This window comes from Cucurbita pepo, chromosome 8 (assembly GCF_057944985.1).
Source record: "Cucurbita pepo subsp. pepo isolate OVF chromosome 8, ASM5794498v1, whole genome shotgun sequence".
In the NCBI taxonomy this organism is placed as follows: Eukaryota; Viridiplantae; Streptophyta; class Magnoliopsida; order Cucurbitales; family Cucurbitaceae; genus Cucurbita; species Cucurbita pepo.
Genome location: NC_141805.1, coordinates 4,729,495 through 4,781,985, shown reverse-complemented (window position 1 = coordinate 4,781,985; position 52,491 = coordinate 4,729,495). Strand labels below are relative to the sequence as shown.

General features: G+C 38.5%; 2 protein-coding genes across 2 annotated transcripts; both read right to left on the bottom strand.

Moving 5' to 3' along the window:
• Positions 1 to 8,493: 8,493 nt before the first annotated feature.
• LOC111800231 (uncharacterized) lies at positions 8,494 to 11,016 on the bottom strand. The gene is made up of 5 exons (XM_023683831.2): positions 10,511 to 11,016; positions 10,278 to 10,427; positions 10,046 to 10,183; positions 9,884 to 9,937; positions 8,494 to 9,804 (listed from the first exon to the last, which is right to left on the bottom strand). The coding sequence occupies exons 1-5, from the start codon at positions 10,995 to 10,997 to the stop codon at positions 8,579 to 8,581; spliced, it is 2,055 nt and encodes a 684-aa protein (XP_023539599.2). The 5' UTR covers positions 10,998 to 11,016; the 3' UTR covers positions 8,494 to 8,578.
• An 11,657-nt stretch (positions 11,017 to 22,673) lies between these two features.
• On the bottom strand, positions 22,674 to 23,132 carry LOC147791396 (secreted RxLR effector protein 161-like). The gene has a single exon (XM_087126105.1). It carries the CDS (start codon positions 23,130 to 23,132, stop codon positions 22,674 to 22,676), a length of 459 nt encoding a protein of 152 aa, XP_086982231.1.
• Positions 23,133 to 52,491: the final 29,359 nt, after the last annotated feature.

The following is a 52,491-nucleotide window of genomic DNA, read 5'->3' as shown; positions in this document are numbered from 1 at the left end:
TTAAGCAAGGATGATTGTAACGTTTAAAAAAAAAAAAAAACGGCCGAGGGGCAAAATGCACATTTTACCCCTCAGCCCATTATAGGGGTCTTGAGCGTCCTCCTCAGAGTACCTGCAAAAGAAAGAAGAGTGAGAGAGAGAATTGAGAGAAAGTTTGAGAGAGAAAACTGATTTGCCGGAGTTTTCATCGGGGAGTCGCCGACGGAATCCATTCCCTACTAAGACCTACACTCTGGAGCCCTTCTTGGAGTGAAGTAAGAACTCGTGTTGAGATTTCCTCCTCTTTCGTCAAGATCAGAGAGAAAACCCGCAAGGTAAGATTTCGAACTATACCTCCCAGATTTGAGATCTTTGTTTAGGAGTAGAGTGTTTAAGTCTTCTACCTCCATCCAGGGAAAATCTGCCGCTGATTTTGGTGAGGAAATCGGACGAAACGTCGGGATCTGAGAACCTTTCCAAGAACGGTAAGGATGTTACCGGACTCTTTCCGACGCTCATAACTCACCGTATGACTAAGCAAAAATCAAGAAAGAAATACTAGCACGTAGGTTGATAGATGATCTAAAACGTTGTTGAAGAAACCATTTCTGTTTGGATTAAGAATCGAAAGATAGAAAATGGAGAGTACCTCGGAAAACTAATCGGAAAACGTTGATTCTCTGCTAGGAGGAGGGAGAAGCCGCCGGCGTACCACGTGGCAACCAGCTAGAGGGCCGCGTGCGCCAATCGCCTCCAGACACGCGTCGAGCGCCGCCTGGGAAAACGCGGCTCCAACTCTCCTGCGACACGCGTCCCCGGCTTCGCGACTCGACCCGTGCTCCTCGGCTTACCCGATACCCGCGCGGCGAACCAAACCAAACCAACGACCCGCGGCCCACCCGAGCCACTGCGTCCGAACCGAGCCCGCGACCCGCGACTGCAGGAAACTCTGGGCTCGTGACACTCGCGCGTGGAACCCGCGAGTGGTTGCTCCACGGCGGGTGGCTGGCGCGTGTAAGCTTATTTTTGGCCCGTTCAACTTCTGTTTTCCTATTTTTTTCTTCCTGATTCCAATCCTAAACGCATTTTATATGAAATAGGACCTAATTGAGGAAAAATCACCATCTTTCGATACGCCAAGTGTGTAGAAACGCTGCGTAAGGGCACGCACCATCCAAGTAAGTCACCACACGGAATTTTAGGAAGTAATACTTGTAGGAACCGCTTGGAATGCATGCATGCTAGTTTGAATATCTTAGGTTGTAGCTTTCCATTAATGATCGTAGGTTATAGAATATTGAAAGTTAGATGTATGTTGTGATTTGTTATGAGAGTTACTTGGATACTGCTGATATGTTTTCTTAGTTCCCGTTTATTATGCATATGTATATTTTCATGCTGAATGGAGGATGGGAAGTTGCGAACTCTGCGCTCCAGGAGTTAATGGATGTTATCACCCCGTTGAGCTTGTATGATTACTTTGCATGAAATGTGTTTTAGGATTTTGGATAATAGTTATGTACGTACTCGGTTAATTTTCATGACTCGCGATTATGATTAAGTCTAGGGATTCTTGGTTAGTGTAACTAGGTACTAAGGTACTAGATCTAATCCTTTCCCTAGTAGAGCAATAGACCACCACGACGTATGAAGCCCACTAGGGTACCCTTTGGCTACTGGTGTGTGATTGGTGTCATAGCTTTGTGGGGAAAAATGGGGTTCCTGATCAGAATCCGTCTATTCTTAGCCGTTTTAGAATGGGAAACGTGTGCCCACGTCGTATAGACCATTTAGCTGGATGGGTTAAGGGGGTAGCTCTCCCCAACCAGGGGGACTGTCATGGGCCTAGGGGGTTGCAGCTCACTTCCTAGGTAAGATACCAGATAGTCTTAGAGCCATGCCGAGGTAGCTACTCGTAGGACACCAGTCATTACACAGGTTAGCATAAGGGAGTTCTTAAAAATCTTTAAATGAAAGGACAAAGAACCAAGTTGTCGCGAGGGGCAAGTCCCAAGGTCCTAAGACGAAAACCAGATGTCCTAGAGCTATTGTAGAGTCCGTGGGGGGGAGGGGGGTTGTTAAGATTAGGATGCGGTAAGAGCCTATAAGTAGGTGGCTTACTGAGTATAATTCTTTTATACTCATTCTAGTTATACCTTTTTTTTTTAGGTACGTGAGGCGTCGAGTCAAGAGAGGGCGCGTTGATCGATGTGGGTTGTCACAGAGGAGGTGTGACCCGGGGCGTCAGTCCAGTCTTACTAAATAGAACACTTTGCCTTTCATGTTTTTCTTCTTTTCTTGTTTTTACCTAGGCACATATGTCCTTTTAGCAAAGAAACATTTTTCTTACTAAATAAATGAAATTCTTTTGAAATAAATGATTTTTCTGAAATTTCTCGGTTATACATTACGTGTCATATTCCTTGTTAGTCACAGCTTGAAGATTATGTATTTTGGGTTGTGACAATGATGATCTCAAGCAAGTCATTCTTATACCCTAACAAGTAATGTTAAGGAGTTTAAGACCTATGGAAAAAGGATTGGAAAGTAAAAGTAAGTGAAAAGGATAAAAAGGTCATTTTTCTAATTATTAAGGATCTTCCCGGATTTTTAGTTCCTTACCTAGGAGGGAAAAATTCTCAACATGAGATGAAGTATGTTTAGAAAAATTATGGATTTTTCAGGAAAAATAAAATTAAAATATTCGGAAAGTGCCAAATTACCATAATACCCCTGGAACAATGGATAATTACGAAAATGCCCCTCTGATCAGAATCAAAGCATCTACAGTGACCATCTGAGAAATATCTCTCGAAACTCAAATCTCAGCCGTTGGATCTTCCCCAAATTCGGATAAGATCTAGACAACGGACAGATCATCACATCCAACGGCTGGTATTCAAAGCTAAAGTCGGTAAAGCCCTGATCGGAGCAGATTTTCCGACGAATTATCCAGAACGTTCAATCTCCGAATCACGACGAATCTGGAGCTTTCAATGTCGGTTTAAGCTTCGCCTATAAAGTTTGGAGTACGGGCAACAATATGGAACAAGACTCGAGCAAGGTCGAGCACCCATTCGAGAGTTATGAGCGTTTAGTTTGTGGGTCTCCTACTCTCAGGTTTCTTCCAAATTCGAGAGCAATTCTCCACCATTCCTTCTCAAACTTATTCCTATAGTTTCTAAATAATATTACCCACAAAATCTATGAAGGAATCGAGAGCTGAAACGTCGTATAACAAAATACCCAAGTGATAACAAATCCAACGTTTCGGGTGAGTTGTGTACCGAGAATGATTTCTCGAAATTAAGGACCCACACTCAAAGAAGTTCCTCCAAACCAATTCCTATAGCATGAGTAAAGGATATGGAAGAGGTTCCATTAAGAAATCGGGCCTTGAAAACCCCTAGAATTAGCTACCCGATAAGAAATCCTCTGTTTTAGCTCCGGCGAGGAAAATGATTTTGGACGAACTTTGGAGGCTAATATCTTAGGCTATGATCCACGAAAAGGTATGAAATCAATCCCAAGCTCTTCCTTGTAACACCATCGTTAATTTTAATGAAGGAATCGAGGGGAGAGACGAAGATATCAAGGCTGTGGAAGGCCACTTTCAGACGGCAGTGCAAAGGACGTGCGCGTCTTTTTCCTGTCCAGAGGAAGAAGACGATGACGTGGCCGGTTCAATTGAACCGGCCAAGTCAGCCCAAAATCTGACCTTCCCTCGGTGTTTCTCAATTGTAACCCCCTTCTATACCAGTTCTCATGACAAAACTTATGGTTTCAGAAACTAGACACAATAAGGAGTCTATGGAAGGAAATGTGAAGTAATTCGGGTACCAGAAGCTCAAGAACGAAGGTCCTGAACGTCGACGATGAGGTAAGTAGCCACCTTGGACTTTTCTTAAGAAATACTTGTAGGAATCGCTTGGATTTTCATACGAACCCTAAACCAAGTATTACACAAGGATCTATGAAAGAAAAACTCAAAGAACCATAAGTTAAGGCGCTGAACTGACCAAATTTCTCGGAATTTAAGGAACATTAAAATAACCCACTAAATGAGCCCTGATGCCTATGAAACTTTAATGATGAGCATATTATAGCATGTTTAGATTATGTGTGAAATTTAGTTGTCAATGGATAAGGATAAGTAGGTAAACCAAGAAACGGGGCAAAATGACCATAATGCCCTTAAGGATATCTACCTACAGTTCATGACCTAGATGACCTCCAAATGCTATGAAACTCTACAGTAGATCTTATCGTATGATGATTGATGAGGTGGTGAAGTTTGAAAGCCACTGGTACTTGTTAAGTAGCAAAACCAAGAATTAGGGGTAAAATGACCATAATGCCCCTAAGGAAGACTACCTATGGGTTAAGCCCTAAATGACCTCCCAACATTATGAAATGTTGTATGAATCCTTATCTCATGATGTTGTATAAGGTAATGAAGTTTGGGAGTCATTGGGAAACGTTAGATAGCGAAACCAAGATATGGAGAAAAATGTACATCACGATCCACATGACTTTACCTCCTAGGATGACTAACGAGGTACCCATGAAATAAGAGATTTCCCATAGGTACCCTTGGTTGCTAATAAGATTCTAAGTACACAAGGTTACGTTGGGCTATTCCTAAGAAGAACCTTTAAGTTCCAAGCTTGACCCAAGACGTTATGCATAAACCTAGGATCCCCAAGAATACAAGGAAACACCTAGGTTAATGTAGATGGTATGCTTAACAAGTTGCTAGGATCTATGCCCGAAGTAACCATTATCTCCCACCACGAAGTGTACCATGAGATCCCTATTCCTCTTTAGGTGAGATGCCCTGCTATATGTACCACGAGCAGGTTGTCATGATGGACTTATTATTTTCCTCACCTGAATGAGATGCCTTGCAACACGATATGCCAGCAGGATGCCACGTTTATGATAATGTCACCGATGCACTCATGGGGAGAAAACTAAGGGTTACTTTGAAAGTGTTTTCAGGACTAAAACACGATATATGACATGACAACCTCTAAGGGTTAGTTCCTGAAAACGAAACAAGAAGTCATATCCTAGCTCAAGGTCTAAATATGCTCCAAATCACCAACCATGTCCTATAAGGTCTATTTTATAAGACACGAGGATAAACTCAAGATTTCAAGTTTGTTGGAGCAAGTTTGGAACATAAGCCAAGATGGAACTTAATGAAACGCCTAAAGAAAAATGTCAAGATTCAAGACCCTTCTAGAACCCTCTAAGGAGCCCATTATAAACTTATGACCTTCTAGAATAACTCAGACTAGTTATTAGGATGGGTTCATATGATCACCAATGTATATAACAACTTACGCCTCAAGAAAATAAGAATATTAGAAACTTATAAGATTAAGAATCAAGAACAAGCTATACAACCACCAAGACAAGAAGAATGCTAGGTACCACTCAAACATAAGGGACCAAAGTGCACAAGACTCAAAATTCAAGAATGCTAGGTATTACTCTAAGCATGTCTAATTGTGGCCCATATCTCCCATCATGCGGGGCTTTCTAAGGAGGTCTTTTTCTTCTTCTAGGTGGGATGCCCTGCACCGTGTTTGCTTTGCAGGATGTCATGTTTGGCCTCATTCCCCTTACCTAGATGAGATGCCCTGCGCCATGTTATGATTTGCAGGATGCCATGTTCATGTATGCACCGATCACGCGACCTATATGGTCTATGTTAGATTATGTGACCTTTATGGTCTATGCCATGTTCATGCATGCATCGATCACGTGACCTTTATGGTCTATGCCATGTTCATGCATGTATCGATCACATGACCTTTATGGTCTATCATGGGGAGAACCTATGGCCACGATGGAGCAAGAAGAGAGTAAGTTACTCTAGCCATGAATTAAGAATCTCCTAAGACCTCCCACGGTACGTCATGTGTATGACTTAGACTACGCTGCTTGGAACGTAAGAAGCCTTGAGCGTAGGTATTAAGACTGTGTCACTTGGAACGTATAAAGCCTCGGACACAGGTTGACAAGTTTATGTCTAGTACCGTAAATCTTAAGGGGAGTGTCTTGGAGAATGAATTAAGAAACATAACAAGAACTTACAACAAGAACAAGAAAACAAAAAGTGTGGTACCCTAGCATATCAAGGACACGATTAAGAGCCTACAAGTAGGCTGCTTACTGGGTCTTGTACTCATTCCTTATTCTCCATTTTTTTTAGGAAATAAGGAGCTGGTCGAGGTCGGGAGCGGACTCTGGAGCAGGTGCCATAGACAAACCTCACCCGTCGTCCTCCTACCCTTTTGTGTCGTCCCTTAACTTGTGTTTTAACTCTTGTGTTGTGTTTTAAAATATTTTGTATAAACTTTATTTTGTTTTAAGTTTTGGTTGTTTTATTTTGAACAAAAAAAAAAAAAAAAAAAAATTACTTGTCTTTTTAGAGTCATCGAGTCAGCCCAGTTCTTACAATTCTTGTCCAATACTATTGCCCCAACTTCAGAATTTATAGGGGAAGTTGCCACCGATGTTGAAACCTCCAGAATTATCGTGTTGGAGATTAAATTTTCTGGATAATCCGTCGAAAATATCCTCTCCGATTAGCGAGCTACTGACTACCAATTTGAATACTGAACATTGGATGTGATGATCTGTGAACGTTCTAGATTATGTCCAATTTTGGAGGAGATCCAACGACTCGTTTTTTAGATTTAATGGATTTTGTGCAGAAGGTCACTATGAAAGTTCTGATTCTGGGTAGAAGGACATTTTCGCAAGTATCTCGAAGTTTAGTAGTATTTTGATAATTTGCCACTTTTTCGAATATTTTATTATTACTTTTCTTGAAAAATCCAAAAATTTATCTAAATTTTTTTCGTTCTTTCTTGGTAATTTTTACTTTCTTCGGCCTCTTGAAATTCTTTCTAGACAAGCAATTAAAAATTGGAAAATTGCTTAGAAATGGAAAAATGTTTTTTTTTTTTTTTATTATTATTATTTTTCACTTGCCTTCTCCTTTCAATCCTTTTTCAACGGCCTTTAATCCTTAAAATTAATTTTCAGGGTATAGAAATATATTACTGCGACCTTTTCTCCAATCTCTCCAATTTCTGTGTTTGGGATGTAAACCCCATTCTTAACCATTGGAAGAATTTCCTCCTGTTGAGTTCCAAAAGTATTCTGTCGTCCTTGACCATGGCGTCCAACCACATGGTAGGTGAGATGGGAAAAGTTTCATGTATGAATTGAACTGTGTTATGATTTCATCAAAGTGTATTGTGAATTAAATTGTGGATTTAAATGGAGGCATGTACGAATCATGATGATTGAAATTAGGACGTGAAATCTCAAGAAGATTGTTGGATAGATTTCAGGCAAACCACTTGGCGCCCAACCACATAAACTTTCCTTTTTCAACCTCAAGCTCTGGTAGAAATTTTGTATTATCTTCCTTTTCTACTCGTTCGATTTTTACCAAATATGAGTATGTTTTAGACGAGACACAACTCATGGAATCCAACAGCTACAATTTAAAATAGAGGTCGGTTGCCAATTGTCGGAGAAGATAAGGCAAAGTCATTAGAGGGTCATTTTGCCCACCTCAGCCCATTATTGAGGTCTTAAGTAAGCTTATGACACACTCATGCAACGAAGGATCCAAGTCTAAGTTTTTCAAGACATGAAGTATACTAGATACCACTCACGAAACAAGAACCAAGAATGAGATCTAAGGACAATGACAAGACCAAAACTACACTCAACTTCGGGACTGATCGAGTATGGTTGGTTCCATCCCGAGATCTCCAACAAGATTCAAAATTCAATTGTTTTTTAAACACTACCTTTACACTGAACCTCAACTTCAGGACTAGACCTCGATGAGTAGGATCAAACGAACATCAATTCATAAAATTTAGTGACTTCAACTTAGGGCAACAAAGTGGTCTTATTGTTGGCAAACCTTCGAACTTAGTTGGGTGATTTAAGTGATGTATGAATGAGACGTACTCTATACCCTATTTACATGTTATTTCATAATGCAATGTTATGTTACACTATGGTTATGTGATGTTTGCTATGATTATGTAATGGTATGAGTATTATGTGATACATGTACTTTCTACGTTCATATTATGCCAATGAGACATTTTTGAGCCAGGTATGATAATCGTGAGACTAATGTCATGTATATGCATGCATGTTTCATAGGAGAGTTATGTTAGGAATAAAATGGAAGTATTATGTCTATCATAATCATATAATATGTTTTTGAAATATTGTATAGCACGAGCATGGAATACTTCCCTAGTGTGAGCATGTGCTAGCCTGTAGTCAAACCTAAAGGGTACGCGAGCCTGCTTAGTGAGTTCATGTGCGCATGCATGAATGTGGGTAGAAAAGTACCAAACATCCCAGAAAAGAAAGTAGAGCCGAAGATACTATAATTACATGTGATTGCATTTCACGATAAGAGGCTATAACACTAAACATTTAAACCCGGGAAATTAAGTTAGGAAATTCAAATCAACTTGTTTTCCATGAATGGGCAGGTACATATAAAATTAAAGGCAGGCAGCAATAATTAGAGAGCCATGAAAAATCAAACAAATTTCCTGGTCAAAATTTTGGAAGGGGCGTTCCAAAACAAAGCAACAAAACCCATGGGAAAGAACTTGGAAAGATTGTGGCGATAACCCCAAATATTCTTCACCAATTGCACATACAAAGGCATTTGAATGATGATAAACATCGTGACTGGAAAAAACGTCGCCAAATACAACAAACTCACCGTCCACTTCATCTCCTCCGTCTTCACTGTCAACACGATCGTCAATGCAAATGCCATCATCGTGGTTGCCACTGATAGGAACAGCAATTGAAATCCCATCGACAATTTCAGCGGCAAAGTGTAAAGAAAAGCATCCATCTTAAATGACGATGTTAGAACAGAGAGAAACAGAACCAATGAGGTGAGCGCCGTGGCGAGGCCGATGATGTCCATTATAGTGAAGACGATGTAGATGGGTTCAGTGAGGAGGACTGGAGAGCCTGTCTTGCTGTTGAGGCCGCCAGGGACAGTGTAGGCGGCGGCGAAGACGACGGTGGAAATGAGGACGGCGACAGCAGAACACGACTCAGAGGTTTTCTTTAGCCATTCTTTCCCATCCTCGAGCAGTTTGTTATGCGTCTTCTCAAAGAACTCACGAGCTGTCCATTTCATCTTGCTGTGATGCATGGTGTAGAGCGCAGGGATCTGAGTTTGCACGCGTTCATACCATTTTAGCTCTTCTTGAAGTTGCAGAGCAGGGCCATGAGTCCCACCGCTGTAGAATTTCGTGATACCCACATGGTGCAGTGCGGTGAATCCCATGTCGTCAATTCTATTGACAAGCCTCGTCATTATTAATCTTCGTTTCAAAATCCAATCGAAGATATTTTTCCGGCGATGTGCAATAGCGACGTGAAGGATGTTTCTGTCGTGTACCGTTAGGTAATCGACGGCCTGAGGATTCGCTTGGAAGATCTCGTCGACGATCTCGATAATTCCATTGGCGGCAGCGAGAAGGAGAGGGGTTTCATGGTGATCATTGTATTCGAAGTCTGGGATTTCTCCTTGGTTGTTAACGGGTTTAGATTGGATTTCTAAGATATCCAGTTTTTCGTTTTCGTCGGAGAGAGAGATTCCGGTGGAGTCGATTTCGGTGGTGTCCGGTGTCACTTTGGTTTTACGCCATGAATTATCGATTTGAGCAAGCTTTTTGGTGATGGTTACGCCTAATTTGTGGTGTCGCTTTTTCTTATACATCTCTTTCCATTGTGGCCATCCTGTAAACATCTTGTTGGGTTATAAAATTATTGAATCAAACATGAAATTTGAATTCAGAAAACAGAGAATAAGAGAGACCCAGAAAAATGAATCTCCAAAACAGCCCTGTCAAACATCCTACAAAATATATCCCTGCAAAATTCATAAACTTACACAAATCAACCCACCCGCAAGCAAGTGAAAAAAGAATTGAAAATCTAGTATGATATTATCCATTTTGAATATAATTAGTCCACTTACAAAAATTGGGTGGACGATTAGAGTCGGTTCCGGCTTCTAAATCACCATTCTTCTTGTTTTTCAAGCAGCAACTCGCATGGTTTTTGGAAGACTCAGAATTTGAGGGCTTGTAATTGTAAATGTCCTCATTAGGAAGCACTGTGATAAAAAATTAAAAAAAAAAAAAAATGAATTTTATATGATTATTTAATTAATACATGTGTAAAAAATAATAGAAAAGAAGAGGGGTTACGAGTATAGATAAATGATTCAAAGAAGGTGAGGGAGGATCCGCTGTGGAAAGCGAGGGGCATGTTAGCCAAGATTTGAAGAGCCGTTTTGCCTTCTGAATTCTTCATTTCCAACAGCGACTCGTCGAACTCAGCCAGTTTCAACACAACATCTGAAATCAAACCACAACTAAATATTTGAACAATGTATTTGAAAACACACATAAAAAAGGGAAAGGGAAAGGCAGAGGCAAACCAAATTTCTGGCTCTGAATCACTGCATGAATAATGGGTTTATTGTTTCTTGTAGTCCAATTCCTAGGGGATCGAGACAGGTAATCATCACAGTCCTCCAAGATGAACTCAACAATGTCAAGATGCCCACATCGAGCCGCTCTAAACAGAGGAGTTTCCCCATAAATATTCGCTGTTAACAGATCGTCTTTATTGTAATCAACTAGAAGCTTCACGGCCGCCAAATTCCCAATTGTGGCAGCTTCATGCAACGGCGTGTTTCCGGCACTGTTCCTCCAGAAATCATCGCGCACTGTGGTAATCGCCGCCAGTAAACTCTTCAACGGCTGCTCTTCTCCGCTGTACACCGCCAGATGCAACGCCGTGTCTCTGCTGGTGGTCATTGGAAAAACGATCTTCATTTCCTCTTTTAATTCTTCTTGCACACTCCTCCATTCCTCTTTGATCACTGCCTTGTAAAGCCCTCGCATTACGTCGAACAGACTCATTTTTTATATATATTTCTCTCTCTCTTTCACTTCAACAATATCACAGAGTTCATATATATATATATGTTCTAAAAAATTCAAAACATTTTGGTTTGCTTCTTCAAGTCGTAAAGCCTTGATTCTGTCGCTTAAATAAAAGTGAAAGTGAAAGAACATGTTTCTCTCCTTTTCAGGTGCAAAAATATTTTAAACTTTTTTACTATGCCTTCGAAATTGAGGCTCACAATATTTTCGTTCCGATATCATGTTAGATGAACACGACTATTCACAATAGTATGATATTGTCCACTTTGAACCTAAGTTCTCGTTCCACGGAGATAATATTTCTGGATTATAAATCTAAGATCATTCTTTAAATTAATAGAGGTAAGACTTTCATCCAACACTTCAAACAATCTATTCTTTGGTTTCCTTCACACTCAACTCAACTCTTTATACTTGGAATATGCAAATGATCACATTGTACGTCTATTTAAATTATTGTACAATTAAGTTGAAATCAAACAGAAGTGAATCATAAGAAGGAAAAAAGTTGTTCCTTCCCAATATATATGTAACTTTTTTTAAAAAATAAAAAATACTTTAGGATATTGTACTCATACTTTTTTATATTCCATATTCTTCTTGGATATTGTTCTTGGATTTGCTGGTGGGAGTTTGAAAAAAGAATACGAAATTGAGTAATAATTAAATTAATAAAAATGTCCCTAAAATTTGTATTTTCTTCTTATGAGTGATCCAACATTCAAAAATTTTAACAATAATTTTAAACTAAAAAAAAAAATCTAAAAAATAACTTAAAAAAAGTTTCATTAATACCCTCAAAATATTTAAAACAAAATAAGGTTAGAGACGACAAATGAGACTTGTCTATGATACCTGCTCAAAAGTCTGCTCCCAACCTCGACCAGATTCTTATTTTCTTGAAAAACATGTAAAATATGGAGCGAGTACAAAGACTCAGCAAGTAGCCTATTTGTAGGCTTTTACTCGTGTCCGTAAGGTGTGTTAGAGTACCATGCTTATTTTGTGGTCTTGTCATTGTCCTTAGATCTCATTCTTGGTTCTAGTTTCATGAGTGGTACCTCGTATACTTCATGTCTTGAAAAACTTAGGTTTGGATACTTTGTTGCACGGGTGTGTGATAAGCTTATTTAATTCAGGTTCATGAGGTAGCCTCCAGATTGCTTAAGAATCAAGGACTTACTTAGAGCGCGTCTTAATCTAGAAAAACATCATCAAAATAGGACTTATGACAAAAAGTTGAACTTAATGGTAGAAGGTAGCTAGAAGTAGACTTTCTCTCATGTTGTCATTCTAAAGTCTATTATTACACCTTATGAATGAAATCTTTCAATTTAACATAAATAGATGACTACCTAACCAATTCCAAATGAATGATTTGGGATAATTCTATATATCCTAAAAATATAGATTTAAGGATAAACGTTAATATTGTCTCATATATCTTGTATTAACAAAATTGTTGTCAAATATTTGATGCAAAACTTCAAAGAATGATAATGATCATTCAAATATGAAGTTAGAGGAATAGTATCCTAGGTAACCTCAAATGTTGAGAGTATATGATTAATTATATTTCTTTAGTGGGAGACAATTAATGCGTGGATGAGAATTAGTTTTTAATATATAGTTAGTTAAATTATATTAGTTAAACTAATGGTATGACCAATAAATGAAAAATTAAAGTTTGCGGTATCGATATATAATGAATTTTTTTTTTTTATTTTGTGTATGGAGTTAAAGATTTGATCTTTAAGTGGTACACTACTTGTTACATAAATTTAAAAAAATTTATGTTAAGATCAATTTTATCTTAGATTGTGATGTATGGTATATTAGCGGAATATATTTTTATTTTTTATTTTTAAAGCAACCAAATGGCTTGTATGATTATAATAATATCTTAAACATTTGATAATTGTTTTAATAATATTTATAGAGAATGATATTGAGAGAGAAAGCATCTGGTAGGGATCAATATGATTTTTAACGATAATTGTTTTGAGTTATATAAAATGACTCTTTAGAATGTCTAGGATTACGAGACATGTCTCATCTTCTCTAGGGCAAGTGGAAGAACTTGGGTATAGAGTATTGTTGAAATATCATTACTAGCCCAATAGAGTAAGCCCAATAATTGTAGAGCCCATTGTATATTTATTTTAGTAGAGATTTTAGGAAAAGATACCTATATATTTTAGATATAGAAGGGAGATCTATTGATATTTTAGGAGAAAGATTTAGATTTGTTAGGTCTATATTGTGAGTCTCATAGTATAAAATACCTTTCCACCCTACCTAGGTTTTCATCCCAAAAATCCAAAAACAATAAAAAGTAGTAATATTCTATAAAGTGTCTTGTATTCTCTTCTCGATTGATCTTAATAAAGAGTGCGAGTGTTTCCCACAGAGAGTTGTGTTAATAGAGAGTACGGGCCCATTAGTCGTGTTCATTCTAACATGGTATCAGAGCCATGCCCTAAACTTAACCATGTCGATAAAATCCTCAAATGTCGAACAAAGAATTTAGGGCCTCGAAGGTGTAGTCAAAAGTGACTAAAGTGTCAAACAAAGGGTGTACTTTGTTCGAGGGCTCCACAGAAAGGAGTTGAGACTCGATTAAGGGGAAACTATTTGATAGCTCCATAAGCCTCAGGGGAGGCTTATAGTGTACTTTGTTCGAGGGGAGGATTGTTGAGGATTATTGGGAGTGAGTGTCACATTTGTTCGAGGGGAGGATTGTTGAGGATTATTGGGAGTGAGTGTCACATTGGTTAATTTAGTGGAAGATCATGAGTTTATAAATGAGGAATACTATCTCCATTGGTACGAGGCGAGGCTTTTTGGGGAAGCCCAAAGCAAAGCTATGAGATCTTACGCTCAAAGTGGACAATATCATACCATTGTGGAGATCTATGATTCCTAACAAGTATGCCCTAGGACACCTCTCTCACCAGTTTTAGTGCAGGTGGGAGATTATTGGGATTTATGCCCTAAAGCCTCGTACAATAATTTTTATTATTTTATTTTGTAATTTACTTGTTATACATTGTGTGAAAACTATTGATAAGACCCGCTTTACAATTGTTACAAATGATTTGATCCAGATTGTTCATGTGAAGACATAAAAGTGGGGGTATCCTATACAATGAGTTTGTATAAGATTGGACCAAGAAATACTTAATGATTATTAATCTAATCTTGAACCGTATGTGGTTGACATCCAAGAGAATCATGTTCAAATAATGACCTAAAGGGTCTATAGTATATGGATAAGGTTGGATGCCTTATCCTCGTAAAACTATTGATACAACCCACTTTACAATTGTTACAAATGATTTGATCCAAACCGTTCATGTGAAGACATACAAGTGGGGGTATCCTATACAATGAGTTTGTATAAGATTGGACCAAGAAATACTTAATTTCTCTTTATAAATCCGTTAATTGAGAAGATTAATATTTCACATGATGATCATATGCGACTCGATCTTAATCTTGAGTCAGTATGAACTCTTGCCTGTGAGGCTTGTCCTTTAATTTACATGGGTGAGATTGACTCCTTTAGGTGATTTAATATGTCTACCATTTTGGGTACTTGACCAAATAAGGACTTGAGAACATAATATCATGAGATGAAATTCACTTCTTTACATATATGAAAAGTAGATGAGTTGTTCTCTTAAGTACTGATTTCGGGATTTGATCGATGGGCCCCACCCTCTCATTGGCCCAAGAGAAAATCCCTTTAGAATTTTCTTTCAAGAGGCTCCCACAAGCATTGACCTTGTGTTTAAGTCATAACAAGGAGGACTTGTGGCATATGAACTTTTGGATGGTTGAAATATTTCAAGAAGTTTTGGATGGTTGAAATATTTCAAAAAGTCCTGCAAGCTAGGGTTTCTACAAAAGTAGAGTTATCCAAAAGTAGAGTTATTGCTCTCCTATTTATTGCTTCGTTTTAATTCTTAATAAAAATCAAAACAGTTTCCAATGCTTCGGCTACGTGGATGAAGAGATTATTCCCTTCATGCATTACATGACTCCAACAACAGAATTACTTACTGAGTATTTTCTAAATACTCAAACCACAAGCTACTCATAGCATATATTTCAGGTAAAGATAAAATGCCCCTGCATAGATGACGGTGATAAGTTAGGATAATATTATGCATTGTTTTTCCTTAGTAGGTTAATGATTTGGTTATGATATTGATGGTAATTTTATTTCTTATTTTTAAATTAAACTTATAATTCAATGACTTCATTAGAAAGATTTTATTAAGTTTTTATGTGCATGTTTGAAAAGTGATGCACGTGCGACGTCTCTGTTTTAGATTAGCAAATTAGGGGCATTACATTAGTTAGTGCTTCCGGTTTGAAATAGAAATTTGTCAAGGGATTTGATTCCGAAGCTAACTCCGAACTAACTTACTTTCTTTCTTTCTTTCTTTCTTTCTTTCTTCTCAAAATTAATCGAAGAATGTAAGGAAAATGAGAAATAAGAAGAGAAATAAATTGGGATGTAGGAACAAACATGATGTTTTCGATTCATTTGGCTCTCACGCTCAATTATTGCAATTATTTCTAGAAGGAGAAGAGAAAGTGACTTAATTTGTGGAGGAAAGCGGAAGAAATGAGGTGAAAAGGAGTAAATAGAGAATGTGGGAAGAGTGTGGTATGTATATATATATGTATCATTTGACTTTAACAATATTGTGTCCCAAACATTACCTTAAACTTGGAATAACTTGGGTGCTTCCCCATCATGTTGTCCTCCTATTTTCATGCCACCTCCTCTAAACTTATGGTTTTGCCTAAATACTTACTAGTGTTTGTCTCTAATGAGGTCATTCCTTTTATGGCTAAAATTTGTATGGATTTTTCATAACTTAGCTCTCATCTTTAGGAAAAAAAAAAAAAAAAAAAAACTCAATCTATCACATGGGTCTGGTCCAACATGTCCATACGAAGCATAGACACGTAAAACATATTGTGCATGGTAGAAAAAATGGTGTCAATCTCAATCAATATTTCGTCGGTCTAATTTAAGTTAGAATTTTGAAGATCATGATGAAGTGTGGATTCAACCTGTCTTCTTTATATCTGAACTTCAAAATACCTTTCATTAGTTTCACCTTAAAAATACCGTGTCATGAAGTACCTTTCATTAGTGTCACCTTACAAAATATCGTGTCACCTACTCCAAACTTAATATTCTCATATCTTACATTGGCACTTTTCTATACACTCTAGGGCGTTCGCATTTTCATCATCTTCTACATGACCTCATTGGTAGTTTGAACCACTTTTAGTTCTAATAGCTCGAGTTCACCTTCTTCGTCTCAATATACTAGAGACCTATATCATTACTCATATTGGTTTTGACCAAGATACTCTATAAAATAATGCTACATTTTATTTTCTTGTATTCTTGGGATGAAAAACTTAATGAGGTGGAAGGGTATTTATAGCCGAGACTCAACAATATCAACCACCATCTTATCTTTTTTAACTTAAAAAAAACTATCTAAATATTATTTTCTAATTTGAAATTTGCCCATTAAATCTCCTCCATTTGCTTCAAAAGTTAAATCTTAATGTTAATAATATTATAGACAAATATCATCTTTGGTGAAAAAAACAATGTCTTTTTATTTTTAGATCACGAATATCTCAATTTTTATAGTATTGAATATCTCAATATTTATAATATAATAAATATTAACATTTTCATAGATACTAATTATACTTATTGTTAGGATTAGATTTGATAAACTGATTACTATATGTGTTCGAGGAAAACTGATTACTATATGTGTTCGATGGATTGTTAGGATTAGATTTGATTTGGATTAAATTTGATTTGGATTAAATTTGATTATTTGGATTAGATTTGATTTAGTTATTTGAATTAGATTTAGTCCAGATTTAGTCATAGATTTGAGTATGTAACGCTATATAATATATAGCCAATTTTATTCTTCAATAGGGAGTGACTCCATTCCTAACACTTATTTTTGAGTTAGAACGGTTTATGTATTCCTATTATATAAAATTCTTAGTAATAAAGTTACGAGAAATTTAATTTCTCTAATAGTTAGTAAAAATACCATTTTTAATATTAGAAAACAACTTTTACTTCAACATGACGTTTAAGTTTTATGAATAAATTGAGGCTAAATAACTAAAATACAAGTACGTGGAAGCTCAATTTTATACTGTGAGAGAGAGTTGTGTTAGGTTAGGGAGCTTATTTATAGCTTTGTCAACGTTATTTCCGGTAAAGCTATATTTGGTAAAGCTATATCCGGTAAAGCTATATATGGTAAATAGCTATATTTAATAGATGGTTAAATCGGGTAATGCTATATATAGTAAATAACTATATATAGTAGATAGTTAAATCTGGTAAAGCTATATATAGTAAACTGAACTATCCCGTTTTTTGTATTCATCTAGATCGAGCGTATGCGTTGTTGTGTGATCCTAACAAGTTGCGAATCTTCTTCTTCTTGAATCAATCACGTTAACTCAAAACCGAATTCACATTCATATTTTAGTCTTATTAGATCCCTTCCATATTAATTGTCATGAATTTTTTTTGGTTTATTATGAATTAGCTCTACACCGATCAATTGTATATCGTCATAAGTGGTGAAAAAAATACTTTTGTTAGTGTTTACTATGAAAAATATAATATCAATGATGTGAATTAAAAATACGAAACGAAAATAAACTATACTCTTTATTTTCCAACGAGTTAAAAATTCAATACGCTGTTGGAAAATAGTATTAACGGCACGACCGGCGAATACAAATTTTTACATAATAGTTTTATAATTTATACTAAAAATATAAAGAGAAGACAATTTGAGTGGAGCACGTGGCCCTATGTGGATCCATCCTTGTTTTAATACCCCACCAATTTAATGAGAGCCTATTGCAAACACTACCATATGCTTGTCTCTCCACTTCCCATCTCATTTTCAGTACCTTTATTCCATAACATCCAAAAATGTCCATATCACAATTTCTACTTTAGGCCAAATTCTTGTGCTTCGTGAATGGAAAGACATAATAATTAATCTCCCAAATCTGTACAATAGCAATTAAGCAAAGTGAGACCCCCAACACTTTTTTCCTCTTTTATTTGAAGTTTGAATACGAAAGAAAATAAAAACTCTAGTTCAATGGGATCGTTCAAGAATTATATCCTTGTAAATTATTGATAACTTTATATTTTCATCTTTTGAAATGAGGGGAAGATGGAATTTTAAAAAAAACTAGAAAGCCTCTTTCTTTTTCTTTCTTTCTCCGCCATGTTATTAAAAGCTTGTTGGTTTTCGAACTAAGGCAATTTCATTTTCCTGATGAGGGGTAATACAAATTGTGGGTAATACGAATTGTGGGTAATGCGAATTGTGGGTAATAAACAATGTGTATTACACAGAAAAAGGTCGATCCGCCACACCAAAAAGACCGAAGGTGCCCCACTCCAAAAAGTGGATACGCCACTCCAAAAGCATGATTCGGTGCTGTACAACACTCCATAAGCCAGATTCGCAGCTATCTCACTCAGTTCCGGTTCTATAACCCTTGTTCTATGGTTCAATCAATTACAATTGAACCTATGGTGTAAAGAAAGAAAAGAGGTTCTCAATCTTTTCCTTTTCTTTCTATACGAAGTCTCCGAAGGTCGATAACTCATCCGTGTGATTCTCATCATTCTCATCCAATGGAAGGTAAAGAAGAAGACAAAGCCGATAACTCAGCCTTGTCATTCTCATCCAATGGAAGATAAAGACGATAAGTCACCCGGACTGAATTTAAGCCCTGGTGTAAAACCATGTGTGATCCTGTCTCATACCTCCAGCATTTGATCAGAGTAGTAAGGCGGAGCAGGCTCTCTGTTGCAAACTACCTTATCTGGAGAACGGTGTAATAGAGTCAACGTGGTTCTATCTTTCAACGTTGTCTCTATCTTTGGGTTGATTTCATTAGTTAATTTCAATAAGAATTTAACTAATGCGCCACTACCCGAAACAGGACCGAGCTCTAGATTGAATGAGATTCTCGAAAGAGACATAGATATCGAGTACTTTTTTTATACTTTTACTTTGTTTTGATTGTTAAGTAGTACTCAAAAGTGTTTGTGAGTTGTATGAGTACTTTTTGTAGTAGTAGTAGTTTTTATGAAAGTTGAGTAGTACTCTAAAGGGTAACACTTTTAGTAGAGTACTTTTAGTTCGATGGAATTTTTTGTTATCTAATTATTGAGTGTTGAACACAATTGGGAAACACTCGCATTTTATATTAACATCAATCGAGAAGAGATTACAAGACACTATATAAACTACTCCCCTCTATGCTTTGGATTTCTTGGGATGAAAACCTTGGTAGGTTGGACGGACAATTTATTTTCTAACCATTTATTCCTAAAATAATTAGGTATCTCTATTTCTAAAATACATAAATCATTTTCCTAAAATACATAGATAATGGGCTCATACAATTATTGGGTTTGACCCTCCTAGACTAGTGATGATAATTTAACACTCTCCCCAGCACTAGTTCTCATTTGTTGCACTATGTTGAGCTGACAGCAAAAGCTCTCATGTTGCCAGTATTAAGCCCTTTTGTAAAATGTTTGCCACTTGGTCATCTGCCATGATTTGTTGCATCTCGATTTCTTCCTTCAAAACTTTCTCTCTAATGAAATGGTAGTGCACCTCCACATGCTTTGTTCTAGCATGAAACAGCCGATTTTCTGCTAGGCGAATTGCAGATTGGTTGTCGCAATGAAATGGTGTAGGATAGTCAATTTTCTAGTGCCAATCTTCCATCAAGAGTTTTAGCCATGTACTTTCCTGAGCTGCTTTGTACTTTGCTTCTCTAGTTGACAATGTTGGAATAAACTTCAAATACTATAGGTTAGTTTTGTTGAAATAAACTTAAAATGCAAAATGTTAATTTTAGAAGTCTTGGTGAACGAAAAAAGGCCCAGAGCTTGTAGGAATGATGGTAGGTTTATGGGTGCTCTCTCGTACCTATTATTAGAGTTAGAAAACTTATAAATACCTAATTCTTCCATTGTAAAATCAGAGCAAGAGAGAAAAGAAATACAGATCAATAGAAAAGGCTTTTTGATAAAACTCAGTGTTCTTTGACTCCTTGTCTCTTCTCTCTCGACATCTCCTTCACAGATACGCGAGTAGTATTTTCACAAAGCGGTATCGGAGCGCTCTATCGTTACTGTGTGTGAGAATTACTTCACAGATTAGTGAGTCTTATTTTAACAAATTGGTATCAAAGGCAATGGCGAATGTGATGGGTAAAATGCCGCTACCACGATTAACAAAGACAAACTACGAGAATTGGAGCATCCAAATGAAAGCTCTTCTCGGTTCTCAAGATGCATGGGAGGTGGTCGAAGAAGGTTTCGAAGAACCAAAAGATACCACGTGTTATACAGCGGCACAAAACAAGGCGTTAAAAGAATTGCGATAAAAGGATAAGGTGGCATTATACATGTTGTTCCGAGCCGTTGACGAGTCAGGCTTTGAGAAGATTGCTAGTGCAACTACTTCAAAAGAAGCGTGGGACACTTTAAGAAAAGTGTTCAAATGAACCGATCGAGTCAAGCAGGTGCGTCTCCAAACTCTTCGTGGTGAGTTGGAGAGCATGAAGATGAAGGAGTCAGAAAATGTATCTGACTACATTACGCGCGTACAGACTGTGGTAAACCAACTAAATCGAAACGGAGAAATGTTACTCGAGACGCGGGTTGTGGAGAAGATCTTGAGGTCATTAACCAACAACTTCGAGAATGTTGTATGTGCGATAGAAGAGTCAAAGGACCTAGTGACGTTCACGATCGATGAGCTTGTCGATTCTCTCAAGGCACACGAGCAACGTAAGAAGAAAAAGGAGGAAACACTCGATCAAGCAATTCAACCTGAGGACGCAGTCAAGGATATTATTCCAACATTCAGCACTATAAATGTAAAAAATATGGTCACTATGCGAATGATTGTAACTCTGAAAAATGTTACAATTGTGGTAGAGTGGGGCATTTTGCAAGAGATTGTCGAGCCGAGAAAAAGGTGGAAGAAATGATCAACCTAGCTTTGGATGACGCAAGAAACGAACACATTCTCTTAATGGCCCAAAATGAAGAGCTGAAAGCAAAAGAACATGACGGCGCAAAAAATGATGACGGTAGTCGTGAGGTGGTGGAAGCTATTGAAAATGAGGTGATACGCAGCAAATTTGGCAAAATTGCGGTATCAGAAACGAGAAAATCGAAGAAGAATGAACAACCGAATAACAGAGAGCTTGAACTCGAAGAGAGAGAGCTCCAATGGCAGGAAAGGGAATTTGAGGAAGAAAAAAAAAAAGAATGAGAATGGAAGAGAATATGGAAGAAGAAAAGATGGAATGGAGAGAAAGGATAACAAAAATGCAGATTGAACATGAGAAACAAATGATGCAAATGCAAGCTACAATCCCTTCAAAATCCCTTCAAAACCCCAGAATAATGGCGAAGAAGAAGCCCATGTGATCGATGAACGAGCCAAAGAAACTGCCGGGTCATCAGGAGGAGAACAGAGATTCAGAGCAACAACCCAAAATTTCCATGGATAAATCTGTGGAGAAGTCTCAGTTGCAGACATTGAAATTCCTGAACGAGCGCCTTTTGAAGGAGAAAGTAGAGATAAAAGAAAATAAAGATTTCGAAATAGAGATTGAAAGGTTAGAGAATGAAGTGGCTGACCTGAGTGAGAGTTCTTTCTATCTCAAGCTGGAGAAGGAAGAGAATGAGAAGGTAATCTCTGAGCTCATGAAGAAAATTGAAGAAGGTCTGGAGAAAGAGAATGACTTATTAATGAAGTGTGTGTTGTTCTGACTGAAGAGGAAATCGTTGACGAGGAAAAAGCCGAAGGAAAACTCTTGGAAGAAGAAAATAACGGAAAAACAAAAGAGAGAGACAGTATGCGCCGAAGACCCGAAGATTTTATTTTCATTCAGTTGACATATTTAAATAACCATCATATCCTAAAATTAGCCGTAGTAGCAAACAAATCTTGCGCCTAAGTTAGCCCAAATGGTTAGCTAAAAATACGTTCTTCCATTATATGTGGAGCATTAATTCAGATATCAAAAAAAAAAAAAAAAAAAAAAAAAAAAAAAATTAAGTTTAAGTAAACGTGTGAATAACCTAAATAAGGAAAAACCATAGCTTTTATCTAACAATCTCCTCCTAAAAGTTGTGGTATTTCTACCTTATTATTTGAACTCCGATCTTTAAGTGTAGTTCCTCAAATTTTACCCATATTATTAATTTATTTTGTTTTTTTCTAACAGCATTTTGGTATTTCTACCTTATTATTTGAACTCCGATCTTTGAGTGTAGTTCCTCAAATTTTACCCACGCTAGGGACTTGGTGAAAATGTCTCCAAGCTGTTCCTCTGTTCGGATGAAATCAATCTTGATGAGCCCCTGATCTGCACATTCCCGGATGTAGTGGAATCTGATTTCTATGTGCTTGCTCTGGTCATGCAAAACTGGATTTTTAATCAGGGAGATTGTAGCTTTGTTGTCCACGTATAGCATTGGTGGATCACCTTCTCTTCCGATGAGTTCTTCCATCAGTCGCGCAAGCCAGACCCTCTGTGTTGCTGCCGTCGAAGCGGCGATGTATTTTGCTTCGCAGGAAGAAAAGCAACTACCTTTTGTTTTGTTGATTGCCAGCAGATGGTGCCGCCTAAGAGGAAGTAAATCATCTCGTAGGTGCTCTTACGATCATCAACGTCACCAGCCACGTCACTATCACTGTAGCCGACCAGATCAAGCTTCTCCTTTCCTCTCCCTGTGCAATATCTCATATCCCAGCCTTTGGTTCCGGCTACATAGCGCAGGATGTGCTTGACAGCCACTAGATGCTCCTCCTTAGGTGTTTTCATAAACTTACTCACGTATCCAACGAAATAAGCAAGGTCAGGGCGAATGTTTACTAGATAGCACAGGCTCTCAACAATGCTTCGGTAATTGGTGGAGTCGACTGTCGTCGTAGTGCCGACCTTCCTTAGCTGGAGCCGAGCCTCCATTGGCGTCCTTGTAGGGTTACTGTCCGCTAGCCCAGCCGTGTCCAGCAGCTTCTTTGCGTACGCACCTTGACAGATGGTGATGCCGGTAGTACTCTATTGCACTTCGATGTTGAGGTAGTAGCTGAGCACGCCGAGATCGCTCATCTTGAAGTTCTTTGACATCTCCCTCTTGAATCTCCCAAGAACTTCTATGTCACCTCCAGTGATTACAAGGTCATCGACGTACACTCCCATGATCAGTCGCTGCTTGCCGTGGCCGTGCGTGTACATGCCATGCTTAGAGGCACAATGCTTGAACTTTAGTGATAGAAGGGTACTGCTGAGCTTCACGTTCCAGGCTCATGGTGTTTGTCGAAGCCCGTAGAGTGTCTTGTGTAGGCGTAGTACCTTACCGGAGTTGTCGTTGTCTAGGAAGCTAGGTGGTTGTCAGACGTAGATGGTCTCCTTCAGCTCTCCATTAAGGAAAGTGGACTTCACGTCCATGTGGTGGATGTTGGAATAAACTTAAATGAAAAGGGTAGTTCTATTTTTTTGTTAATTTTAGTGAGATTTAAAACTCAATCGTTGAAAGAAAATGCCAAAAAGGAAAAAATGAGAGGCCGATAACTATTTCAGGAAGAGTGAGAAGTTTCAGTAATAGTGGGTTAGAAAAGGATGGCATATAATTTTAACCTTTACAAAACCTATAAATTAGTTTGTTTTCCATTGTAAAAAATAGAGCAAGTAGAGCGAGAAGAAAAACCAGAAAGAGAAATTGTCTCATTTAAGTACAGTGTAATAGAAAAAGAGCTTTTCAGAATTCTTTTTCTCCTTGTCTCTCCCCTCTCGACATCTCCTTCACAGTTTCGTGAGTGTTGTCTTAATAAATTAGTATTAGAGCGAGTTTTTATTTTCAACAAATTGGTATCAGAGCGAGCTTTTATTTTTAACAAATTGGTATCAGAGCCGATGGCGAATATGATTGGACAAATGCCGCTACCACGATTAACGAAGACGAACTAGGAGAATTGGAGTATCTAAATGAAAGCTCTTCTCGGTTCTCAAGATGCATGGGCGGTGGTCGAAGAAGGTTTCGAAGAACCAAAGGATACCATGAGTTATACGGCGGCACAAAACAAGGCGCTAAAAGAATTACGATTAAAGGGTAAGGCAACATTATACATAATGTTCCGGGCTATTGACAAGTCGAGCTTTGAGAAGATTGCAAGGGCAACTACTTCAAAGGAAGCGTGGGACACTTTAGAAAAGGTGTTCAAAGGAACCAACCGAGTCAAGCAAGTGCGTCTCCAAACAGAGTTAGAGAGCATGAAAATGAAGGAGTCAAAAAATGTATCTGACTACATTACGCGCGTACAGAACATGGCAAATCAACTAAATCAAAACTTAAATGTTACCCGAGACGCGGGTTGTGTCGAAGATCTTGAGGTCGTTAACCGACAACTTCGAGAATGTTGTATGTGCGATAGAAGAGTTAAAGGACCTAGTGACGTTCACGGTCGATAAGCTCGCCGGTTCTCTCGAGGCACACAAGCAACGTAAGAAAAAGAAGGAAGAGACACTCGATCAAGCGCTTCAGGCTAAGGGATCAATGTTGGGTTTTATGTCCTAAAACTCATAGTTTGTAAATAAAAACATATTCTATTTTCAATAAAGTTTTATTGATGTTTATTCAGTAAAGATTGTTATTGAATAAAGTGAATTTTACGATGATTAAGCAAAATCCAATAAACTAAGAACACTCTGACTATAGTATTTTTGCTTGAACTATATGTAGAGACATAAGAGTGGATCAAGTTCAAGTATATAGTCAAAATGATCTATAGTACAAGGATAAGGCTGAGTACCTTATCCTATGGACACTATGGATGGGACCCACTTTTGTATATGACATAAACAATGTGATCATTAAATCGTACATGCGGAGACATGTGAGTGGGGGCGTCCTATGCAATGAGTATTGCATAAGATCAGACCATGAAAAAAATCACTCTCACTTTATAATATCGTTTACTGATGAGACTGATTTTCTTTTCATTCGATGACCTAGGTAACTCGATCTTAATCCTGAGCTAACCATGAACTCCTGTTTATTCAGAATTATCCTTAGATTTGCATGGGTGAGAGTGGCTCGAGTTCACCGACTCAATAGGCCTCTCACTTCAGGGGTAAGACTGGGTGAATGGCTGGGGATGTGGGGTGCAAGATGAAATTCACTCCTACCCGCTTTTAGGGATAGTAGAGAGGTTGTTCCCTTAAGTACTGACTCCAAGTCTTGAACAAGGGGCCCCACCCTCTCATTAGTCCGAGAGGGATTCGGTTTGGTGGTTGGACCACAAACCAATTGTTCATTAGAGGATTAGTGGGACTCAAGGAACAAGAAGTAACTTTAGGGGTAAAACGGTAAATTGACCCAACTCTAGTTATGTACAACCCGTGAAGGATCGACTTACTAATCATGGTTATATCAAATGGATAGAAATATATCTATAGTAAGGGGAGTGCAACTACTAGGCTATAGTGAAGTATCCTAGTAGTTAACGAATGTTGGTTAACAAGGTTAATGAGTTTAGCTAGTTAATGTCGGATCGTTGGAGCCCATGATCTGTAGGTCTATTAGGTCCCTCTGCTAGCTCATATCGGACTAAACCTTAGAACATCGTGACAAGTGAGTTCGAAGTGTTTGAATTCAAATTAAGGAATACACGTTAAATATATACGATATATTTAACCACATTTTGTTTTAATTATGAATTAAACAAAAAGAGAGAATGGAAGATATTTAAATAAGATTTAAATATTTTAATTATGAATAGGGATTCATAATCAATATGTGCCGGAATTGATTGGGATTGACATTTAATTTAATGTTAAATATTAATTGTTTAATTAATCATTCAATATTATTTTGATTTGAAATTAATTATTTAAGTTAATTGTTGAATTAAAATAAAGAAAGTCAAAATGTTGACTTCACTTCAGGGAAAAATCCATGTTTGAACTAGTGGAATATTGAGTGTCGTATATGGTTTAACCAAACTTGCATGTCTGCCACATAATCCCACAAAACAAATTTGAGTGAAATTTTGAGTGTCAAAATTTGGTTTAACCAAATATGCATGTTTGCCCGATAAACCCCACAAATTTGAGTGGAATTTTGAGTGTCAACATTTGGTTAACTCAAACTTGCATGCTTGCCACATAATCCCACAAAATTTGAGTGGTTTTGAGTGTCAAAATTTGGTAATCTCAAATTTGCATGGACATGCAAATATGACTCTATAAATAGAGTGATAAGGTACATGGAAAGTTGGCTTGAAAAACTTTGAGAAAATCTTTCAAAATTCTCTCTTTACATATACTAAATTCCAATCAAGTTTAGTCACTCACCGAATTCCACAACCCCGTTCTAAGGCCGGAGAATAGAGGGAAGACACTAGTGGTGGTTCGAAACCAGTTCGTGAAGAAAAAGGAATTTGAACTACAAATGGTTAGTATTCAAACTCATTGAGTTTTAATGCTTTTGAACATGCTAGCTAATTTACTATAATTTATGTACTTAGAGTGCCTAAGATTCAAATTGCTTCCGCACGTGTTATAGTAACACCATCATCAATAAAGGATGAAAAGGTACGCTACTCTCAAAATATTCAAGGTAGAGGTCGAGGAAGTCGCGGGAATGGTCGAGGTAGTCAAGACAGCAGAAATGAAGAAATTTATAAGAAGAAGAGACTATTGAGCCAAGCAAATTGGCGTGGAAGAGGACGCAGTTGAGGAAGAGGCGACTGGCCGATCAAACATCCAGTGCTATAAATGTAAAAAATATGGTCACTATGCAAATAATTGTAACTCCTACAAATGTTACAATTGTGGCAGAATAGGTCATTATGCAAGAGATTGTCTAGCCAAGGAAAAGGTGGAAGAAACTATCAACCTAGCCTTGGATGACGCAACAAATGGAGGCATTCTCTTGATGGCCCAAAATGAAGAGCCGAACACAAAAGAACATGGCGGTGCGAAAGATGATGGCAATAGTCGTGCGGGGGTGGAAATTGTTGGAAATGAGGTGATCCGCAGCGAATGTGGCGAAATCCTGATAGCGGAGACGAGAAAATCGAAGAAAGATGAACAATTGGATAACAGAGAGTCCGAGCTCGAAGAGAGAGAGCTGCAGGCCGGAATAGCAATTTGAGGAAGAAATAAGAAAGAGGATGAGAATGAAGAGAAAATGGAAGAAGAAAAGAAAGAGTTAGAAATGAAGGTTGAAAGATGAGAGAAGGAAATTGCTGAGCTGAGTGAGAGTTCCTCCTATCTTAAACAGGAGAAGGAAGAGAATGGGAAGGTAATCTCTGAACTTGTGAAGAAAGTTGAAGAAGGTGTGGAGAAAGAGAATGACTTGTTAATGGAGATTGATTCTCTAGTGGACGAACTAGTGAGGGAGAAGAAAGATATAGAGGTGCTGGCTCAATAGAGAGACTCATTCGATGTGAACTTGAATCGAGTCCAGGGGGCAGTAAATTTACGACACACGATTGAGATACTCACTTGTGATAAAGCAGAAATAGAGGAAGCAAAAATGGAAGTTGAAAATGTCGTTGTGAACTTGCTAAGGGAACTGAGTAAACTGAACGAAGCTATGACGTCTGAGTCGATTGTGGCTGAGAACGGGAGAAATGAGAAGTTGGTGTCTCAAATGGGCTATTCTCAAGAAGCTCTAAATGAAGTTTTGTCAGAAAAGGGCAGGCTTAGTTTGCTGCTTCAGGACAAGGAGAGGAAATTGAAGAAACCACGACTGAGCTCGAGAAAACGAAAACGGCACAGGTAGAATCGTTGAATATAGCATTTAAGTTTACGAGGGAGTTTTGTTGTTATAAACTTTAAAATGCTAAAGGTTAGTTTTGTTGAAATAAACTTAAAATGTAAAATATTAATTTTAGGTAACTTGTTAGGAGAGGTTAATTTAAAAATTCAGGTGAAAGAAAAGTCCTAGAGCCTTTATAGGAATGATGGTAGGAGAGGAAATTGAAGAAATGACGACTGAACTCGATAAAACAAAAACAACCCAGGTGGAATCATGGAATATAGCATTTAAGTTTATGGGGGACTTTTTGTTGGAATAAACTTAAATGAAAAGTGTATTTATTTTGTTAATTTTAGTTAGCTTGAAACTTAGTGTTCAAAGAAAATGACAAAAAGGGAAAAATGGAAGGCCAATTACTATTTTAAGAATAGTGGTAATTGTTTGAGAAATAGTGGGTTAGAAAACGATTGCATATGGGATAACTAATTTTAGCCTTTAAAAAACCTATAAATTAGTTTGTTTTAGCGTTTAAAAAACTTATAAATTAGTTTGTTTTAGCATTGCAAGAAGGAGAGCAAGAGAGCAAGTAGCGTAGGAAGAAAAAGTAGAAAGAGAAATTGTCTCATTCAAGTACAGTGTAATAGAAAAAAGACTTTTCAGAATTCTTTGTCTCCTTATCTCTCCCCTCTCGACATCTCCTTTACAGTTTCGTGAGTGTTATTTTAACAAATTAGTATCCGATCGAACTTTTATTTTCAACAAATTGGTATCAGAGTGAGCTTTTATTTTCAATAGTGGACCTCCTAGGAATGATGTGTCGCGATAGCTAGCAATAGGCAGATAGATTTCAACCTTGCCACATGCGCGAATACATCTTCGAAGTCCACTCCTTGCTTCTGACGTAGCCCTTTGTCACCAGACGAGCCTTGTGCTTCACAACTTTTTCCTCTTCATTACGCTTCAGTTTCAAAACCGATTTCAGTCCTATGGTTCATTGTCCCGGCGACATGTCCTCCAAACTCCATGTCTTGTTCTCCGTGATGGACGCCATCTCTTCCTGCATTGCCTTCAGCCAGCATGGATTTCTTTCTACTTCGGCGAAGGTGTTCGGTTCATCTGCGCTGATGGCATGCAGTTCGTATCCTATGAAGACGACCCTCAGCCCCCTGGGATCGAGCTTGGCAAGGTGGGGATGCGCGGTCTTCATGTATGCGACGCAGCCGAACACTTGGAGATGATGTACCGCTGGCTTCTTTTTGTACCAGGCTTTGTGTGGCGTCTTCCCGTCGAGACTTTACGTTGGTGACCGATTGAGGAGGTAGACGGTCGTTCTTACCTCCTCTCCCCAGAACCTCCTGGGCATCCTAGCCATCATCAGCAATGACCTTGTTGTCTCGAAGATGGTCTAATTTTGGCATTCCACCACCCCGTTCTGCTGGGGGGAGTAGGGCGCCGTTAAGTGCCGCTGCATACCGAGCTCGTCGCAGTACTTATCGAAGCTCGCCGAGGTGAATTCTTCACCTCGGTCCGTACACAACACTCACATCTTCTTCCAGCATTCGCTTAATTGCCTCTGCTGCCTCACTTTTCGCTTGCAATAGGATCAACCACATGAAGTGGCTTTTGTCATCGACCAGCAGGAGGAATAGGGTCTTGCCGCCCGAAGTCGCTAGCTTGATGGGCCCGCAGATATCGTCGTGCACGAGCTCCAATGACTCACTAGAGCGATAGGATGCCTGAGACGGAAAGGATGTGAGCCTCTGCTTACCTATGAGACACCCGTCGCACAACCTGTTCATGCCTTCGATTGCCGACAAACCGTGTACTATCTCCTCCTTGTGTAATTTTTTTAAAGCAGGAAAGTTCAGGTGCCCGTACCTTGCGTGCCACCTTCAAGATACTTCTTCGTTCCTGGCCGAGAGGTTGACCGGTTGCTCTATCTCCAACTCTAAGATGTAAAGACGGTTTGTTGTGCGCCAAATTGCGTGAGCAGCCATCGTCGATCATCACAGATTTTGAGTAGCCACCGCTCGATGGAAATGAAGCAACCGACCTCATCGAGTTGACCCAGGCTCACAAGGTTAACCTTGAGCATCGGGATGAAGTAGACGCCGGTCAGCTTGTGGTGCTCGCCTCCCTTGCGTACGAACAGGATGATGTTGTGCCCTTCGATCTTGACGACGGAGCCATCACCAAATTTCACCGTCCTGGGAAACCCCTAGTCAAGCTCGGAGAATGCGGATCTAGCCCCGTTCATTTGGTTTGTTGTCCCTGTGTCGAGGATCCATCACCGGTGCTCATGCTACTCGCCCCTCTTATCGATCTGAGCGAACACTCTCTCCTCCTTCAGTTGAATTGGCTCCTCAACTAGTGACTTTGTTACGCCCAGCTGGAGCTCTTCCTCGGGTTCGACGCTCACCAGAGGAGCAGTTACGCCGTCGTCGATTACCTCCGTGGATTTGGAATCAGAATTTTGGACGTCGGATAAGAGCGATGCGCTCACCATGAAAAGAGTCGGCTCTTCCTTCTCGAATCGAGCCACATGGGCCTTCTCGACCTTCTCCTTGTTCTTGAGCTTGCTCCAGCAATTCTTGCTCAGGTGGTCTTTCTTCCCGCAGTTCAAGCACTGGATCGGCCTGCCATCAGTGGACTCCTTTTGATCCCTTTCTTTCCCACGCGTGTGCGCTCGAGATTTCTATGGCTTCTTACTGTCTTTGCGACTGGAGGACTCGTTGCTCTCGCCGATGTTGTCGCAGAGCTTTAGGCGTGCAAGTCATTCTTCCTCAGTGAGGAGAAGACGACCCTGCTTATCGATAGTCAAAACTTGTTGTTTTGGCTGAGGAGGAAATTGTTGACGAGGAAAAAGCTGAAGGTAAACTCTTGGAAGAAGAAAATAACGGAAAAAGAAAAGAGAGAGACAGTATGCGTTGAAGACCCGATGATTTTATTTTCATTCAGTTGACATATTTAAATAACCATCATATCCTAAAATTAGCGGTAGTGGCAAACAAATCTTGTGAGTAAAGTTGACCCAAATGGTCAGCTAAAAATAGGTTCTTCCATTAGTTAATTCAAATATCCAAAAAAATAATAATAAATAACTAACTAAGTTTAAGGATTGATGGTCTTTTATCTAACAGATTGATGGTCTAGTGGAAGAGCTAGTGAGGGAGTAGAAAGATATAGAGATGCTTACTCAACAGAGAGACTCACTCGACGTGAATCTGAATCGGGTCTAACAGAAGGCAGTGAATTTATGACACACAATTGAGATAATCACTCATGCTAAAACCAAAATGGGGGAGGCAAAAATAGAAGTGAAAAATGTCGTTGTGGACTTGCGAAGGGAATTGAGTAAACTGAAAGAAGCTATGACGTCTGAGTCGAGCGTGGCTGAGAATGGGAGAAATGTGGAGTTGGTGTCTCAAATGGGCTATTCTCAAGAAGCTCTAAATGAAGTTTTGTCAGAAAAGGGCAGGCTTAGTTTGCTGCTTCAGGACAAGGAGAGGAAATTGAAGAAACCACGACTGAGCTCGAGAAAACGAAAACGGCACAGGTAGAATCGTTGAATATAGCATTTAAGTTTACGAGGGAGTTTTGTTGTTATAAACTTTAAAATGCTAAAGGTTAGTTTTGTTGAAATAAACTTAAAATGTAAAATATTAATTTTAGGTAACTTGTTAGGAGAGGTTAATTTGAAAATTCAGGTGAAAGAAAAGTCCCAGAACCTTTGGAATGATGGTAGGTTTATGGGTACTCTCTCATACGAGAGTTAGAAAACTTAGATACCTAATCCTTCTATGGTCCAGTCAGAGCAAAATAGAGCATGAGAGAAAAGAAATATAGATCAATAGAAAAGGCTTTTTGATAAAAAGCAGTGTTATTTGTCTCCTTGTCTCTTCTCTCTCGACATCTCCTTCAGAAGTACGCGAGTAGTATTTTCACAAAGCAGTATCGGAGCATTCTATCGTTAGTGTGTGTGAGAATTACTTCACATATTAGTGAGTTTATTTTAACAGACAATATTACTATTGGTTGTCTTTTGCTGCACCAAAAAATTATTCTCGAACCGAGATTGAACACATGCGCAGTGCTTGACCTTCGAGTATCGTGATATCCTACATAGTCAGCATCACTATATCCAACTAGCTAGCAGTCTTCATTTATTTTGTACAAAAGACCATAATCGATTGTACTTTTGACATCGCAAGATCTGTCGTGCTGCATTCAAATGATGCTTCTTTGAACTTTGCATGCACTCACTAATGACTCCAATTTTATTTTCCAATCCATTTGGTTGGTTCATTTTGATCTCCTGATCCAACTCTCCATGCAAGAAAATATTCTTCATATCCATCTGCCATAAGTTCCAATCTTTATTTACCACAACTACTTAAGGAACCTGCACGATAATGATCTCAGACCCTTTAACTTCGTCTTTTATAATAGTTGTATTGACATACTTTGAATTTGGCTTTTGGATTCTTTCTGATCATCAAACCTTTTAACTTCGTCTTTTATAATAGTTGTATTGACTTACTTTGGATTTGGCTTTTGGATTCTTTCTAATCATCTGAGTTGGTCGGTACCCTTTCTTTTTCACTAGATTTGCTTAGTTGAGTTCTTGCTCCCCAACACCCGTGTCACTTGGATCTTCAGGCACATCAGCACTTTAGCAAATGTGTACAATTTGCTCCCTCGTTTTTTGTTGTAAAATTTGTTCAATGTTGTCCAAGTTTGATAATAATACGTTCTCCGAGGGCCACCTTGCTTCCATTGCGTCACTTTGATTGTTAGTCATTTAGTTTAACCATCCTGAATCAATGACCAAGTTATCCTTGTAAATGTTATGTTCTCCCATCATTGCCATGAGCGTTAGTTCGTCTTCTTCTATGATACATATTACCTCTGCATCCCATTCCTCCTCCATCTCCTTTTTAGATTTTGCCACATTCCTTTCAATAGAATTTTTCTTAGACCAACAATCCCTGGACATGTAGCCATTTTCTCTGAAATTGTAGCAAATATCTCCAAATCTTCACTTGAGAGTTAATTGTTGTCGTTCTTCAGAGCTCTCCCTGATTGTGCAGTTCTTTGATGGCTTTTTCCTTTGTCACCATTTTTATATCCACGTTTGGCAGATGACTTATTGTTGCTCCGACTTTCACTTGTTTAGAGTGCTTCTTCTTCACTCTGCAATGTGATTCCTCCCATCTATTTAGCCATGCCTTCTTGACTAGCCAACAAATTTTGAAATTCAACAAGTGATGGTTGAGCTGTCCATCCTTGTATAGCGATAACGAAGCTTCTATATTATGGTCGCAATCTTTGGATAATGATCCTCTTCATTCAAGCTTCTCCAATGGCGGACTTCGGATCTAGTTCAATAATCTCCCGACGTATCGGCTTGACTTTGTGGAAGTACTGAGCAATCTTCATGTCATGTTGTGAAGTTGATTACAGCTCGTTCTTTAGAAGTTGTAGCCGAGTATTTTGCTTCTTTGAGCACAACATTAGGAGCGTGTCTCATGCTTCTTTCAGTGTCTTGTCATCCTAAATATGCTCTAACAACTCTTCTTCGATTGTGGTCTTCAAGGTAAACATTGTTTTATCTGCTTTGATTCTCTATTTGCGCAACGGGCCATTAGAGTCTTCCTCTGGCGGCATAGTTTCACTCTCGTCTACGACCTCCTAAAGGTCTTGTCCTTCTAAATAGAACATCATGCATGTTGCCCATGTGTTGTAGTTATTGCTGTTGAGTTTCTTGATTCCTCCAACGGTTTGGAAATCACCCATCATGTTAGTTATACCTCAGTAATACCAAACAAGGTCTTCCGAAACAAAATTTGTAGAGTCAGGGACTACTCACAACAAAAAAGAAACACTCATTTTGATGTGGAAGATCAAACAGAGCTGCAAACACAGAGCATATTAAGAATTCCAAGAGAACAGACAACCGACACCAACCTCACTCTGATATCAAATTGTTGAACACAACTTTTTGTGGCAAACACTCACACTCTGTATTAACACGAATCAAGAAGAGATTACAAGACATTCTGAAGAAACTAATGCAATCAATGTTTTAGATTTCTTGGGATGAAAACCTTGTTAGGCTCTAGAGATATTTATATTTGGGGCTAAACAATTTATTCCGTATCTAATCATTTATTCCTAAAATATTTTAATTCTTTTCTTAAAATACCTAGGAATCTTTAGGAATAAAATACCTAAATCATTTTTCTAAAATATCTGTCTTTTCATTCCTAAAATACCTAAATTATTTTCCTAGAATACATAGACAATGGGCTCTCTTGAGTTGGGGATGATAATTTAACATTGAGTCATGGTTTCTCTTTCACATATTGAGCTTATTAGGTGTCACACTGATTTTCTAACTTGAGTTGTAACTAAGTACAATATACTTGAAAACATAAAAAGGGAGGTAAATGGATGGTAAAATTTTTTGTGTTTAAAACAAAACATAAATACATTTTATTGACCTGAACTAACCTAAAGCTTACTTACTCGACTTGATTCATGGTCTTAAGGAAGCATGTTGAGTATTTAAAACCAAGGAGTTAGATAAATTTACTTGCTTTACTTGATTTATAGTCTTAAGATAGCATTTTGATTACTTGAAAATTAAGTGCTAACCTAAAGCTTACTTACTTGACTCAACTTGTGATCTTAGGATTACATCCTAAATACTTAAAAATCAAGGGCTAACCTAAAGTTTACATATTTAACTTGGTTCATAGCCTTTGAATAGCATCTTGGTTACTTGAAAATCAAAGACTAACCTAAAGCTTACCTATTTGACTTTATTCATGACCTACATATTTATCTTATTCATGTCATCATATCGTGCTCATCTGCATAATTCATGAATTCTTATAAGGAGGTCATTAGAGGAATTTTCGTCTTTTATTGCTTGAGTCTTAGTTAATACCCCAAATATGTCTAATGCTTGAGTTCCTTATTTCATCTCTTTTTTTGTCTTTAAATCATAAAGGCTTACTACTTGTGTTGTGCTCTTTTCTGAGTACTTATCCTTGGAGCATATTTTAATTTCATGGGTTCTTGGGTTCTCCCTCCAAAAGTTATTCTTTTAAAGCATAACCATGACATAAGTCTTACCTTGAGTTCTTAAGCCATATAGCACATAAGTCATCAACATATGAACTTTTAATAATAGTATGCATGAGTCTTTATAAAAATCATAATATAGGTTTTAAACTTTCACCACCCCAAATTTGATTTAGGCTCTAAATTGAACCCAAATACCATGAAATTTTGAATAAACCTTCATGTTCTTATACATCGACCTTAAAATCTTAAGTTGGAGACTGTTTGGACATTGAAATGATTTGTGGTTATTTTCAAGACATTTGGTCCTTTTAAACCTTAATTCTTAGTTTAACTCATAGACGCGCTCTAATGACTTTGAAATTTTCATAATATTGTTCTCCGTTTCGCTCCTAAAAAACTTTAATGACTTTGAAACCTTGTATAACTTATTATTAACATGGAAAATAATCTAGGTATAAAAACTTGATTATTTAAAATTTATTTGTTTCACAAACTAACCCTTAAGCATGTAGGGGCCTTTTAGTCATTGGATTAGCTCTTAGAAAAACTCCCATGATCACTGAACTTTATACATATCCTTAAAACATATCCTTAAAATATCATATTTGTGAATGTTTGATTAATCCACCACACCTAAATGGGGGTGAGAGTTCTCTTATTTATAATCATTTACAGGATACAGAAATATGGTAAATTACAAATAATATGGAAATAGTAATAAAAGGAAAGAATAATAAATGAATGCAATATATTTGCCTTTAATAAGAGGGCAAATATGGTAACCCGTAATGTAAGGCAAATATCTAGATATTTGCCTTATAATGAACGATCAACTATCCTTAACAATATTAACTTTGAAAGTTTATGTATAGCGAAGGTCATTTAATGAGTTATTTTAAAGTCTCTTAAATATCAACCAAAATGTTCCATTAGATCCTTAACTTGCAGCTCCTTGCTTATTTGTTGCATTATCCTTTTAAGTTTTATGTAGAAATTCAATTGATTTCTAGGAGTATAACTTAGGAAAAGCTTAAATTTGTTATTTACCTCAATTTTTACATTTGGGTCTTTCTTTCTTAATTCTTGATATCTGAATTGCACTAAATTTTATTTGATAAATTCATCTTTGACCTTATAATAGAAGAGAGTGTTGACTTCTGGCAATTGGGAGGAAAACGTCGATCGAAAAACAAACCGGCGAAGGAAAATTTCTTTGAAGAAAAAATAACGAAAAGTAAAAGGAGAGATATTTACTTAAGACTCGTTGATTGGATTTCCATTCAGTTGAATACTTCATATAACAACTCTAATCCTAAAATGGAAAGTAGTGGGCAAAAACTTGCGCCCAAAGTTAGCCAAAATGGCAAGCAAAAATTAAGCTCTTCCATTCAACGGGGAGCTTTCATTCAGATTTTTGAGAAGTAAAACCAACTAACGAAATCTAAGGAAACCATAGCTTTTATTTAACAATCTTCTCCTAAAAGTTGTGGTACATCTACCTTATTATTTGAACTCCGATCTTTGAGCGTAGTTCTTCAAATTTTATCCGCACCAGGGACTTGGTGAAAATGTCTCCAAGCTGTTTCTCTGTTCGAATGAAATCAATCTTGATGAGCCCTCGATCTGCACATTCTCGGATGTTGTGGAATCTGATTTCTATGTGCTTGCTCCGATCGTGCAAAATTGGATTTTTGATCAGGGAGATCGTAGCTTTGTTGTCCACGTATAGCATTGGTGGATCGTTTTCTCTTCCGATGAGTTCTTTCATCAGTCGAGCAAGCCAGACCCATTGTGTTGCCGCCATCGAAGCGGTGATGTATTCTGCTTCGCAAGAAGACAAAGCAACTACCTTTTGTTTTGTTGATTGCCAGCAGATCGCGCCGGCTGAGAGAAAGTAGATCATCCCGCTGGTGCTCTTACGATCATCAACGTCACCGGCCATGTCACTATCACTATAGCCGACCAGCTCAAGCTTCGTCTTTTCTTTCCCTGCGCTGTATCTCACACCCCAGCCTCTGGTTCCAGCCACATTGCGCAGGATGCGCTTGACAGCCACAAGATGCTCCTCCCGAGGTGCTTCCATGAATCTACTCACATATCCAACTGAGTAAGCAAGGTCAGGGCGTGTGTTTACCAGATAGCATAGGCTCCTGAAAATGCTGCGGTAATTGGTGGCATCGATTGTCGTCGTAGTGCCGGCCTTCCTTAGCTGCAGCCGAGCCTCCATTGGCGTTCTCTTAGGGTTACTGTCCGCAAGCCCAGTTGTGTCCAGCAGCTTCTTCGCGTACGCACTTTGGCAGATGGTGATGCCGGTAGTACTTTGTTGCACTTCGATGCCGAGGTAGTAGCTGAGTATGCCGAGATCGCTCATCTTGATGTTCTCTTACATCTCCCTCTTGAACCTTTCGAGGACTTCCATGTCGCCTCCAGTGATTATGAGGTCGTCGAAGTACACTCCCACAATTAGTCGCTGCTCGTCGTGGCCGTGCGTGTACATGCCATGCTTAGAGGCACAACACTTAAACTTCAGTGACAGTAGAGTACTGTCGAGCTTCGCGTTCCAGGCTCATGGTACTTGCCGAAGCCCGTAGAGTGCCTTGTGCAGGCACAGTACCTTACTCGAGTTGTCGTTGTCCAGGAAGCCAGGTGGTTGTCGGACGTAGACGGTGTCCTTTAGCTCTCCATTAAGGAAAGCGGACTTCACGTCCATGTGGTGGACCTCCCAAGAGAAATGTGCCGCGATTGCTAGCAAAAGGCAGACGGATTGTAACCTTGCCACTGGTGCAAATACCTCTTTGAAGTCCACATCTTGCTTCTAGACGTAGCCCTTCGCCACCAGACGGGCCTTGTGCTTCACAACTTCTCCCTTTTCGTTGCGCTTCAGTTTGAAGACCCATTTGAGCCCTATGGCTCGGTGTCCCGGCGGCATATCCTCTAGACTCCACGTCTGGTTCTCGGTGATGGATGTCATCTCCTCCTGCATTGTCTTCAGCCAGCACGGGTTCCTTTCTGCTTCGGCGAAGGTGTTCGGTTCATCTGTGCTGATGGTGTGTAGTTCGACCACCTCTTGTTTGAGTTCGCGCGCCGCTAGTCCAAGTGGTTCACCTCCTCCCACTAGGTCGTCCATCCTCCGGTACCTGACCACCAGATCATCATCGTGATCGACATCTAGCGTCGAATCCGTAATCCGTGGTGTTGCGAACTCCACTGGTTCAAGAGGTGCAGCTGCTGGCAGCGGTGACGGTTCCTGATACTAGGCTCCTCCTTCTTCCGGCTCAGTGATGAGGTACTCCACCGTGAATTGATTTGGGTTGTGGTCTGCCTCGATCACGTCGTTCCACTACCAGAAGGTGCTTTCGTCGAAGGTGACGTTGCGAGACACGTGAGCTCGCCCTCCTACAGGATCATAGAGTCTGTACGCCTTGCTCCCGGGTTTGTAGCCGATGAAGACAACTTTTACCCCCCTGGGATCGAGCTTGGTGAGGTGGGGACGCATCTGAACGCTCGAAGATGATGTATCGCTGGCTTCTTATTGTACCTGGCCTCGTGTGGCGTCTTCCCGTCGAGGCTTCGCGTTGGTGAACGATTGAGGAGGTAGACTGCCGTCATTACTGCCTCTCTTCAAAATCTCCCAAGCATCCCAGCCGTCATCAACAATGACCTCGCTGTCTCGACGATGGTTTGATTTCGACATTCTACCACCCTGTTCTGTTGGGGGGAGTAGGGCACCGTTAGTTGTCGCTGCATGTCGAGCTCGTTACAGTACTTATCGAAACTCGCTGAGGTGAATTCTCTACCTCGGTCCGTGCACAGCACTCGCATCTTCTTCCCGCATTCGGCCTCCGCTCGCGCCTGAATGCGCTTAATCCCCTCTGCCACCTCACTTTTCGCTTGCAGCAGGATTAGCCACATGAAGCGACTTTTGTCATCGACCAACAGGAGGAAGAGGGTCTTACTGCCTGGGGTCGCCGACTTGATGGGCCCGCAGATATCACTGTGTACCAGCTCCAACGGCTCACCGGCGAGGTAGGATGTCCAAGACAGAAAGGGGGTGCGCCTCTGTTTACCGATGAGGCACCCGTCACACAGCTTGTTCATGCCCTTGATTGCCGGCAAACAGTGCACCATCTCCTCCCTATGTAATTTGTGCACCATCTCCTCCCTATTTAATTTTTGTAGAGCAAGAAAGTTTAAATGGTTGTACCTTGCGTGCCACCTCCAAGATACCACTTTTGTCATGGCCGAGAGGCTGACGGGTTGCTCTATCTCCAATTCGAGGATGTAAAAACGATTTGTCGTGCGCCGAACGTGCGTGAGCAGCCGTCGTCGATCATCGCAGATTTTAAGTAGCCCGCGCTATTTGAAAATGAAGCAGCCGGCCTCATCGAGTTGACCCAGGCTCACAAGGTTAGCCTTGAGCCTCAGGATGAAGTAGACGTTGGTCAACTTGCAGTATTCGCCTCCCTTGTTGATGAACAGGATGGTGCCGCGCCCTTCGATCTCGACGACGGAGCTGAACAAAATTTCACTGTCCCGCAAATCCTCAAGTCGAGCTCCAGAGAATGCAGATCTAGCCTCGATCATATGGTGTGTTGCCCCTGTGTCGAGGACCCATCGTCGGTGCTCATGCTGCTCGTCCCTCTCACCGATCTGAGCGAACACTCGCTCCTCCTTCAGTTGAATTGACTCCCCAGCTGGTGTCCTTTGCTACGCCCAGCTGGAGCTCTTCCTTGGGTTTGACGCTCACCAAAGGAGCAGTTATGTCGTCGTCGATTACCTCCACCTTCGTGGATTTAGGATCGAAATTGGGAACGTCGGGTAAGACCGATGCACTTACCATGAAGAGAGTTGGCTCGTCCTCCTTGGATTGAGCCACACGGGCCTTCTCGGCCTTTTCCTTGTTCCGGAGCTTTAGGCGTGCAAGCCATTCCTCCTCAGTGAGGAGTAGACAGCCCTCAAGCAATGCCTCAATTGAAATCGCGACCTGCTCGAGGTGATAGGGGACGACCTACAGTTAGGATCGCACAACAACGCACACGCTCGATCTAGATAAACATAAAGAACAGGATAGAGAAAAGTGCAAGGAGAACTCTGGCTAAAAAGATTGTTTTATTGATGACTTCATGTATGTACAGTAAGAGAGAATTATAGAGAATAGAAAGTACTTTTCAAATCTCTACCGAACGGGATATATATATAGTTCAGTTTACTATATATAGCTTTACCAGATTTAACCATCTAATATATATAGCTATTTACTATATATAGCTTTACCCGATTTAACCATCTACTATATATAGATATTTACCATATATAACTTTACCGGATATAGCTTTACCAAATATAGCTTTACCGGATATAACTGTTGACCAAGCTATAAATAAGCAGCATGCTCTATAACCTAACAATTCTCCCACTTGGAGACTGATCTAGTCAACCAAGAATTTCATTCTCAAACGACCATGAGCATCTTCATGGTCTTCATGGCACCATATCAATTGAGGCTTTGCACAACCTCAATAGTCTAACATCAACACATTTTGTCTACATGTTTGCTGGATTCTTTGCACCCTCTATCTTCTCCAAACACATCACCATCTTTCACTAACCTGCAAGTGAAATGGTATCGTCTTCTGTGTTTTCTCTTTAAATGATAGACCAGGTTCCTTCGCCAACTGTATGACACTCTGACTATTTCTGTAAAGAATATCTTCATGCTGCTTCTTGCCCATTCTTCTAGATAGTCAGTCATCCATATCGTCTTCTTTTCAGCTTCAACTATTGCCACGTACTCAATCTCAGTACAACGCATTTTTGAAGCCTAGACGTCCCATCATCCATGGCTTGCTCCTACTTGGTTGTATCCTCCAACTGTAGAGCCTCATCAAAGGGTTGTGGTTCCCTTTCATCAGCAATAGATAGTGTAATGAAGGTACATACATATCTGGTACTCTGATAGTATAGGATGATCTTCTCAACACCAGTTCAGGTGTCACTTGCTCCACTGCTGATTCCTCCGCAACAACCTCAAGAGTTTGTTGAGTATCTGCTACAAGATCACTTGGTGATTTTCTCCGCAACTCAACCTCAACTCCCACTTGCTTTGTTGTCTTGGAACCTTGCTCCACATCTGGTTCCTCAGCAGTAGTCTCAGGAGTTTCTTAAGTATCTGCTACAACATCACTAGGTGAGTTTCCCTGCAACTCAAGCTCAACTCCCACTTGCTTCGTGGTCTTGGAACCTTGCTCCACATTTGGTTCCTCAGCAGTAGTCTCAGGAGTTTCATGAGTATCTACTGCAACATAACTGAGTGAGTTTCCTGCAACTCAAGCTCAACTCCCACTTGCTTCGTGGTCTTGGAACCTTGCTCCACATCTGGTTCCTCAGCAGTAGTCTCAGGAGTTTCATGAGTATCTGCTACAACATCACTAAGTAAGTTTTCCTGCAACTCAAGCTCAACTCCCACTTGCTTCGTCGAACCTTGCTCCACATATGGTTCCATTTCCAACCGCACTTTCTTCAATTCTCTGGCGGTCCTTGTGAAGCTAACTCGTTTCTGCTTGCTCATAACATAGTTCTCACAACGACCCACATCAACAGATTTCAGACCTTCTAAAACTTCTTTCGCAGCCAGCCTCTTCATTTCTTTCGCGCTCATATGTTCAAGTCTATTGTGCCGTAGACTTGAATTTGAAGCACTCTCAGCAACAGCAGCTATGTTCATACACCCTGCAGTGGTGTATAAGGTTCCAGATTTTGAGCCACGTGCTACCACCGTAGCACCCTTCATAATCTTCCACGAACTCTTCCCTAACTTTGTTGCATAACCTGTGCTGTCCAACTGACCAATAGAGATCAGGTTCCTTTTGAGACCAGGAATATATCTGACATCCTTTAATGTTCACTGATTTCCTACCAGAGTTTTTATGCAGACATCTCCTTTTCCTTTAATCTCCAAATCTTTTCTCGAAATTTCCAGACTTGAAATTCCAAAACAACTCTTTATTTGGAGACGAATGAAAAGATGCACCTGAATCCAAAATCCAGCATCCCCAATGTCTGATTAGAGCATTCTCTTTGGTCTTGTACAACCTGTCCGTCCGAAAGGTCACGTTACGTTTGGTCTATTTGGAGATTTTTCTCGGTTCTTTGATTTTGATTGCCCTTTGTTTGGGCCCTTCGGTTTACTTCTTCCCCTTCGATCAACACGCATTCTCTTTGGTCTTGTACAACCTGTCCGTCCGAAAGGTCACGTTACACTTCTTCCCCTTCGATCAACACGCATTGTCGGATGAATCTCCGGTCCATCTTCAGACATCTGTAGATTGAACAATCTCCGCATCCTCAGTTGACTTATGATCATATTGAATTGATTTATATGAACCTTGTTCATAGCCGATGGTTTGACTTATGATCATATTGAATTGATTTATATGAACCTTGTTCATAGCCGATGGTTTAGGTCCATCTTCAGACATCTGTAGATTGAACAATCTCCGCATCCTCAGTTGACTTATGATCATATTGAATTGATTTATATGAACCTTGTTCATAGCCGATGGTTTGACTTATGATCATATTGAATTGTGATTTATATGAACCTTGTTCATAGCCGAACACTTTTCCTTGATAATGTTGAACGCTACGTTGTCTTGTCCTTCAATAGATCTGTCGTTTCTGGATAGCGTCAACCAGATCACGACGTCGACCTCTTTGTGGCAGTGATGGAGATGCCAGCACACGACGGCAGCGTGGAGGAGGAGTGAGTGAGCCTGCCCGGGATGGACCCCACGATGTGTGTATTTTCGCACTTTGCATTTTCTTCTATTTGAACCTGAGACCTGTGTTGTTAGATCGACGCTCTAACCACTTGAGCTATTCAACTTAACTGTTGATAAAGTTGGCTCCTCCGCAATAATATACCACCGATGGCTTAAACCAGGCTCTGATACCACTTGTTGACTTCTTGCAATTGGGAGGAAAACGTCGACGGAAAAACAAACCGGCGAAGAAAATTTTCTTCGAAGAAAAAATAACGGAAAGTAAAAGGAGAGAGATTTGCTGAAGACTCGATGATTTGATTTCGATTTAGTTAAATACTTTAAATAACAACTCTAATCCTAAAAATAGAAAGTAGTGGGCAAAAACTTGTGCCATTGCCAAGATGGCCAGCAAATTTAGCTATTCTCCTTCGCAATGCGATCTCCTTCGCAATGCGAGTGTTAATTTAGATTTTTGAAGATTAAAAAACAACTCACGAAATCTAAGGAATCCATAACTTCTATTTAACGGACAGATGTCGAAAAGGTTAGTAGTCAAATTTACATTTTCCCTTCTTCTTGTATGGAAGGATATTAATCTGTTAGTAGTCAATTTACCTTTTCCCTTCTTTTATGGAAGGATATTAATCTGTTAGCAATTATTTAGATCTGAGTTAGAAATTATGATATCTTAACAAAAGAGTCAATTAAAATTTGGCAGGAGAAAAAAAATATAAAGAAAGAGAGGAAGATTAGGAAAACGATAAAATAATCAAAAGAGGGAAAGAAAAAAGAAAGATAAAGAAAAGAAAGAGTTCCTCCTGAAACAGAGAAAAAAATAGGGAAAGAGAGAAAAATTTAGAAACAACTAAATGAATACAAAATCTGTAGAAGACTTTAAAAAAGAAAAGAAAATTAGAATAGATTGAATATGACTTAGACATTTGCAAGGAAAGAAATAAAAAAAAAATTAGAATAAATTAAATTGGCCAGTTTATACTGAACCAAAATATAAGAGAGGAGGAGAGAAACAGAGTAAGGGAGGAGGAGATAAACAGAGTAAGGGAATGAAAATGGAAAATATGAGAAATTATTATAATTTGTACCCATTAAATATAATATTATTACAAACCATATTTTGATTGAATGATCCAAGTAGCATCAAGTTTATTACCCAATACAATTTAGAAACAATGAAAACATGGAATTCGATTTTTACTGAGGTCGTTTTAGAGTCGTATTTCATATTATTAGTTGGATTATTAATTAAAATGTGAAATACTAACAAAAGATGACGAACGGTGTGATAGGAAGCGAACTCCAGCAACATTTGGAGTAGCTCTCGAAGAACGGGTGCATACGTTAATTAAATTAGGGAGTACTCCGGCTAAGGCCAACCAAGTAAGTGGCCTTACTATAGGATAGGCTAAAGATTGTTTAAATTATGATGATGTATGAGTATGACGTTGTGTTGTGATGTATGTTAAATGTACGTTATTTATGTTTCGATGCATGATGCACTTAATGGCTTCTATGATGAGTATGATGTATGCATGATGATGTTATTAACATGATGATGATTTCTATGTTGAACATGCCTTATGATGTTGTTTACCATATTGCATCATGTCGTTAGATCCACATAGGACACAACCCTAAGAGTATGAAAATGATAATGTAAATATCTACGAGCACGTGTTACATAGTGTAACCAAGAGATGAGACTAGAGGGTTGTGTCAGAAGAGAAGTCTAATTGGACTTAGAGAGATCTCATGCATATTTTATGTTCATAAGCATAGGGCTACTTCCCCTATAGATGATGAATGCAGACGCGCACCATATGATGAGTGCGAATGCACACAGATGAGGGTGTTCATGAGGTGCATGACACTATGGGGTTCTGCTGACCTCTAGACGTCGCTACAGATTAGCTTGATTAGAGGGTCCAGGGGGTGTGCGAGCGCCCTGGGATTCACACTCGCACGTGTGAGTCGTGTGTAGGGAAGTACTACACATCCAATTTGTCCGAGACTGGAGGTCACCATTAAGATGATTAGAGATAGGTCCCTAATTCATGATTGCATGTGTTTGCATTAGCATGGCCCCTATAATGGGGTCACTCACTGAGTATTGGCCGTGTGCCATACTGTTTTTCAGGTAAAGGCAAGGAGCCCATGTACGGTTGACGATGACATCGTGATTAGAGACTGTGGCGCGTGCATAGGATAGCGGCATATTTAAAATTCCTAATCTTGGTTAGGATAGAGTATTTGCATTTCATTTATTTAAATTATTTAATTTGTAATTGTTTTTATCTTATTTTGAACTCCAGCATGATGTTTGAAACATGTAAATCTGACAGTGTTTTCTAGTGTTTTAACGTATTTTGAAGTTTTAAATTTTTTCGCTAATAAAGATGAGCATTTTTAGAGTTATATTCTGCATTAGAGATGAGAATGAGACGTTAGTGGCGACTCTAGATATGTGGAAATTTAGGGTCGTTAGAGGTAATCTAGACTATATCAAATCTGCCCAATCCACTCCAATATCTCGAACGAGCAAATAAGCCTTGAGAATAACTTGTCTTTCTTACCAAACCTAAGCACCCTCTCCTATGTGCAATCTTTCAGAATTAGTCATCACCCACTACAAACACAAGATGCTTCCAACTCGATAACTCTTTTGTTGGCTCTAAGTTGTGAATCATTAACTTGATATTTTGTACTAATACGTTCATGACTTGGACCAATTTTGGACCTAGTAGTTGATGTTTTACTACCTCTTCTCATAATACAGGGGGTCAACACTTTTACCAATACACCTTTACCTGTACTTCTAATTCTACCATTTGAAATATCATCTGATAGATATTATTATAGGCAAACTCCATGAGGTATAGGTGATCATCTCAGCTTCCAACAATATCTATGACACATTCCCTTAGCATGTCTTCAAGTATTTGATTTAATCTCTTTATTTACCTATTTATTTGAGGGCCGAAGATCACGCTGAATTTTAATTACATTCCAACTACCTAGGTCTTCAAAAAATGAGAGGTAAACCTCGCATTTCACTCAGACGTAATGGATACAGGCACACTATGAAGTTAGAATGCTTCCTCTACATATAACTTGCTTAACCTCATAACTTGCTTAACCTTACCGATGATGACCCAAATCACCGTGAGTCTTCTCTTGTTCTTAGGCAACCTTAAGATGTAATCCATTATTTCCTCTTTCCACTTCCATTATGCTTAGTGGTGGCAAGAGTCTTGCCATTCGTTATCTAAATTCCTTGACTTATTAGTACATCAAGTATCGACTGACATATTCTACAATATCTCGTTTTATACCCTGTCATAGAAAAACATTATTTGACAAGATTGAAAATTGCTTTGGGTGATTTGTATCTTGGTGTTATTGTGAATTGTCAAGAAGTATAGTCTTTCTTCTCGTTTTTTACAGAACATATGCAAGTATACGTAGCCACAAGTAGTAAGTCATAAGTATGTTATCATTTCCTCGCGGAGTTTAGGATGATATTCTAAGTTAATAGAGGATGATGTATGGGTATTAAAGAAAAACAAACTCAACTTGACAAGTGAACTAATAAATCTGATGGTGACTAGAAATGTGCAGTGTTCTATAAGTGAGATAAGGTTCTAGCTCAGAGTACCAACATTCTTTCATTGGTCTCTCCGCTTTCTTCTAGCCTCTGAATGTCCTTTTCTTTAGGGTCTCCTTTCCTTATATAGGTCGCTTCCTCCTTGGTTTCAGAGATGATTTGGACCTTCCTCCACATGTCTGCCCTTTCATTGGTCCAAAATTTATAACTTATAATCTTGTTTGCAGCATTTATTCTCCACGCGTGAGCCAATCTTCCATGCGGTAGCAATTGCTTTAGCAACATGTGAACAAATAAGGGTTCCTTTATTCTTGAATTACCAAGTCACATACTTCAAAACAAGATGTAAATTAAACTCCAAATCAATTAAATAGTGACAATATTCTATTAAAGGAATTTATTTGGTGTGTGCATTTTAAACATAGATTCTAGATATAATGGAGCGTAATTTGTTAAAAGCTCATGTTAGACCCTTTTTATATGAGAGCTATTATTGTAATAGCTCAAAAAAAAAAAAAAAAACATAAATTATAAAATAAATAAATAAAAATAATTATAATAAATAAATAAATAAATAAACAAACAAAACAAAGAAGAAACAACCTTTCCCACTTCTCTCCACTAGCCTCTCATCTCTTTTCACAATTATCTCTTCTCAACCCATCTTTAACTCAGACAATAGCAGTTACTGCAAAAAGAAACAGAAAAAACAAACTATGATTCACCTAGGTGAAGATAGATCTGATAAATAAGGTATATATTAAATCTTCATTTTCTTTTATTTTATTTCCTTTTTTAGAAATCACAGTTCAATTATAATTAGATCTTCATTCAATTATTACAATGGTTTAGCTTTGAGTTAGAAACTAAATGTCAATCATTTATACGAATTTTAGTATATCACGTCACATTAATAATATTAGGTTAAATTTATATAGTAGCCAAATGAATAGATTAAAAATAGAATGGCCAAAAAATTTGTGAACAAAAGAAACACTGAGATAAGGAAAGATTTAAAAACCGGGATCCACTCGAAATTTAGAATACATGAGAACAAAATTAAAAGGGCAACATAGTAAATACATATTAAAAAAACAAGAAGATTCAAGAATTAAAAACCATAAACTAAATAGAGAGAGAGAAGTAAATATAGAGCCGTACAAAGTAGAATAACTTGAAATAACTCTATATTTTTTTTACAATAGTGACCATGGAAAATAAGATTTTGAATAAAAATATAATTATAGATATATAACATTTCAAAACTTTGAACAATGAGCCAAGGTAGATTAGAGAAATAATTTTACAAAACTTGAAACTGAATGGGCTCACATAGGTTGACTTGGATTTCGAAGGAAAGAATCGAACTTTCATTAAGGATATATTCGTGACAACAACTTAAGCTAACTAGATAAGTGGCCTTACTATCGGCATGGTTATATTTGATTTTGACACGTGCTTGTGGTTCTGCACGTGTCATATATACTGATATGTGTGAATTATGTGTGAATTATCTGTGAATCGGTATGCTTATATTATGTTTATGTTATGTTATAATATGTGAATTGTATGATAATAATTTTGGTATGATGTGTTCAAGGATATGTTTGAGATAGGATACGAGAAGGACGCACAAAACGAAATGTAACGATAGGAGTAAGATACGTTCAAGAAACGTTAAGGTTAGGTTACATACCGGAGTGCTATGGATAGAAGAGATTGATGAAAGAATATGGTTAGGATATGGGTAGAAAGGGATAGGTTTGTGATAGATAATAGAACGATAGCGTTAGAATGTTCCTGTGATGATATGACTAAGGTATGTTCACGTAACGATATGACTGTGATAGGTATAAGAACGTTAAGGCTATGATAAGTTAGGGAACGATATGAGCACGAAATGTTTACAATATGATATGTTTATGATACGATATATTGTGATGTGATGTGTTATGTTTAGATTGTTTTGTGTGACCATTGAAGTAATTGTTGTATGAATTGCACGTTATGAAATGACATGTTAAAAGCATGGAGCGTTATGTTATGTTTTCTAAATTGTGTGCATACAGCATGTTATGAATGACATGATATCATGATAAATGAAATGAAATGTAACCCCATTAAGATTATGTATGATACGTAGAGTGAAAAATGAGAAATGACATGTTAAGCATGAAAGATGATAGCGGGGTTATATACATTAATGATAAAAGTAGAAATATTAGGGACCTCATGCATTTGTGCTCATGCATTTGTGCTCATGCATTTGGGGGGATACCCCTATTTCATCACGAGGGTACGGACGCATACATCCAATGGCAGGACAACAATCGTTATGTTTTGCATAGCGCTGCCGTGACGGTTACTAGTTCTAACGGGTGTCCGGCCTAAGGAGCTCCCAGAGTATGCTCGCCCAATCAGAAAAGTGGCCCAGCAGTGTGCGAACTGACTGGTGAGCCCATACTCGCATGTATGGGCTGTGTGTAGAGTATATAGTACACGTCCAAATTACCCGTTAGGACAGTACTGTAGGAAAATAGATTGAAATGATAGGTCCTGTCATTGCATTCGCATGTTCTTGCATTTAACCCCCAATAGTGGGGTCACTTACCGAGTTTTTTTTTAAATACTTAAGCCATGTGCTAGTACATTTTTCAGGTCAAGGCAAGGCATTCCTGTACGGCTGACGACGACATCGCAACTCGAGACCATGACACATGCATAGGATAGTGATATTTATTTTCTTAGACTTAAGGTAGAATAAGATATTTTTAACTTAAACGCTTATTTATTTTATTTAGTCTTTTGTTGTGTCATTTTAAAGATTTTTCGAAACATGTAAGTCCATGGTTGTGTTTTAAGACAAAGGTTATGTTTTATGAAATTTAAATAGAGTCTTTCACATTCAATATTTATGGTACGTATACATTAGTGACCTTAAATTAAGTAAAAAAAATTGGGTCGTTACAATTATACCCCGAAGTTGAACGGTTGCTCATCTTTAAGCAATGATTCATCACCCTCTCTCGACAAATGTTAGCTTCATAAAATTCCCTATTTCAGTCTTTTCTTAGATTACTTCCACCTTGCTGCCTAAACTGGCCTTTCTCTTCATATATTCTTCCTAAGGTTATTAACCAAAATGCCTTACAAAGTCCCGATTCCAAATTTTCACTATTCAAGCACATGGCGGCTCTATACGGCACCTGTTCCAAATCCCTTTGTCAAGCTCTTTCTTATCACCTGAAAAAATATGAGGGTATTGAAATGAATACAAAAATCCAGTATGCAGTAAGTACTCTACTTCTATATTCTTAATCGTGTACTTGAGATGTACTAGAGTACTCACTCTTTCATGTCATATTATTGTTCTTGTTTCGAGAATTTAGGTCTCTAGGTTCCTTAGGTTCCATTACTGGGTTCTTTTCATGGTCTGGTTTAAGGATCTTGGTTCCAAGGTTTTGAGTTCTTTGCCATGTAAATTTGAATCTTGATCTATATTTTAGTTCGTATTTTTTGCTTTTAGTTCTTTTTCTTGATTATTGTTTTTGTTTTTTGTCTCGGTTCTGGCTTCTTGTTCTTATTCTGCTCTTGTTTTTTTGTTTTTGTTCTGCTTTCTAACCTATTCTCCTAGAATTTACATTATAAGACATGAACCTTACAACCTGTGACCAAGATTTCATGTATTCCACGTGATCCAGTCTAAACCTACCTTTAAGACTTCATGCGTTCCAAGTGAGAATTCTTATAAAATCTCATGTCATATATTGGTCATTTAAGTTACAAATTGGCCTTACGCATTGGGTTATTTTACCATTTATCTTTGGTTTAGCTTCTTAAATTTATCCAATAACAATCAAATTTCATACCTAACCCTAACATGTCACCTTATGCCTTCTATTAAAATCTCGTATTATTTAGAGGCAATTTAGGTCATGAACCGACTTTAAGTTACCATAGGGGCATTATGATCATTTGTCACCATTATTTGGTTTAGCTCCTTAACCTCATCTAGTGACCACTAAATTTTGCATACAACCTTAACATGCTAGATTATGCTAGAAGTAAAATTTAATGAGCAGAAAATTTTATTTAGTGCATTACGTTACGGTTACTCGATTTTAAAGCAAAACACTTGGTTTAGATCGTTAACACATGGTTCTTGATTTAATTCTTCCACAATTGTTTAAATAACTTAAGGTTCATATTGAAATCCAAGAAATTCCTTAGATTGACTACCTATCTCATCATTGACGTTTGGGACCTCCGTTATCAAGCTTCCAGTAATCGAATCGTTCCAAATTTTCTTTGATATATCTATCTTTGAGTCTAGTTTTTAGAAGCATCAAGAATTTCATGGGAACCCGTCTACAATAGGATTAATTTTTTAAAAATCTAAGAGATGTCATAGTTTTGGATTCCTTCATAAATCTTCTTTCCATTCCTTCATAAAACTTAGATTATGTTGCAAGGAGCAAGGGTCAACCAAGAACTAACCTTAGCATGGGCGGTAGCCAAATTCATAAGCCTTGAAAGTTCGCTGAAAAATGTTACTCTTTCTAGAGAAGAAATCTAAAAAAGTGTTATTGGTCAAAACATTTTGTAGGAATCTCGCTCTGATACCAATTTGTAGAAATAAAAGCTTTCTCTAATACTAACTTGTTAAAATAACACCCACGAAACCGTGAAAGAGATGTCGAGAGGGGAGAAACAAGAGATAAAGAATTCTGAAAAACCTTTTTATGTTGCACTATCTCTACACTTTTGCTCTTGGTTCTCCTTTTACCCTTCAAAACAAATTAATTTATAGGTTATCTAAAGGTTCTAAAGGTTAAAAATGGCTATCCCATATACCCACTCTTTTCTACCATAATTATTGGCTTTCATTTTTTTTCTTTTGTCGTTTCGTTTTACCGACTCAATTTCAAAAACTTACTAAAATTAACAAAATTAAAACTACTTTTCACCCGTGTATTCCAACAAAACTCCCCCATAAACTTAAATGCTATATTCAATGATTCCACCTGCTCCATTTTTGTTTTCTCGAGCTTAGTCGTGGTTTCTTCAATTTCCTCTCCTTGTCCTCGAGCGGCAAACTGAGCTTGTCCTTTTCTGATGAGACTTCATTTGGAGCTTCTCGAGAACAGCCCATTTGAGACACCAACTCCTCATTTCTTCCGTTCTCAGCCACGCTTGACTCAAACGTCATAGTTTCGTTTAGTTTACTCAATTCCCTTCGCAAGTCCACAACGACATTTTCAACTTCCATTTTTGCTTCCTCCATTTCGGCTTTATCACGAGTGAGTATCTCAATCGTGTGTCGTAAATTCACTGCATCCTATTGGACTCGATTCAGGTTCACGTCGAGTCAGTCTCTCCATTAACAAGCCATTCTCTTTCTCCACACCTTCTTCAACTTTCTTCACAAGTTCAGAGATAACCTTGTCATTCTCTTCCTTCTCCTGTTTGAGATAGGAGGAACTCTCACTCAGCTCAGCCACTTCGTGTCTCGCACCGCCTCTTCAAAGCTGATATTTTCAGCATCAGCCAGAAGACATTCAAGGTGTACCTCATTTGTTGAGTCATAAAAATCTCGCAAACTTCGCATTTGGGTTGTCGTGGTTCATCTTCATCATCGAAATTTCTAAGTCTGTTGGTGCAGCGACGGATGATTCTCTAACTTCGATGTTGACTTCCGTCGAATTGTTCTAGTCTCATTCGCTTGCCTCATTTATTCGCACATCGCAACTCACTATCACCATCTTGCTAGTCGGATCAAGTAGTTTGTATCCTTTTTTCTTCTAATCATATCCAATAAAGATATACCTTTTATTTTTGTCTTCGAGCTTCGTTCTTCGTTGATCCTGTACATGAGCATAAGCCACACTACCGAACATTTTGAGATGAGAGATTGTAGGCTTTTGTCCACTCCAAGCCCCTAGTCATGTTTGATCAGCTAACTTCGCATGTGGATATTGATTCTGTACGTAGATGGCGCATTGCACGACTTTTGCCCAAAATTCCTTCAGCATCCTTTTGCTCTTGAGCATTGAGCGAACCATGTTGAGAATGGTCCAGTTCTTT

What these genes read in the sequence shown, in the direction of transcription:
- LOC111800231 (XM_023683831.2), bottom strand. Translation starts at nt 10,997, where the DNA reads ATGAGTCTGTTCGACGTAATGCGAGGGCTTTACAAGGCAGTGATCAAA. An exon ending in GATTCAGAGCCAGAAATTTG is followed by an intron (nt 10,428 to 10,510) that starts GTTTGCCTCTGC and finishes GTTTGATTTCAG; the next exon opens with ATGTTGTGTTGAAACTGGCT. An exon ending in TGAATCATTTATCTATACTC is followed by an intron (nt 10,184 to 10,277) that starts GTAACCCCTCTT and finishes TTTTTATCACAG; the next exon opens with TGCTTCCTAATGAGGACATT.
- LOC147791396 (XM_087126105.1), bottom strand. Translation starts at nt 23,132, where the DNA reads ATGGAGGCTCGGCTCCAGCTAAGGAAGGTCGGCACTACGACGACAGTC.